Source organism: Euphorbia lathyris, chromosome 5, assembly GCF_963576675.1.
Source record: "Euphorbia lathyris chromosome 5, ddEupLath1.1, whole genome shotgun sequence".
NCBI classification, from domain to species: Eukaryota; Viridiplantae; Streptophyta; class Magnoliopsida; order Malpighiales; family Euphorbiaceae; genus Euphorbia; species Euphorbia lathyris.
This window is the reverse complement of record NC_088914.1, coordinates 3,989,021-4,061,109: the sequence shown is the minus strand read 5'-3', so window position 1 is coordinate 4,061,109 and position 72,089 is coordinate 3,989,021. Positions and strand designations below refer to the sequence as shown.

At 32.6% G+C, this 72,089-nt stretch overlaps 5 protein-coding genes across 5 annotated transcripts; 2 read left to right on the top strand and 3 right to left on the bottom strand.

Moving 5' to 3' along the window:
- The first annotated feature begins 19,450 nt into the window (after positions 1–19,450).
- Positions 19,451–20,128, top strand: LOC136230333 (protein METHYLENE BLUE SENSITIVITY 1-like). Its single transcript, XM_066019383.1, has one exon. The coding sequence runs from the start codon at positions 19,590–19,592 to the stop codon at positions 19,902–19,904; it is 315 nt and encodes a 104-aa protein (XP_065875455.1). The 5' UTR covers positions 19,451–19,589; the 3' UTR covers positions 19,905–20,128.
- Positions 20,129–29,680: 9,552 nt separating this feature from the next.
- Positions 29,681–34,503, bottom strand: LOC136230586 (WRKY transcription factor SUSIBA2-like). Its single transcript, XM_066019707.1, has 5 exons — positions 33,944–34,503; positions 32,444–32,599; positions 31,526–32,358; positions 31,276–31,434; positions 29,681–30,650 (listed from the first exon to the last, which is right to left on the bottom strand). The coding sequence occupies exons 1-5, from the start codon at positions 34,259–34,261 to the stop codon at positions 29,912–29,914; spliced, it is 2,205 nt and encodes a 734-aa protein (XP_065875779.1). The 5' UTR covers positions 34,262–34,503; the 3' UTR covers positions 29,681–29,911.
- A 10,021-nt stretch (positions 34,504–44,524) lies between these two features.
- LOC136229794 (seipin-1) lies at positions 44,525–49,499 on the top strand. The gene is made up of 2 exons (XM_066018685.1): positions 44,525–45,217; positions 48,517–49,499. Exons 1-2 carry the CDS (start codon positions 44,606–44,608, stop codon positions 49,276–49,278), a joined length of 1,374 nt encoding a protein of 457 aa, XP_065874757.1. The 5' UTR covers positions 44,525–44,605; the 3' UTR covers positions 49,279–49,499.
- Positions 49,500–50,785: 1,286 nt separating this feature from the next.
- LOC136229795 (putative 4-hydroxy-4-methyl-2-oxoglutarate aldolase 2) lies at positions 50,786–53,814 on the bottom strand. Its single transcript, XM_066018686.1, has 2 exons — positions 53,633–53,814; positions 50,786–51,466 (listed from the first exon to the last, which is right to left on the bottom strand). Exon 2 carries the CDS (start codon positions 51,451–51,453, stop codon positions 50,953–50,955), a length of 501 nt encoding a protein of 166 aa, XP_065874758.1. The 5' UTR covers positions 51,454–51,466; positions 53,633–53,814; the 3' UTR covers positions 50,786–50,952.
- Positions 53,815–63,804: 9,990 nt separating this feature from the next.
- LOC136230741 (isopentenyl-diphosphate Delta-isomerase I) lies at positions 63,805–68,068 on the bottom strand. Its single transcript, XM_066019909.1, has 6 exons — positions 67,774–68,068; positions 66,876–66,931; positions 65,643–65,734; positions 64,669–64,771; positions 64,444–64,581; positions 63,805–64,362 (listed from the first exon to the last, which is right to left on the bottom strand). Exons 1-6 carry the CDS (start codon positions 68,043–68,045, stop codon positions 64,109–64,111), a joined length of 915 nt encoding a protein of 304 aa, XP_065875981.1. The 5' UTR covers positions 68,046–68,068; the 3' UTR covers positions 63,805–64,108.
- Between the last annotated feature and the right edge of the window lie 4,021 nt (positions 68,069–72,089).

The window sequence follows — 72,089 nt, the reverse complement described above, 5'->3', positions numbered from 1 at the left end:
CGACGAATGGACTCTCGCTAGAGGTTTCGCGGAAATTACCCAAAAGGTTTGCAATAATGCTTATGAATGCATACGAAAAGAAATAATACGATCCGTCCCCGTTAAGGGCTTAATACACGCCTTTCGGAATCAAATTTCTCGCTTCCCCAGCAGAGTCGCCACTTGTTAGACGAGGTGCCGCGGCCTAATCTCCAGAGCGGACCGGGGGGTGGACAACCTCATGGCGACGTAAGCGGTGATTGGCGCCGAAAGCAACCAATCGTGGAATCAAGCTGCTCGGCAGGACCGGAGCTCGGAGATATGGAAGAGTCGCCACCCACGAATGAGAAAATGAACACCGATCCTTTGCGGGAGACCGACGTGGGTTTGGGAAACTTAGGTACGAGCCGAGAAGGCTAGCTCCTTTCCAGAGAAAGGCTACTAGGCACCCCGACATCGTCCGGTTATGAACCACCGGCCTCCTACTCAGCATGTTAGGCGATAACGGACTAATCGCATATTTCTTTAAGTTTAAAATTCATTTGAAACCTTTTCTTTCTCATTTTGGAAACTGTTTTGAGCATATATTATTGAAAAGCCACTTTAGTAAAGAATCACCCATTTACATCAATTGGATATACATACAAAGAGAGGGGAGGAAGAAAGAAATGGTTTATTTACCACGTGATTTACATGTCGTGTTGCGTGTTAATTCTATACTAACTTATTTCCCAAAACGAGTTTATTTACATGGTTCGTACCTTAATCGCCGTTGGAACGATTTAGGTACGTTTCAAAGTCCCGTTTGATGAAGTTCACCCGAATCGCCGTTGGAACGACTCAAGTGTTTGAAAACGTTTAAGATAAAAACCTTTAATAAGAAAGCGTGGTTAAGTCATACAAGTCAATTTATTTTGTACAAATCCTTTAAGAAAACGATTCAAAACTTCATTATTTACAATGAAAACGATTTTTAATTACAAGGTTCGCTTAATCCGTCATTGGAACGGACTAAGGTTTTAAAACGCGGTGTTTTGAGAAACGATTTGAAATGTCAAGAAAACACTATTTGTTTACATTAAGAACCTCTAAAAAACTTTTAGTTTAAATAATTAGATTGAAAACTCTTTTTGTGATTTATTTTCCCCTTTTTACCCAATAGACTCATTACTTGAATATAATTACAACAATTAACAAAACAAGGCCAAATTTACCCAATCAAATGTGTTTAAAACATATACATATATACCAAAAATAAGATAGAAAAATATATATATACATAGTTTCGTCTAAAATAAGGATGTATCTATAGATAAAAAGGAGTAAGAAATACTATATGATATAACAAAGAAACAAAATACTAAACAAAATACATTTTCATCCTAGTTATAACTATGTAAAAATGATGAAGAAAATTCATAAATGTAAAGAATAACATCTAGTTCTAAATAGATTTAAGTATTAAATATATAGAACATAACTTTCACCCCAAATAAGAGCTTAAATATACCAAAACTATATATAATACTTTACAAAACTAAGTTAAAAAAGAATTAAATTCCAAATATGAAATAAATAGCTATATAATACATAATTAATAGTTATAAGGCCCAAAAATAATTTTTAGAAATACCTTACATAGTTATATACATATATATATACAAGTAGAAATATCAAAAAGTTGAAAAAGGGAGGTAAAAATGGTGATTTTCGGTTTCCAGCAGATTACCGACGGAAAATCCGTCGCCAATCTGCCATTAGTGACAGAAAATGGCAAATTACAGCAGCACTCCAATTGTTTCCAGATTCATTCAAAAGCTTTAAATTAAATCTAATTCAATCGTTTTGGATTTCCGAACTACCAAATATGGATCATAGTCAATAATGGAAGTTCCTAAAACGACGTTTTTATTTTAAAACGTTATTTGGAAATTCTTTAGATTAAAACTTATAATTACAACGTTTTCAATACCCGAACTACCTTTTTATCGGATCACGGTTCGTATTGGGATATTAAAACGAGGTTTTTTATTTTAAAACAAACCGAATTTTATTCAATACGAGACAAAAAATTAAATAAATACGCCAAATTAAATAAAACGTGATAAATAAATAAATGACGAAATAAATAAAATTATAACATAAAAATAAATAAAGGAAAAGAAATAAATAAAATAAAATAAAACGAGTCTAGTCCTCGGATAATACCTCAAGTTCGGTATCTGACAGTCGAAGCCGATTGATTCCACGAGTCGTGATTTTCCGGTTTTTTAGTAAAAATTTAACTTTGGGAAAATTTGGATTTTTTTGGGAAAAAAAAATATTTTCTCCAAAAATTGACTTTCTCTCTCTAAAAATGTCTAGAGTGAGAAAGCTCCAAAAAATTCCTCTTTTCTTTTGCATTGGGATACGTTCCGCGCTGCGGGACGCACGCGCCCCGTGGCCGACGAGCGCGTGTCCCGTGCCGCCAAGCTCGTGTCTTGCTCGGACACCGAGCGCGTTCAACTCATGGTTGGATACGTGCGTCCGACAGACGTCGAGCGCGCGCTTTGCGTCATTGAGCGGGCGTCCGACTGTCGTCGAACGCGCGCCGACCGCCGCTAAGCACTCGCACCGTGCTGTTAAGCCTTCACGAGCTATCCGATCGACAACTGCGACCGGCCGTAACTTATTTATTTTATTTTTTTGAAACTTTCGGAATCAATCGTTTCAACCGTCTTGTTTCCAGGTTTTCGTCACAGGTCCTCCGACTCAGTGTCTACAGCGGCCATCTTGTATGGTCCAAGACTTTGGTACCATTCTCGAAGCGTGCCTGTAAACCGGGAGACAAATTCAGTTAGCACCTCCTTCATGGTGACATCTTGTTTAGTCATTTGCAAATCTATCCATGCTGCCATTTCATGGAGATGGTCTCTCCATCGATGAGGAGGGAGATGATCAAATGTGAACCAAGGACCAGATGTTGGCTTGGTAGTTTTAGGTTCTTCATAGAACATAAAATCTTCATCAGCTGGTTCTTCAACTGTGGGTTCTGTCACACCAGGGGTTGGTGCAGAAGAATGTTGTTCATCAGCCATGAGTATCTGAGTAATATCAGTAATATCAGCATCAGGTTCTGAAGGAAGATCTTCAGATGTTCCTTCTGAGGAGTCTGTAGAATACTCCGGGACAGTGGTGAGATGGTTAATCATGGAAGCCATATTGGAAAACATAGGTTGTTTGTCTTTTGAGGGCCTGTGATGTTTTGGCTTCGGAGAATCTTCTTCAAATGAGCCGGAAGAAGATAAAACTTTTGTGGGTGGAGCTTGAAGTTGTTCATGGATCATCTGAAAAGGAGTATATGTTTGTGCTGGAGGTGGAAAAGGTGAAAAATGATGAGGGGATCTGGAAAAGGGATCCACAAATTCTGGAGGAGAAGTTGAAGGTTGAGATTGAACCTTTGCCAAGTCTGCTTCTACTTGAGCTAACTGATCTTTTAACCTCCTAATCTCAACTTCTTTCTGGTTGAATTCTTGACCAAATCTTCGCTGAGAGATCAAAGTTCGAAGATTGTTGTCAACCTTTTGGATCTGCTGTGTCAGATCTTTCTGCGTTTTGAGTGCAAACTCTGTCAAAGAATCAACCTTTTGGGACATGTGTTTCTGGGAGGAAACCATATGCTTAAGCTTGTGATCAATCTTTTGAAGATAATTATTCTGGGCTATGGCATTGTCAGTCTGCCAGTTTAGCACAGACTCAAAGGGTTTAGGTTCTTCAAGATGGCCAGTGTGGGTAACAGTATAGGAAGGTATGTAAGGAAAGGATACTGTTTTAGACTGGGTGTTGGTTTGTTTTGTCAAAGGTGGGAAATCTTCTGGGGTAAAACTGGTGTTCATCATGCATGGTTGTACAAGAGGTGGTAGTTCTGGAGAATTAACAGGTGGAGAAGGATGACACCGTCTTTTTAATTTTGCAAGAAATTCAAGCTCCCTTTTGTAGATTGCAAGAGGCTTTAGATAAGCTGGGGTGACCTTAAATTGAGGGTCTGGAGTGATATCTTTTCTGGGATGGATACCGATCCAGGGCGCATCATCATCATCAGGCTTTGTCGGAGCTCTGGTTGAGGACGAGCGACATGCTCCTTTTTTGGATGGCTTTGTTGTTTTCTTGTGCGAGTAATTATCGCAAGAATCATCATCAGAATCAAGATCTTCTACACATGTGCACGATGGATCACACGTCCCACTACCGGGAACATCCCAGATGAAATGACCATCTATGTGTGAAACATAGGTGTGTCGACCATCAGGCCCAAAACTATGGATGGGAATTTTCTTTTCTCTCGGAAAAGAGGCCGAAGAGATCATCATGGCTTGGTGAAAAGAGTGCCTTGGGGGCTGAAAAACTGTTTTTACCAGTCCATCTTCCCTGTTTTGAAAGGATGAAGAAGTGGTTTGGACGGGCTGAGAAATCTGGTGCAATTTCTCATATGCAGTGAGCCATTCAAGAGGCATCAACTGAGTAAGCTCTTCCCTGGAGATCTGGCGAGGGATTTGTACAATTGTTGGATTATCATCTTCCTCCGCAATTAAAAACAAGGCTTCAGATGAAGTACTCTGGGTTGGCATGTCAAGTGCATGATTCTGGAGCCGATAAATGAGTTGGTGGTGAATTGTTGCTGCAACAGCTGTTGAGATTTGTTCAGCACCAATTAGCTGTACTTGAATCTTAAAGGTGGAAGGAAGGTTTGGGTCATGTAATGAAAGGTTGAAGTTTGGAAAAAATGTTAGAACAATACTACCGGCATTGAGTGTTTTTAAAACTGTGCCGATGACAGCATGTTCAAACTTAAAAAATCTAGTATCCAACAGGCTTACTCGTGCTGTGACTGGAAGACCCTTCCTACTATGAAGAGTCAAAATAATACGTACTGCCCCAAGGTGGAAATGGGAGTATCCTTCTTGCCTCCATTTGGATATGAAAGAAGTAGGAATCTCCAAGGTTACATATTGTTCTGCACTGGTAGCCTTCAGAGAACATTGGTCCATTTTGGAAGTTTGGACATATTCTTTAGCATGCGGTCGTCTGGTGGAGATCAAAGACCTGATACTGCGTGTGATAGAAGAATCACGCCTATAAATTTTGTAGGGATTGATCAAGGGTAAGTTGGTTGAGTGGATTTGAGCATCTTCTGGAACATAAGAGTATTCCACAAGATTTTCAGTTTTTGAGGTTTTGGTTTGTCGAAAGGATGATGGGATAGAAAGAGAAGAAGAAAGTTGGATGGGATTAGAATTAGAAGTTGAAGGTAATTCCATGATTGAATGATCTTTCCTCTGTACTCCTTAATTTAATCAATCATACCTCTACCTTATGGCTCTGATACCAGCGGCTGGGAGCTCCTGCAATTCACACCGAAACGAAGGCCTCTTACACTCTTAATGTCAAATAATAAAAGATATACGTAAAATTCATAGGTTTTACGTAAAACTCTATTTTCATAAGGTTTGTGAATTTTTTTTTCTTAAAATAAAAGATTACGTAAATTTAGTCAAACTATACGTAAATTATATCTAAAAATAAAAGATTTACGTAAAGTTCAAAGGTTTTACGTAAAACTTCAATTTTCACAAGCTTTGTAGATTTTTTCTCCTAAAATAACAAGGTTACATAAATTTAGTCAAACCTTACGTAAATTATGTCAAATAATAAAAGATTTACGTAAAATTCATAGGTTTTACGTAAAACTCTACTTTCACAAGGTTTTTAAATTTTTTTTCTCCTAAATAAAAAAGGTTACGTAAATTTAGTCAAATTATACGTAAATTATATCTAAAATAAAAGATTTACCTAAACTTTAAAGGTTTTACGTAAAACTCTAATTTTCACAAGTTTTGTGGATTTTTTCTCATAAAATAACAAGGTTGCGTAAATTATGTCCCACTTTACGTAATTTATGTCAAAAAATAAAAGATTTACGTAAAATTCATAGGTTTTACGTAAACTCTATTTTCACAACGTTTGTTAATTCTTTTCTTCTAAAATAAAAAGGTTACGTAAATTTAGTCAAACTATACGTAAATTATAACTAAAAATAAAAGATTTACGTAAAGTTCAAAATTTTTACGTAAAACTCTAATTTTCACAAGGTTGGTGGATTTTTTCTCATAAAATAACAAGGTTACGTAAATTTAGTCAAATCTTACGTAAATTATGTCAAAAAATAAAAGATTTACGTAAAATTCATAGGTTTTACATAAAACTCTATATTCACAAGGTTTGTGAATTTTTTTTCTTAAAATAAAAGGTTACGTAAATTTAGTCAAACTATATGTAAATTATATCTAAAAATAAAATATTTACGTAAAACTCTAATTTTCACAAGGTTTGTGGATTTTTCATCCTATAATAACAAGGTTGCGTAAATTATGTCCAACTTTATGTAATTTATGTCAAAAAATAAAATTTACGTAAAATTCATAGGTTTTACGTAAAACTCTACTTTCACAAGGTTTGTGAATTTTTTTCTCCTAAAATAAAAAGATTACGTAAATTTAGTCAAACTATACGTAAATTATATCTAAAAATAAAAGATTTACGTAAAGTTTAAAGTTTTTAGGTAAAACTCTAATTTTCACAAGGTTTGTGGATTTTTTCTTCTGAAATAACAAGGCTACGTAAATTTAGTCAAACCTTACGTAAATTATGTCTAAAAATAAAAGATTTACGTAAAATTCATAGGTTTTACGTAAAACTCTATTTTCACAAGGTTTGTGAATTTTATTCTTCTAAAATAAAAAGGTAACGAAAATTTACTAAAACTATACGTAAATTATATCTAAAAATAAAAGATTTACGTAAAGTTCAACGGTTTTACGTAAAACTCTAATTTTCACAAGGTTTGTAGATTTTTTCTCCTAAAGTAAAAGGGTTACGTAAATTTAGTCAAACCTTACGTAAATTATGTCTAAAAATAAAACATTTACGTAAAATTCATAGGTTTTACGTAAAACTCTATTTTCACAAGGTTTGTGAATTTTTTTCTCCTAAATAAAAAAGGTTACGTAAATTTAGTCAAACTATACGTAAATTATATCTAAAAATAAAAGATTTACGTAAAATTCATAAGTTTTACGTAAAACTCTACTTTCACAAGGTTTGTGAATTTTTTTTTTCCTAAATAAAAAAGGTTACGTAATTTTAGTCAAACTATACGTAAATTATATGTAAAAATAAAAGATTTACGTAAAGTTCAAAGGTTTTATGTAAAACTCCAATTTTTACAAGCTTTGTAGATTTTTTCTCCTAAAATAACAAGGTTACGTAAATTTAGTCAAACCTTACGTAAATTATGTCAAATAATAAAAGATTTACGTAAAATTCATATGTTTGACGTAAAACTCTATATTCACAAGGTTTGTGAATTTTTTTCTTCAAATAAAAGATTACGTAAATTTAGTCAAACTATATTTAAATTATATCTAAAAATAAAAGATTTATGTAAAGTTCAAAGGTTTTACGTAAAACTCTAATTTTGACAAGATTTGTAGATTTTTCATCCTATAATAACAAGGTTACGTAAATTATGTCCAACTTTATGTAATTTATGTCAAAAAAAAAAGATTTACATAAAATTAATAGGTTTTACGTAAAACTCTACTTTCACAAGGTTTGTGAATTTTTTTTCTCCTAAATAAAAAAGGTTACGTAATTTTAGTCAAACTATACGTAAATTATATATAAAAATAAAAGATTTACGTAAATTTCAAAGGTTTTACATAAAACTCCAATTTTCACAAGGTTTGTAGATTTTTTCTCCTAAAATAACAAGGTTACATAAATTTACTCAAACCTTACGTAAATTATGTCAAATAATAAAAGATTTACGTAAAATTCATTGGGTTTACGTAAAACTCTATTTTCACAAGGTTTGTGAATTTTTTTTTCTTAAAATAAAATATTACGTAAATTTAGTCAAACTATTCGTAAATTATATCTAAAAATAAAAGATTTACATAAAGTTCAAAACTTTTACGTAAAACTCTAATTTTCACAAGATTTGTGGATTTTTCATCCTATAATAACAAGGTTACGTAAATTATGTCCAACTTTATGTAATTTATGTCAAAAAAAAAAGATTTACGTAAAATTCATAGGTTTTACGTAAAACTCTACTTTCACAAGGTTTGTGAATTTTTTTCCCCTAAATAAAAAAAGGTTACATAATTTTAGTCAAATTATACGTAAATTATATATAAAAATAAAAGATTTACGTAAAGTTCAAAGGTTTTACGTAAAACTCCAATTTTCACAAGCTTTGTAGATTTTTTCTCCTAAAATAACAAGGTTACATAAATTTAGTCAAACTTTATGTAAATTATGTCAAATAATAAAAGATTTACGTAAAATCCATATGTTTTACGTAAAACTCTATATTCACAAGGTTTGTGAATTTTTTTTTCTTAAAATAAAAGATTACGTAAATTTAGTCAAACTATATGTAAATTATATCTAAAAATAAAGGATTTACGTAAAGTTCAAAGGTTTTACGTAAAACTCTAATTTTCACAAGGTTTGTGGATTTTTCATCCTATAATAACAAGGTTACATAAATTATGTCCAACTTTATATAATTTATGTAAAAAAAAGATTTACGTAAAATTCATAGGTTTTACATAAAACTCTACTTTCACAAGGTTTGTGAATTTTTTTCTCCTAAATAAAAAAGGTTACGTAAATTTAGTCAAACTTATATCTAAAAGAAAAGATTTACGTAAAGTTCAAAGGTTTTACGTAAAACTCTAATTTTCACAAGTTTTGTGGATTTTTTCTCATAAAATAACAAGGCTACATAAATTATGTCCCACTTTACGTAATTTATGTGAAAAAACGTAAAATTCACAGGTTTTACGTAAAACTCTATTTTCACAACTTTTGTTAATTTTTTTTACCTAAAATAAAAAGATTACGTAAATTTAGTCAAACTATACGTAAATTATAACTAAAAATAAAAGATTTACGTAAAGTTCAAAGGTTTTACGTAAAACTCTAATTTTCACAAGTTTTGTGGATTTTTCCTCATAATATAACAAGGTTACGTAAATTTAGTCAAACCTTACATAAATTATGTCAAAAAATAAAAGATTTAAGTAAAATTCATAGGTTTTACGTAAAACTCTATTTTCACAAAGTTTGTGAATTTTTTTTTCTTAAAATAAAAGGTTACGTAAATTTAGTCAAACTATACGTAAATTATATCCAAAAATAAAAGATTTACGTAAAACTCTAATTTTCACAAGGTTTGTGGATTTTTCATCCTATAATACCAAGGATACGTAACTTATGTCCAACTTTATGTAATTTATGTCAAAAAAAAATTTAGGTAAAATTCATAGGTTTTACATAAAACTCTACTTTTACAAGGTTCGTGAATTTTTTTCTCCTAAAATTAGAAAGGTTTCGTAAATTTAGTCAAACTATACGTAAATTATATCTAAAAATAAAATATTTACGTAAAGTTCAAAGGTTTTACGTAAAACTCTAATTTTCACAAGGTTTGTGGATTTTTCATATGTCCAACTTTATGTAATTTATGTCAAAAAACAAGATTTACGTAAAATTGATAGGTTTTACGTAAAACTCTATTTTCATAAGGTTTGTGAATTTTTTTCTCCTAAAATAAAAAGGTTACATAAATTTAGTCAAACTATACGTAAATTATATCTAAAAATAAAAGATTTACGTAAAGTTCAAAGATTTTACGTAAAACTCTAATTTTCACAAGGTTTGTGGATTTTTTCTCCGAACATACACTACAAAAAAAAAGCCTTTTACCGACGGTTTTTTTCACTTTTAGCGACGGTTTAAACCATCCTTACAAGTATTACCGACGGTTTTCAGAACCGTCCGAAGAGTGTTGTTAATGCTGGCGTTGCTACATTACCGACGGTTTTTTCAAGGCGTCGGGGTAAGGTTTTTCATTTCAACGCTATGCTACCAGCGGTTTTAACCGCCGCTACTGTCAATTCCAAAAATACTTAAATTGGATGTTACTGACTGCGAATCCGTCGGTAATTCTGTCGGTAGAGTTTTAGCAACAATTTTAAAGTTTTACTGACGAAATTTTTCTGTCGTTAATTTTTTTTTATCATTATTGCTATATGATTATTTTTTAGAATTGTAGACTAAATTTAAGGTATCAAACAAGTTAATATTATATACATCATGTCAATCAAACAAAATTACAAGTACTGTAAGTCTGATTTGGCACCAATATTGTTAAAAGTATGACTAAAATTAACAAAATCCGGAAACATAACCAGAAATAATTCAGTAACATAGAAATGTACGAGTTTCACTAGTTGGTTCGAATCTGTAACAGAAAGTGTTAAATCTTCATTCCGCTCTAGATTAACATCTCACGCGAGTCTTTAGCTTCTGCATCAAATGTAAACACACGTAATAAGTTGTATATTAGAAGTTCTCCTGCCAAAAAGAAAGGCAAAAGAACATCATGTACCAAATCACATGGCTAAACCAAAACAACATGAAGATCACTTATACCAAAGATTTCATATGCCTATAGCTAATAAGGAAAATATTTTCCTGTACAATTAATTTCTTTGGCCTTTTCTTTAGTTGGGTCCATGGACACTTTATAAAAGTGTTGGTAGAAAAGTGTTGGTAAAGCCCACTTTTTTTGTAGTGATAACAAAGTTACGTAAATTATGTCAAACTTTACGTAATTTATGTCAAAAAAAAAAAGATTTATGTAAAATTCATAGGTTTTACTTAAAATCTATTTTCACAAGGTTTGTGAATTTTTTTCTCCCAAAATAAAAAGGTTATGTAAATTTAGTCAAACTATATGTAAATTATATCTAAAAAGAAAAGATTTACGTAAAGTTCAAATGTTTTATGTAAAACTCTAATTTTCACAAGGTTTGTGGATTTTTTCTCCTAAAATAACAAGGTTACGTAAATTTAGTAAAATCTTACGTAAATTATGTCTAAAAATAAAAAATTTACATAACATTAATAGGTTTTACGTAAAACTCTATTTTCACAAGGTTTGTGAATTTTTTTCTCCTAAAATAAAAAGGTTACGTAAATTTAGTCAAACTATACGTCAATTATAGCTAAAAATAAAAGATTTACGTAAAGTTCAAATGTTTTATGTAAAATTCTAATTTTCACAAGGTTTGTGGATTTTTTCTCCTAAAATAACAAGGTTACGTAAATTTAGTTAAACCTTACGTAAATTATGTCTAAAAATAAAAGATTTACGTAAAATTCATAGGTTTTACGTAAAACTCTATTTTCACAAGGTTTGTGAATGTTTTTCTCCTAAAATAAAAAGGTTACGTAAATTTAGTCAAACTATACGTAAATTATATCTAAAAATAAAATATTTACGTAGAGTTCAAAGGTTTTACGTAAAACTCCAATTTTCACAAGGTTTGTGGATTTTTTCTCCTAAAATAACAAGGTTACGTAAATTTAGTCAAACCTTACGTAATTTATGTCAAAAAATAAAAGATTTACGTAAAATTCATAGATTTTACATAAAACTCTATTTTGACAATGTTTGTTAATTTTTTTCTCCTAAAATAAAAAGGTTACGTAAATTTAGTCAAACCTTACGTAATTTATGTCCAACTTTACGTAATTTATGTCAAAAAATAAAAGATTTATGTAAAATTCATAGGTTTTACGTAAAATCTATTTTCACAAGGTTTGTGAATTTTTTTCTCCTAAAATAAAAAGGTGACGTAAATTTAGTCAAACTATACGTAAATTATATCTAAAAATAAAAGATTTACGTAAAGTTCAAATGTTTTATGTAAAACTCTAATTTTCACAAGGTTTGTGGATTTTTTCTCCTAAAATAACAAAGTTACGCAATTTTAGTCAAACCTTACGTAAATTATATCTAAAAATAAAAGATTTACGTAAAATTCATAGGTTTTACGTAACTCTATTTTCACAAGGTTTGTGAATTTTTTCTCCTAAAATAAAAAGGTTACGTAAATTTACTCAAACTATACGTAAATTATATCTAAAAATAAAAGATTTACGTAAAGTTAAAAGGTTTTACGTAAAACTCTAATTTTCACAAGGTTTGTCGATTTTTCATCCTAAAATAACAAGGTTACGTAAATTTAGTCAAACCTTACGTAAAATTCATAGGTTTTACGTAAAACTCTATTTTCACAAGGTTTGTGAATTTTTTTCTCCTAAAATAAAAAGGTTACGTAAATTTAGTCAAACTATACGTCAACTATAGCTAAAAATAAAAGATTTACGTAAAGTTCAAATGTTTTATGTAAAATTCTAATTTTCACAAGGTTCGTGGATTTTTTCTCCTGAAATAACAAGGTTACGTAAATTTAGTCAAACCTTACGTAAATTATGTCTAAAAATAAAAGATTTACGTAAAATTCATAGGTTTTACGTAAAACTCTATTTTCACAAGGTTTGTGAATTTTTTTCTCCTAAAATAAAAAGGTTACGTAAAACTACAATTTTCACAAGGTTTGTGGATTTTTCATCCTAAAATTCATAGGTTTTATGTAATATTCTAGTTAAGTTAATAGTGGAAAAATGGCCATTAAGGGCCATTTGCATCGACCATTGGCCGATGCAAAAGCCCTTGATGTAAATGCGTTCGCATCGGCCGTTGACCGATGCAAATGATGTAGCATTTGGCTCACATTTTTTAAAGGACCGACGCAAATGTTGTAGCATTTGCATCGCAATTTTTAAATGGCCGACACAAATGACTTTTTTGACAGAATTTGTGACGGATTTTTGTAAATAGTAAAATATTTAAATTTGTATTGAATGGAGCTGTATATAGACAATAATATCATCAGCTGACAAGAAACATAAAATTTAAATTTTTGACCAATGCATTTGTGAAGCACATGAGCGATATTCACCTATATTCTGGAATTGACAAAAATGCCTCTACTCCAACAGGAAAAAAATCCTAGAATAGAATTACGTTACTGAAATTTTCATTGTAGTTTTTGTCTTGTAGTTACTGAAAAAAATAGTAAACAATTAACCAAACAAAGCTTCAGTAAACAAATTCTGCAAGAGAAGTGGAAGACCTTTTTATCCTTGTATTAAAAAAAAATGAAGTTGAAATTATGTTCTTGTGTGATTTTTTTATATGCAATAGAGAAACGTTATCCACCCAAACTCCTATTATACAAGATATAATTGAAACTGCTTATAAGCATATTTTTCCTGCATAAATCATCTATGCTTGTATTGCCTTGTAGCATTCAAGGCTACACAATGGCAGCTTCTGACTTCGAATCCCGATATTTGTATGGATTACTACAGAATGGCCCGACACCTTTCTCCCGGGGCGGATAGCTGGAAGATCCAATTCGCATCAAAAATATATTAATCAGGGATGAGAACATGTATAAAAAAAGGTAGATGTGTACATCTAGTACCAATGTCTATCGTAGTATATAACCAAATCCAATAGATCACGAATAATATTGTCATGATTTAGCATTTATTATATTTTTATTTTAGAGAAACGGAGAAGTGGAATTTTCGACAGTAGGAAAATGTTCAAGATGCACTATATGATACCTGAGCTATTTCTTCTTGCGGTTTCTTCATTTTATCGTCACGCTTCTTCCTAGTGGATTCTTGTCCCAGAAATTTTTCTGATTGCCTCAGCCTACAGATGCGGCAAAGTTTCTCTGAGTTTGCAATAGTGCGAAAGGAATAATACACACAAAAAGTAATAGCAAAAAGTGTATAAACCTTTGATTCTCTAGCTGCCTTCTCGACTTGCAGCTATTGTAACTACCCAATCATTTTGAAAATCACTACCTGACCATAAACAAACATGCAGCTATTGTACCCAAACATGCAATTTTCCACCATAGGCAGCCCATCAACCCTGAAAAGTGTTTCCTATATCTTTATGTGTCATTACAATTCTAAAACTTGTAATGGTAATTCTTTCTATACCTCAATTTAATTTCATATAAATGAATCATCCATTACTGTATTGTTTCTCTGGAGAATTTTCTCAAACTCTAATATTTCGTATAAATGGAGCCTTTCTGATCCAGTTGCTGAGCTTCATGGGATTGGTATAGTAGCCTCATCAGTTGGTCCTATGTCTTTGTTTTGCCTTGCTACTTCTCCTACAAGAAGTGTATTGATTTCGACCATGATTCTTTCAACATCGTATCTTGTTATGTCAAGGTTCGTTACGACATTAACTCCCTGAAATTTTATTGATGCTGCATCATAAGCTCCAGCTGCTTCCTCTTGAGTGCCTAATCAGAAAATCACGTGTCAAACTCTTCAATTAAATGCCGAGCTTTATGTATATATTAAAAGAACAAGAGATGGTCATAGGTAGAATGTGAAAGTAATTTTCAATCTAATGAATCTCGGACTGATCAATCTGAAAAATAAAGTAATTTGAGAAGGCTGAATGTTCCTAGACATGAGTAAGAAAACCATAAATAAAAAAAATGGATCTAAACCATTTTTAGCAGCCATGCTACAAGTTAAAGAATGAAGAATTGATTTTGGTCTATTAGGCGGAAGGACTTAGTAAGTATGATAACCAATGACCAATGTATAATCTAAGATATGGTATACATTATGAATGTGATATAGACTAAGATCAATTGACATAAATATTATTTAGACTAATAACATCAGAAAATTCATACATGAACTTGATATTAGAACAAATGAAGCCAACTTGATAACTGATTGAGACATTTTAGATTACTTAGTCATGCGACTTTTGCAAATAGAGGGATAAGAAGAAAATAATTTGAGCAAATATTTACATAATAACACAAAGACCAATCGTAGATTCTCATGTACATATATTTACATACGAACTACATAGCTCAAATAGATTGAATTAATAGTTTACGCCATATCAATGTCATGTTACATTAAAAGAGCAAATGTTGATATTAGTCTATTATATTTAAACCTGGCAATTATCGTGTTTCGTGTCAAAATCGTGTTATCTCATATTTATGTTTCATATGGTTTTATATGTTATAAATGCTAGAAAAACGATTTTCGTGTCAATCGTGTCGTGTCAGTCGGGTTGGTTCTGTAATCGTGTTTTCGTGTCAGAAATTGCCACCTCTAATTATATTGGGTGGAAACTTGCTAGTAAAGGGAAAATGTCATAAAAAAAGAGACTACATATAAATGACCAAACAAAAAAATAAATAGAAGGATTTAGCTTTCTAAAAGCACCACGCGTTCCGCGCGCTCACCGTTTCCAGGACGCGCAGAGCGGGCGACCTTTTCGTTTTTGATTCCTTGGCTCGTCGTGCACCGGGGTTTTGTTAGGAGGCTCGGACGGAGGTTTCCGTAGGTGAACCTGCGGAAGGATCATTGTCCCTACATTTTAAATAATTGCTCACCTATGATTTTTTCTGTTGGAGTACGAGATGACTCAAAAGGGCCTTTTTCTGGCTGAAACTTTGCTTCAACCTCCAGTCGCGGTGGTATTCATTGTCGAACCCTCTTTATTTCGGCGAATTTCTTCCTTGGAGGGTAAAAGCTTTGGTTCTAAAGATTGATGGAAGATGAAGATGGGGTTCCAAAACTTGATAATTACTGGAGTTTTGGCGCTGAAGTCGAACGTAGAAGATGGAGATGTTTGGCGGTAGAGTTGAATGTTGAAGATGGAGGTGTAGAGGAGAGGAAGAAACAAAAGGTCAGTTGGAGAGGAAGAGGCGTGGCAATAAAAATTGGAGAGAAAAGTCTTAAGACTGGAAGAAAAGGTAACCAGTAAAATCATTAAAACATTTCCATCAAAAAAAAAATATCATTAAAACATTCCATCAAAAAACATTTCCATAAAAAAAAAAATATCATTAAAACATTCAAAGATTCTATTCACATCATTTTCACCAGACCTGTCCACGGGTCTGGTATCCGCCCGGCACATCCAAGTCTATGTTTTTTGGATCGGACTTGGACATTAAAAATTGATCATAAAGCCAACTCAGTTTAAGGTGCTAAAATCGTCCATTTTTTAGATGGGTTTGGGATTGATAAAAATAGCACGGGTTGGTCCAGCTCAGCCCGCCTATTAATATTAATTATTAATTTATATATTTAAGTATAAATTTTATTTTTTATAATTAAAAATTATATATTATTTTTAGGTGAGTTTAAATGGGTTGAGTTTAAGCTTTGATTTTTGGGCTCCTTCCATAAAACTCACTGATCATATTAAATAATACATAAAACTCACAACAAAAAAACTAATTCCAATTATATCAAATATTATTAAACTATTATTTTAAATAACATTTTCCTACAAAGTGAAAGTAGGATACTTATTCGGTTTCTTTTGTTAAAAAAAGTAAATAAAAAACCCTCCATTAAAAGAAATCCCCATAGAAAAGTAAAATATAAAATCAGTAATAGAAAAGTAAAATATTAGATAATCCATCTAATATGTTATTAAACTATACTATTTAATAATATAGAAATAAATATCACTAATGTTACTGAACTTTTCTGTAGTGAGATTTTAGAATATTGAAAGTAAAAAACTTGCCATTAATTTCCATGAATGTAAAAATTTAATTCTAAAATTTATTAAAAACTTCCATGACCGTTTATCAAGGTAAGTAACTGTTTTTGTAAGTGGATAACTGTTAAATATGACAAAACAATAAAAAAGAATTGGGTTTTTGATATTTTGATTAATATAAAATAAAGAATTGATAAAAACCAATAAAGATTCAAATTAATTGTAAAATATATCTAATATGTGATTAATGGTGTAATTTCTTCTTGATTTTTAAGCCGAGCTCAGCCTGTCTAAATTAATCGTATTATCCACCTCCGCTGCCATGACTCTCCATGTGACATCCCCATCCTTGACATAATAGTAGGCTAGACTAGGCTTGGATTGAACATTTTTACATATAAAAGCCCGGTAGGCATGGTATAGTCCGACCCATAAACAAGTCTAATTTTCACCAATTATATATCAATTAATTCAAAAAATAAAAATTTTGTATCTTTTGCAATTTCAAAATAAATCCTAGGAATGACATGCTTTTATGCTCAATACAATTTTTGATTTTTTTTATCTAACAATTCGGACAAAATAAAACTTATATAATGTCAAATATATAACTTATCATATGTTTTTTTTTTAGGAAAAACTATAAAATTATATTAATGAATGAATCAAATCATCGTTCAAAACAGCAATTAGCCAACTCGGCTTATCAATAAAAGAATAAAAACCAGCATTGGAAAGAGCCCGCCTTGCAACCACATGCGCAACCCTATTCGCTAGTCTAGGGACAAAAGACACTACAAACGTCTTATTTTTTAACAACTCCTTGCAATCCTCCACCACATCTCCAATTACTGAGATATTATGCTCATCCGCATTTATTTCGTCAACCACTAGCTTAGCATCCATTTCAATTTGAAATGTATCAATCTCCATTTCACAAACCCATTGAAGTGTTTCCCGTAAGATTAAAGCTTCCACCATCTGTTTTTAATTTATTATTAATCAATAATAATGTAATTGAAGTAAAATAACTGAAATTTATGATTGAGGAAAGACATCTATTAATAATATCTAAAATTTATCCAATTTGTGAACAGTTAATCTTTAATATTTTTTCTTACCAAAAAAAAATCTTTAATATTTTTAGAGTAAATTACAAAATATTATCACTGAATTTTACTTATTTTTACGATAAGATCACTAAACTTAACATAAAAATCCATCAACTTTACAATTTCTAATATTCTGATCACTAAACTTCAACAAACATCTCAAAATAGAAATTGTTTAAAATTACATTTACCATGAAACCACTTTTTTTTCTTTCTAAAATTACCATTTTCGAAACTTTCTTTCTCTAAACATTCACTTTCTCTCATAACTAAACACATAAATGATCTCAAAACGAAAAGTTTGAAGAATTAAAGTTGCTTAGAGTATCATCAATCTTCGCCTTTTTTCTATTTTTAGGTCATCATCAGGCATTTTGAGACGTTAATTGAAGTTTAGTGGTCATAATGTTAAAAAGTGTAAAATTAAGTGACTTTTATATTACTTTTTTGAAGTTTTATGTAATAACGTGAAAATGAATAAAATCAGTGGCAATGGATGTAATTTACCCAAATACTTCTGTAGCTTGTAGCAAAATTTATAAACTTCATAAGAAATGACGACAAGTATAGGGTATCCGCCGATAACGTCAATCTCAAGCTCTTATCCATTTACTTTTCATTACACGTATATTTCATAAATCTCATTACTGTCCCATTTAAATCACGTGTATCTAGAGATACAAAACAAAAAAAAATTACAAATTTAACAAACGATAAATTTAATAAACTATCTATAAATAATTCATCTACAAATTTAATAAATATTACAAATTCAAAAAAATTCAAAATCACTCGATTACCAAAAAAAATTTAAAATACACTCAAAATTCTAAATCACTTTCTACATCTAAAACGATAATATCTTTTTATGTAAAAAAGTCGAGACGTGTAATAGATAAGAGGTTATCCATCAACGGATACCAAGTACCGGATATATCCATATCCATCATAAATATTCTTTTTTAACTCATACCCGTCCTATATTTTTTTAGGGTAGTTAATTTATTAGTCCCTATATTTTGATAAAACACACTGTTTAGTCCTTGTATTTTCAAAAACACATGATAAAGTTCCTAACCTTTTTCTCGATGAACTGTTTAGTCCCTAACGTTTTTCTCGGTGAACTGTTTAGTCCTTGCCGTTAGACTCTCATGAAGATTTTGTTAGCCAATTTGGATTTGCGTTATTCTTTTCCTTTATTTTCTTTTCTTTAAACTCTAATGCATCTGAAATCAACTTTGAGTGTTCTTCTTCTTGATTTGCTTCTTAATTGTTCAAATTCGTAAGCATTGAGTCTGTTCTTTTTCTTGTACTCAACACAAATAACTTCTTCTTCTAAATTGGATTTCCTCTTCTAAAGTTTGAAGGTAAATAATAAAGGGTAATTTAGTCATTTCCGAAGTCATAAATGGTAAAAAATCTAACAAACAAAAGGAATGACTAAACAGTTCATTAAGAAAAAGGTTAAGGACCTTATCATGTGTTTTTGAAAATACAGGAACTAAACAATGTGTTTTGTCAAAATATAGGACCTAATAAATGAATTACCCTTTTTTTTTATAGTAGAAAATATTTTATTAGAGCAGATAGTGCGGGATAGAATAATCGGATTCCTATTGTGGATAAACAAAAATCGAAATAATTCAGATTTTGAGGATGCTTTATTCCTTTGTTATTTATTGGCCTAACTGAAAAGTAAAGAAATCAATGGACCAATCAAAATCCACCACGTAATCAACCGACACGTGAACCCGACCTTAGGGTATTCCCGCACATACAGCAGATAAGCCTATATAAAATTGTATATCTTTCCTCATAATCATCGTCTTCCTCTCACTCTCAAATCATTTGCCCAATTAGGTTAGGGTTTTTCCCTTCTAGGGTTTTCACTTTTCCCTCAAATTCTCCATCCGATCTCCCGTTGCCGCCGTTTTCCGATCGCCGATCAATCAACCATGACAGGGAAGGCGAAGCCAAAGAAGCACACAGCGAAGGAGATCGCTTCAAAGGTCGACGCTGCGACGACAAACAGGGGCGGAGGGAAGGCCGGCGTGATGGACAGGACGGGTTTAGAGAAGGGCGGACACGCGAAATATGAGTGTCCTCACTGCAAAATCACTGCACCAGATTTGAAAACTATGCAGATCCATCACGAGGCTCGCCATCCAAAGATGCCTTATGAGGAAGAGAAGCTGGTGAATCTGCACGCTGTTCATACCTCCGAGCCGAACAAGGCGCGTCCTGGAATAAGGGGAAGCCTCAAGAAGTGAAGCTTGAGGGAGCAAAGGTTACGAAAGATTTTATCTTTCTATGTTTTATGCTTCTGTTTTTTCTGAGTCATGTGTGTTTTTCTCGTGTTATTGGGGAGCTGTGATGTTTATGATAATAGTTGTTTCAGAAGTATCAAGCTTCGTCTTTGATCGTGGGATATGTATATTAATTACGGTTTTATGGTAATCTATGAATCTATTATGGTTAATTTGCCATATTAATATTTCTGATTTTGCAGCTGATGTTGGTGAATTAGAATTCTTCGTACCTATATTGCACGGACACTTCTCTTTAGTAGCAGATTTAGTAGCGGTTCTGCTTTTTGTGTCCATATCCAATTAGGATTTTCTGGTGTCCTGTCTGTTTTACATGTATTGGTAGGATTCCTAGTGGCAGAAGTGTGTAAAGGCTTCAATCATTTCCCACTTTTGGGAAGTTGTACTAGTGTTGTCTGTCCTTCATTCTATACTTAACCAGGAATTGAGGATTCACGGATATGCGTGTTGAGATTTAGTGGTGTCTCCGGTTATTTTCCTAGTAATATACTTCCTTGGTTTGTGTCTTGTTGTGCTTATATCCCTCAGTTATCTTCTGAGAATGGTTTGTGTTCTTGGGCATTTTCACCTCGGGGGCAATTGCTTTCCTTTGTTATCCTTGGCTATTGCACTAAGAATTTTCCGTTGTCGTGTCTGTTTACATGTATTGGTAGGATTGCTAGTGGCATTAGTATGTAAAGGCTTCAATCATTTTCCCACTTTTGTGAAGTTTTACTAGTGTTGTCTGTCCTTAATCCTATACTTAACCAGTAATTGAGGATTCACAGATATGTCTTGTTAAGTGGTGTCTCCGGTTATTTTCCGAGTAATGTAATTCCTTGGTTTGTGTCTTGTTGTGCTTATATCCCTCAGTTATCTTCTGAGAATGATTATATCCACAAATTTGATAGGGAATCGAGGCATTTTCACCTCGGGGGCAATTGCTTTCCTTTGTTATCCTTGGCTATTGCACTTAGAACTTTCCGGTGTTAGGATTGCTAGTGGCAGAAGTGTGTAAAGGCTTCAATCATTTTCCAACTTTTGTGAAGTTGTACTATTGTTGTCTGTCCTTTATTCTATACTTAACCAGTAATTTAGGATTAACGGATATGTCGTGTTGAGTGGTGTCTCGGTTTTTTTTCAAAGTAATGTAATTCCTTGGTTTGTGTCTTGTTGTGCTTATATCCCTCAGTTATCTTCTGAGAATTATTATCTCTGCAAATTTGATATGGAATCGGGGCATTTTCACCTTGGGGGCATTTGCTTTCCTTTGTTATCCTTGGCTATTGCACTTAGAATTTTCCGGTGTTAGGTTTGCTAGTGGCAGAAGCGTGTAAAGGCTTCAATCATTTTCCCAATTTTGTGAAGTTGTATTAGTGTTGTCTGTCCTTTATTCTATACTTAACCAGTAATTGAGGATTCAGGGATATGTCGTGTTGAGTGGTGTCTCGGGTTATTTTCCGAGTGATGTACTTCCTTGGTTTGTGTCTTGTTGTGCTTATATTCCTCAGTTATCTTCTGAGAATGATTATCTCCACAAATTTGATATGACATCGGGGCGTTTTCACCTCGGGGGCAATTGCTTTCCTTTGTTATCCTTGCCTACTGCACTTACAATTTTCTGGTGTCGTGTCTGTTTACATGTATTGGTAGGATTTCTAGTGGCAGAAGTGTGTGAAGGCTTCAATCATTTTCCCAATTTTGTGAAGTTGTACTATTGTTGTCTGTCCTTAATTCTATACTTAACCAGTAATTGAGTCACAGATATGTCGTGTTGAGTGGTGTAGTGTCTTGGGGTATTTTCCGGGTAATGTACTTCCTTGGTTTGTATCTTGTTGTGCTTTTATCCCTCAGTTGTCTTCTGAGATTGATTATATCCACAAATTTGATATGGAATCGGGGCATTTTCACCTCGGGGGCAATTGCTTTCCTTTGTTATCCTTGGTTATTGCGGATTCATGGATATGTTGTGTTGAGTGGTGTCTCAGGTTATATTCCGACTAATATACTTCCTTGGTGTGTGCTCTGTTGTGCCTATATCCCTGAGTTATCTTCTGAGAATGATTATCGCAATGAATTTGATATGGAATCGGGGCATTTTCACCTCAGGGGCAATTGCTCCTTTGTCATCCTTGGTTATTGCACTTCCGTTCTTGTCTATTTCACTTTCGGCATAATATGCTGGTTGTTTGTTGTCAATCTACCGCACAAATCTTTGTTCCATTGCCATTAGCTTTAGGAATGTCCCTGGCCATCTGTGTAACAATTTCTGAATCAATGAATCTTATTATGGGATTTTCCGTTTTGATATTTCTGATTTTGCAGCTGATGTTGGTCAAGTTAGAATTGTTAATATTGGTAGATTTTTCTAGCTGCAGAATTGGGGTAAAAGCTTCAATATTTTCCCCATTTTTTTGGACATGTTATAGTGTTCTACCAGCCGATTATTCTGTACTTGCTACTTCTGATGTGCTTGCAAGTTGCAATGAATTTTATCGGCTAATTTCAGATACGACAACACGATTTAGAGAGACAATCTGCCTGACACTAACTATTGACACCATTTATCATTTTTGTTGCAATTATATCATATATAATCGTGTGGTATATATATTACATAACACGATTATGACACGACATACCATTTTGATAACTGCAACAAAAATGATAAATGGTGTCAATAAGGTAGTGTTAGGCAGATTGTCTCTCTAAATCGGGTTGTTGTATCTGAAATCGGCCGATAAATTTATTGAGATGCATGAAATCTGAATATTTTGTTCTTACAATGATATGCTTGGATATACCTTGTTTCTGTTTTCTTTCTGGTCTTAATTGTGGACATGATATTTGTAATTGGATATGAGTTTTTGTTTCTCCTTGATGGTTGTTCCTGAAAGATCTTAATGCTACTTTGAATTCAGGATTGAAGATCAAGTCGTATTTAGCTAATTTTGGTTAGCGATCACTGTTATCAATCCGATTCAGCTCTGTTTCTAGCCGGATCTATAGAATGTATCTAAATTTAGACCTGGCAATTATCGTGTTCGAGTCGTGTTCGTGTCGTGTCATTTCGGGTTCGTGTCAAAAAGAGTAAACCCAAACCCAACCCAAAAACTTTCGTGTCAAAGTCGTGTTAACCTATTCGGGTTAGTGTCGATTTCGTGTCGTGTTTTCGGGTTACATGTAATTTTGTTATGCGTATATATTAATAATAACTCTTAAAAATATAAGAAGATTTGGTACTGTTTTTAAACATTTTATATCATTTTTAGATTAGTATGCTAACAATAATTATCGAAAAGTTCGATAATATCATGTTAGAGGGTTATGTAATGTGTTTATAACAATTTAGGAAATTCAAATTAATATTTGCAATTAATAATTATAATTTTATTATCTTTATTAATAAAGTGACATAAAAAAACATGAGAGAATATAACAATAATTTTCAATATCCGTGTCATTTCGTGTCGTTTTCGGGTTCACATATCAACACTAACCCAACCCAAAAATTAGCGTGTCAGTTTCGTGTCAACCCAAAAATGATCCATTACCTATTAAGCTCAACACTAACACTAAAAATCCGTGTCGTGTTCGTGTCGTGTAATCGGGTCGTGTGTCATTTTGCCACCTCTATCTAAATTATAACACAATTTTGATTTGATTCAGTTTTTGAACCGAATGCATGGAATGAATCTAAATTATAATAGAACTAGATGTGAATTTCCTAAAACTCTTAATAAAATCAGACAATTTTGTAATCGTTCAAAAAGGAAATTTTATTAAGAATTTTCAAGCAAAACCTTGCAAAGAAAAAGAAGGGAAACATGAAGCCACATTCTATAATTGTTAATGCTATCCGCATAAAATGATTTACAATAAGAGAAAATGAAATCAAATATATTTATATTATAAAAAACATTAATAAATGTATGAGAATGATTTTAATTTTGTAATTGTGTTTTTCAATCAATTCAATGTTTTTCCGCACATTAAGATATTTAGTAATAAGGGAGTCTAAAGAATAGGATAAAAGCTCAATTGACACAGCAGCGACTGATAACGAAATGAGTAGAAAAAATCGCAGCATCGATATTACACAATGTCCCATGCGTAGGGAAGTAGGATGATTCAAAAGCTTCCACCATTGTTTCGCAAGCAACACTAAATTAAAATCTCTCATTTTTCTGAAACTCATTTCACGAACAAATTCTAGAAGGTATAATTTATATGAGGAAGTCCATCAGATGACTTTGCCATCTCATTCGAGCCCTTCCAAAATGAGTTTATCAGATGCTCAAGCTTCGCATAAAGTAATTCCAGAATTAAAAATAAGCTCATAACATAAGAGGAAATCGATTGAACCATTCAACACTCCCTTACCAGCTCTCGAAAGGGATTTATCCATTCCCCGACAGTTCCCTCGATATATTAAACCACTTCAATTGTATTCTATTTTATTACGGGATAAAGGTCAAATTTGATCATAACGTTTTTTAAGAAATGTAAAATTTATCACTAATATATGAGATGATACAAATTTAATCTTAATGTTTTCAAGCAAGTTCAATTTTACCGTACATTATCGAAAATTTGAAAAAGCTGGGTTTACTCTTATTTAACTGACACATCAATTAAACTAGAACAGTTTCATACATTTTTTGTTTGCTATTTGTAACTATATTATAATAACACAGTAAACATCTTAAGCACTTTGAAAAAAAAAATTATGATTAAATTATATATGGCAGACTTAATTGTTACTTTTAACAGAGATTTTGTAACTATATTAGTAACATATTAAATATTTTAGACATAATAAATGTTTAAAAGGTCCGATATGATAGACAAACCATTCTTTTCAAATTTTTGATAACATAGAACTAAAATTTGATTTTGTTTAAAAAATGTATGGTTAAATTTATACCATTTTATACGTTAAGATTAAATCTGCACTTGATTAAAAACTTTAGAATCAAATTTGGCCCTTATCCCATTTTATTATCAACAAATGTTGTTAACTCTTATTGTCACACCCGACTCTAGACAACCTCAATCGGCATCGGGCGTGAAATAGAAAGATCATAATCAATACTTATGAGTCTCCAATTTATCCAAATATCATAATATCATATTTATTTATTTATTTTGACATTCCTCTTCAATATATATTCTAAAATAATTCATATTCCTATTACAACATATATTTACCAACTCCAATATATTACAATTGAGATACCAAAGTTCTAACCATAATTCTAACAATAAGCAGCCAACTTCTAAACCTCGCCTAATCGATTGGTAATCTTCTCTATATCATGTACTTTCTTACCTAAAAACATTAAAACATTTAAAAACGTGAGACAAAAATCTTAATAAGAAACTATCAGCTATAAAAACCAACTTTACTGTATAAAGGGATTTAATCAAAACCTTATAAAATATACTCAAAATTTAAGTTCATAAAATAAAATTTGTGTATGTGTATCCATCCTCGAATTCCACTCGTGTAGCTTATGATAACATCAATCATATCAATAATCGAGATATCTCATTTATATCTTGTTTCTTGCCTAACGTTAGGACTACCAGCCGTGCACTCTAGCCATACTGCCATTAGATATGATCTTACAACTTACAAGTCCTACCCCGGACAATCCTAGATGGACAAAACCATTTTATCTTTCGAAATATCACAACTCATAAAAATCATATTTGGACTTCAATCCAAAATAACAACAACAATAACCGCAATAGATTTCTCAATCCAAAAACAATTCGTAAGAAATCCTCAAATGCATTTTATTCAATATATATATACATTTTATACCAAATTGGCTGTGTGATGTAATTTTTTTGAAAGCGACTCCAATTATTTAATGTTATGCTGATTTTTTCCACAAAATAAAATAAAATAAAATAAAATAAAATTATATATATTACTTATAATAATTTTCATTATGTTTCTATTTAAAATTTCGTAGCGCAACTTTTAAAATAATCTCGGTGCAAAGAAGTATTATGAACTCATTGGTGGTAGATAAAAAGAAAATACAAATAAATGAGTTATGAGAAATATATAATAATATAAATAGAAAAAAATAATAATTAAATCTCTGAATCTGTTTTAAGGATCAAGTTGTTAATAAATTATTTTTTCATATTAAATCATTGATTATTGATTCTGTTATTGATTTGACTCTTATTAAACTTTTTTATTGAGTTTGGACGACCCGCATTGTTAAGGCGATTCGACGGCCTTTTGAGAGCTTGGATTTCTATTCATTTGGGATTACTTATCCTTCTAGTTTAGCTAGAAAAGTTTGCATTATTTATTAATTTCAGATTAAAATATTCAGGTCGTCCGTAACATAAATCAACATAACATTAAGCACAATATTTATAGAAAGATAACATGCCTTTTGAATTTGAATGAACTTAATAAAGTCAATTATTACTTTCTATCTATAAATTATAAAGAAAATCAATACAATGAAAATCTAAAAATTTACACATTATATTAATTAATTAAAATGTTAAAAGTAAACTGTAAATTTTATTCAATTGAGTTAGGTGTCCTTTGTTCCAAACATTCTTTACAAACACGCGAACTAGTATTTTGCCCCAAAATAGAGCCTTTATAAGAAATAATTTCTCATGAAGGTCTTAGTTAAACATTATGCCCGTTTGTAAAGTTCTACTAAGCAGGGGTAAAACCGGTAGTTAATCTATCGATTTAATTTGGAAAGAAATCGATAGATTAGTTATCATAATAATAAATAGTAGTTATTATTTTTAAAAAAAATAATTGAAACTGGTAGCTAGCGTACCGGTTTCAGCTTTAAGAGCTATGAAAACAGTACTGTGATTTTGTATATGATTTTGAAAATTTTAAAAGCAAAAACTCAAAACTGGACCCTATACTTTTGACAATTTTAATTTAATTTCAAACTATTAATCTTTTAACTTCACTATTAAATTTTAAAAAGTGGTTATTTAGTCCTACCGTACGAAATAATATAAATTTAAACCTAACGTTTTAAAGTAAGATTAGTTTTAGCCTAACGTCACCGAAAATTTGAAAAAACTGTTTGGACTATTATTTAATTGTCACTTCTGACCTTCCAAACTCAATTATGTTTAATGGTTTGAAATTAAATTAAAATTATAAAAACTATAGGGACCAATTTTGAGATTTTACTTTTAACATTTTCAAAACTGTAAAGAAAGTCACCGTTTGTCTTGAGATAATATAACTGAAACCGGTAGACTAGCTACCGGTTTCAATGAAAATTTTAAATTTTTTTTTTTATGAAATTGATAGTTAATATACCATTTTTTTTACAATATAAAATCGGAAGACTAACTATCGGTTTCACTCCTAGTTAGCAAAATCGTACAGTGGACATAATATTTAACCATGACCTTTATGCGAATTTATTTCTCATAAGGGTTCTATTCTGGGGCAAAATTCTGTAAAATAACCCTGTTTTTTTTTAACTGAACTGAATGTTATTAAACTAATAAATTATTTATATATAATGATAAATTATAAATTATATATAAATAATAAATAATGATAAATTATATAGATAAATAATTATAATAAATTATATATATATAATGAAAAATTATATATTATATATAAATAATAAATAACTATAAATTATATAAATAAATAATTATATATAATGATAAATTATAAATTATATATAAATAATTATAATTATAATAAATAATAATGAATTATATATAAATAATACTAAATTATAAATTATAATAAATTATATAAAAATAATTATAATTATATTTATAATAAACAATGATAAATTATTAAACTGAACTGAATGCTACTAAACTGAATTGAACTAAAATTACTGATACTGAAATTAAGATTTGAAAAACATTTTGACATATAAGTTGCTGAAAACCCCTAATATGCAACTTCTCCTGTCTCCGGTCGTAATTATGTGTCTAATGGTGTTTTCATTTCCTAATCAGAGTGTCCCCGTGATTATTCAACTAAAATATAGGTTAGCTACTATAATACATTAATCGACCATTAAACAACCATCAAATGTATCTCCACGCATGATAAGGAAAAACACGAATTTACAACCACAAGCTCAAGGTTAGCTTCAGCTTGCAAAGTGAATTACTTAGTCGTCTTCGAGAAGATAAATACAAAATCTAATGAAGAACAGTTTGTTGCCATTGATAAGAAAATGACAATACTTAAAATTGATTCAAAGATCTGTAACCTGATGAGTTTCAACTCCTAAAGTAGGTCTATAAATAGTTCAAAAAACAACCTAAATTATTGTCTTGATAAGTAAGATATGGACTTAGCAGTTTGTCTCGACTATTCTGACAATACAGAGAACAGTCTGCGGAAAAGCAAAACTGTCCATACCTCATCATCAGTGCAAAACAACAAAACTCATAAAAACACTTTTATAGATGTAGACTGGATTCCAAGCCTTCTTCAATTCTATTTCTTCCTTTCGACAAAAAACATATACACAGCTACAGAGAATAATCTTTCAACAAAAAACATGTATGTACACAGCTACAGAAGAACAATCTGCAAAATAAAAATAATTTATAAGGATTTGAAATAATTCAACTCTAAATATCACAAATTATTAAGTAAAAAGTACACCTATTATGTAATAATATATAAATCTAAAATTCAATGTGTGTTAAGTTTATATCTAAATCTCCAAGTATCCTAAATTGAACTGAATCAGAATAGAAATCTCCGAACTAAATTGGACCAAATTTTTAAAAGAATTCAATTTTAGAAATTTATCATTATAATTCAATTATGGAGATCTACATTAGAAATCTCTAACTTTGAATGGAGAATTTGGAGAATTTCTAATCTCCGAACTATACCAAGTCGTGCCTAAATATAGCATATATGAGAACTCATGAATCATGACAACTAAATTCTACACTATTAATATATGACAATAATACATGTACGATAAGTTGTCAACAAAGTACAAGGTTCCCATCTCCCGTACCTAAATTCGAAAAATAAATCCATTGAAAAAGAATGATCTTTTTTTATCTCCAAAATTAGAGTGACAATGAGGATAGAGAATATCCTCCCCCCGATACAAATCCACGTACCTATAAATTTATTAATAAAATTATATATATACTAAAAAAATTACACATTTAAATATATTAATTGCATTTCATTAAAATGTTGAACCTGTCTTTTATTAATTCAATATAGCTTTAATTTTCATTTAATATTTAAAATATAAAATCCCAAGACGGGGAGATTCTCCCCAATTCCCAGGAGACAGGCCGTCTCCAAAAATATTCAGAGACAGATAAAAATTCTCCGAAATATTTGAGGAAATCCCCGTGCCTCCAAAAATATTTGGGGACAGAGATAGAAATAGAAATTCTCCAAAATATTTGGGGAAATAGAAATCAAATTCCATCCCCGTGCCTCCAAAAATATTCAGGGACAGAGATAGAAATTCTCCGAAATATCTGAGGAATGCAAATCAAATTTCATCCCCGTGCCTCAAAAAAATATTTGGGAACAGAGATAGAAATTCTCCGAAATATTTGGGGAAATGGAAATCAAATTTCATCCCCGTGCCTCCAAAAATATTCGGGGATAGAGATAGAAATTCTCCGAAATATCTGAGGAAACAGAGATCAAATTTCATCCCCGTGCCGCTCCATTTACAAACCTAGAAATAAGATATGAAGAATGACCAAAGAACACAAATTATATATGAAAATGAAATTTAAAAAACTAATAGCAACAAATAAAAAAAAAAAACTATTAAGACTAATACATATACCTGTATACATTTTCTATGGGATATTTTTTTATATATTAATCACAAAAAAAAAAAAAATAAAGCATTTAAATTTAATAAATCACCTAAAGGCGAACAGAGTCTTTTCTTTCCTTCGCTGTATTTTTCTGTACTTCTTTTCTACGACGGAAAATTTCCCATCATTTGATGATATAAAGATGATGATGACGGATTGGCATTTACATGATCCATCATGGACTGAGCAGCATCATAACCATTCTCATCCCTCTGCTCTTGCTTTGGCCGGAACAACTGCTGCCCCGAGAGGTACTGTTGATCGTGACCCATCTGTCTATAACCATACTCGACACCAGCAAGGGAAAGATTTGCAGATGCTTGAGCATGATGAAGAGCTGGAGGCATCGAAAATGCAAAATCAGGAACTAGTGAAGCAATAGAGCCAGATTGATGATGGTGGATACCGAATGAGCCGTAAGGCGCGGAGGTATGTTGAAAGTTAGGAGGTAACTTAAGTTGATAATTGGAGGAACCGGAACCCGAACCTGAAGCTGTAGCTGCTCCGAGTTTCATTTCATTACTGAGATTCCCAGTAAAAATGGGTCTCAAGTAATCGTTGTTGATCATCGGTTTTCTATCGAAACCAGGAGCGTAATCTTGAATTTGTTTTTCGGGTTTTGGTCCGGTAGTGTTTCTGGCTAGAGTCGGAACAGGCTGTGAATTGTGAGGAATATGAGGTAAGTTGCTTGTTGAGTTTGCAGCATTGCTGCTGTTCCGAGCTGCAGGCACGTCATGGTTGTGTTTTGCCTCGTACGTCGTTATCACGAACTTCAGATTGTGTGAGGCTCTCTCCACATGTTTCCTCACCTGACATCCCGCGCTTGTGCATTTGTAATAACTCCTGTTAAAACAATAAGTTGTTAACCAAGAAAAGCAGTTCTGTAGTTAACATAATCATCATATAGTTTCAATTTACAACCACAAACTCCGCAAAAAAAAAAAAAAAAAAAAATGTTTGCGAGTTATCATCATTCTGGCAAGACTCCGGTAACTTGGATCACCGAACTTGCCAAATTGACAGCCATGTTGCAGTAATCTTGCCACGTAGCTCCTTTCTTTTTTGGGTACGCACAAGGACTTCTGGCCATAGTGTGACGGTCCTGGTGTACAAGGCCGGGAACAAATTCACCCCGACATATGGCTGGCTGACAATTAGTAGCAATTCCGGCTACAGGCATGCAAGTTGGAGCCTGCAATCCGAACTGAGGACAGGTTTTTGGACTTAGCTCACTCTAGCGGGATCACGACCCTTTAACCTGACCGTTGTAGCACGTCTATTGCCTATGGCATAAGGGGCAATGATGACTTGATGCCATCATCACTTGCCTCCGGCTTATCACCGACAATCTGCTGATGGTTCTTAACTCAACAGTGGCAACTAAACACGAGGTTTGAGCTCGTTGCAGGACTTATAGCAGTAATTTGGAAATAAATGCACAACAAGAAAGTGATATAAAATTCAGTACCTTGGGTTGGGGTTCCCCTTCACAACTTTTTGACCATATTTCCTCCATCGATAGCCGTCATCGAGTATGTCGATCTCACTCTCAATTTGGACGACTACTCTTGGCTCACGGACAGCTCTAGATGTCAAAGTTGTTTCAACCAAGCAGCTTTCCATCTTCCTGAAACATGATAAAAAAAAAAAAAAAAGAATAACAGAGAATTAAAAACCAATGTATCGAAAATGGTTCGCCCTCGCATAAAGATAAATACCTTCTTTTTGCCTCGGACTCATCTGCATCAGCATCAGCTCCATGTGAATGAGTAGCCCCGTCGTCATCATCATCGTTACTAATGAGTGACGAAGTAAAATCTGGAGTTCCTGCAGAATCAAATGGGCCCATAGATCTGCCCTGGGTAGGATCGGAAAGCTCGGTTAACACCGATGCTGAAGATGTCCTTTCCAGACCATCAAGTTTCCACTCGGCACCATGTTTGACCTCACTGGGTTGCAAGCTTTTCCAAACAGATCCAACTTCGCCTTTGACACAGCGATCGCTGTTTTCATCCATCTCTGGCATCTCATCATATGAGGCAGCAGCAGATCCAACTTGTGCTCGGCGACTAGGCTGAGGTTTCGGGTGATTATGAGTACCTTTATAGATTATTTCTGTTATCTGACCATCATAGGACCGCTCTATTTTTTTCTTTACTTCGCAATTAGGATGCGTGCACTTATAGTAGCTCCTCGGATACTCACTACCTTTAACCTGCTTCTGCCCATACTTCCTCCAATTGTATCCATCTTCTGAATTTCTTGCGACTCCTACTGCAGATACGGTCGCTTTCTCTTCTTCGGGTGGTTGGGCTGTGCAAATATTTTCTCCACGGACCGGTTCAATTTGTCGAGATGTTTGACTTTCAGCTGCATTGGGATGACTCATATGCATGTCACTATGCTTAGCATTTGCATTCATGCTATTTAAAACTTCCATGTCAGTTGCGGAATCAACAGCATGACTCTCTGCTCTAGCTTCATTTGAGAACTCCACGGGAAATTGGAAATCACCCGCTCGAAAATCAGCATTACTTCCATTCCCCAGTCCCTGAACCAAAATTAGAAAGACCCAAGCCAATATTCAGTATCCGTTATGACATCAAACTAATCATATGAGCGAGTTTAACACGTACCTGATCATCTACAGTAGCAAAGCCTGCAAAAGAACCAGTATGAGGCTTGAATCTGAAAAAGTCAAGATCATTGTCCGTGTCCCCGTCTGCAGGAATCACTGTATTCAGCACTGTACTTCCATAATCGAATGGGAAAGTTCCAGTTGTCGGAGAAGGCTGTTCCCGAAAAGAACCAAAAGAGTTTATATAAAAAAAACAGATATATGATGGTAAATGGGAATGGAAACAACTAATCATAGCATAAAAGCGGTCAAGTTCTAACACGACAAAATTACAGCAGTGATCCATCTGCCACGACTTCATATAAAAAAAAAAAACAGATGTACAATAGTCAATGGAAATGGAAATGGAAACTACTGTCAATTTCTAATCCGACAAAATTACAGAGGTGACCCATCTGACACGCTCGGTATAAAAAACAGAAACAGTTATAGAGAGCATAAAAAGGGGAATAAGACAAGCTGTCAATTTCAATTAATTTTCGGTGACAAGCTGTCAATTTCTAACAGATGTACGATGGTCGATGGTCGATGGTCAATGGGAATGGAAACTACTATGAGAGCATAAAAGGGGGAACAAGATAAGCTGTCAATTTCTAATCCGACAAAATGACAGAGGTGACCCATCTGACACGACCCATTCAATCTAATGATGGTACTGAAACAATATAGAAACATCATAAACAAAATGAAACGCATAGAACGTGAAATGTCACGAGGGAAACAATAGGTGCTTTGTTCTCTCATAAAATATAACACCATTTCAGCATCCATTTTTGTGGCTTTATCAAGTCTAAGGTACAAAAAAGGAATACTGAAAATGGGAGTAATTACACTCATGATCGTCGGAGATATAAACAAACTCCTCGGACTGTCCTTCTAAATCAAATCCCATGAGTTGAGACTTAAGTTGTCCGGACATTTCCAAATACAACTAAATTGATAAAACGATCAACACATATTAATCAATGCAATCACTCAGCTATAAAAAGAACAATTTTCCGTCAACGTTTACGCTCTAATGTTGGCATATCGGGTGATCCAAGGCACTGAATTCTTTGCCAGAGCAACCATAGATTGCCGTGTGAGTGCAATTAACCCCTAATCACTCCCAGCCAGCCCCCAAAAACATACCAAAATTCGGCCAAAGTGCCTGTTTGGTTCTTTTTCACAGCTTCTTATAGGTTTTAAACACAACGAACAAACCCCGAACAACAGCAAATAGCAAACAACAACATAAGATATTTGCTGATTCACATCCAAAATAGCTATGAACAGTCGGTTTTCAATCATAATTGAACAGTTCATATCTACTATTTGGAGTTAAGGGCACTGAAAATCACTCAAAACTTCAGGCTAAATCATAGAATTATCATTTCCATTTCTCAAACCACAATGAAATCCCCAAAAAAGCACAAAAACGGAAGTAAAAACGGTGCAAAACCTCAAATGGAAACAAACAAAACACAAATTAACAAAACGAGAAATTCAATTCATTCACCTGAGCATTAGGCAACATCATCGGCGAATCAAGCAAAGCGGTAGGGCTAATACCAGACGGAATAGTAATAAACGGCGACCGAACCGCCACCGGAGAAGCTAAAGGACTGGTAGTCCTAAACCGCGGCGTACTAATCTTCTCCGCTTTAAACCCACATTTAACAGCCCTTCGCTCCGCGATACTTCCTCTGACGATTGCATTATCGACGACATCCTGGATGTCGTTTTTTCCACTGAAACAGTCGTTTTGACCGTCGGAGAACGAGAAGAAGCCATTCGAGTGCGATTGAAGCAGTGGTGGAGATAGATTGGGGTCCATTAGCAGAAGTAGATCAGAGAGAAAAAAGAGAGAGAAATGAAGTCCAAAAGTCACCCGATTTTCATTTTATAAGCTTGAGATTTAATCTTTGAATTCTTTCCAACGAAGTTTCAGCGTTTCCTGCATCAATTTTGGAGCAGAAAAGCTTGATTACAGCACAAATTTATCAGTTAATCAAAGCTTTCAATTGAGGAGTTTTTGTAGAGAGAGAAGGAAAGAGAGAGTGTGCTTTTTTTTTTAACTATTATTGTTTTTTTTTTCTTTGAGAATATATAATATAATATATATATATATATATATATATATAATTAAAAAAGAACTTTTAAAAATTATTTCTTTAATCCCTCACCTTGTTTAAAATAACCTAATAGTCCAATCAATTTACTTAGGCCTAATATACAAATAACCCCTTGAACTTGTTCAAATGTTGCAACTTCCTCCTTCAACTTTCAATTGTAACAACTTACCCCTTAAACTTGTCCGATGATAAAACATAACCCCAAATTGAGAATTTTTTTACCCCGTACTTGAAGCAACCGTAAAAACGTTTCCTCGGATTCGTATCACGCTAAAGATCTGATTATCACACTCCACGAGCGTTGTAATTTTTGTATTTCACGTGTTTCTTTAATTGCAGTTAATGTCAGTAATTTGGGGTTATGTTTTACAATTGGACAAGTTTAAGGGGTAAGTTTTACAATTGGACAACTTTGAGGGGTAAGTTGTTACAATTGAAAGTTCGGAGGAGCAGTTGCAATATTTGGACAAGTTCAGAGGGTTATTTGTTACAACCAAGTGATAAATCGACTATATTTTAAGTAAATTGAGAGGATTATCGGGATATTTAAACAAGTTGCTTAAAATAACCTAATGGCCCAATCAACTTGCTTAAAATATAATCAATTAAGTACTTGGTTACAAAAACAATTAAGATACATGTGAAAGGTGTTATTGCACGCGTCTTGTAACGTTACTGCATAATTCATATAATAAATTAAAAATGAAGTTTCGTACTTGCTCAATTGTAAAATTTGTTCACTCCGATGTTAGAACTTCATACCCCGACCTTTGTTGTTTTGCCTTTTCAAATATTGAGAGGGCTAGCAGAATATTTTAAGCAAATTGCGTAAAATGACCTGCTTAAAATGTAATTAATTAATTATTCGGTGCAAAAAAATTAAACCACAAGTGGAAGATATGTTGTACACGTTTTATAATGCTACTACATAATTCACAGAATAAATTAAAAAGGAAGTTCTTACTTATTCAACTGTAAAATTTGTTCGATATTAGAACTTCATATCCCGACTTTAGTTGTTTTACTTTTCCAAAGTACATGCAACTTATTTTATTACAATCGAGTGATTAATTAACTGTATTTTAAATAAATTGAGATGATCAGAATATTTTAAACAAGCTGACGGGTTATTAGAATACTTCAAAAGTTCAAGGACTAATTAAGTTTTTTTTCTTTACAAGTTAAATTTAATTAATTAGTTTAATCGTTACAATTCTCGGATTCTCTAGAAATTTATCCGTTATTAATTAATCAATTTTTTCAAGTGGAGCCTACTTAAATAATTAAATAAATTATATTTCTTTTGTGAAATTACTAAATAATTGATATTATAATCTGTAATTAATTAAATTTGATTATTTTTTTTTAATATATAGAAGTCTTGTATTGCATGTAGACTATAATTTTGTCTCTATTGACTATTTAAAATGTCAATTAAAACATTACCATAAAAGATTTATATTCAAAATTATATTTTGAATTTTAAAAAAAAATGCTATAAATATACCCTTATCCATTTCTGATAATTGTTGAGATTTTTTCTCAATTCTAGTAAACTTAATATTTATTTATTAATTAATTATATATTTCATATGAAAATATTTAATTATAAATATTTTTAGAAAATTAGTTTAACTGAAATATAATTTATTTGGTTAAATTCTGTTTAGTTGAGCCGAAAATCTTGAGAGTATTAGTTAGATTTATATCCACAAATTTACGGCTAATTTGACATATGGGAATTATATATAATTTATATCATGTAATAATTATGCTAGAATTTAGTAGATAAATAAATAGATAATTTACATATATTACAATAAAAAAATTCAAATTGAAGAAAAAATAAATATGTTAGTGTGACTTTTATTTTGTAGGCATACACTCATTTTAACCCTAAACTAAAATTTTAAATTAGAATCTTAAACTATCAAAATCATCAATTAAATTTCTGAATTAAGCAAAAATCATCAATTTAGTCCTTATGATATTCTAAAATAAAAAATTATAACTATTTGATATGAACTATAATAATCTCTATGTTGGTTCAAAATGGATTTGAGAAAGAGAGTCTGAAACTATTCAACTGAATGATTTTTTATAAGGACTCAATTGATGATTTTTGCTTAAGATGAGGACTCAATTGATGATTTTTATTTAGTTTAGAGATATGATTGATAATTTTGATAGTTTAAGTTCCTAATTGATTTTCAAGTTTTAGTTTGGGGACTCAAATGATATTATGCCTATTTTGTATCTTGTTGGGTTAAAATAAATTCCTTTATTTAATTGAATTCTAGTAACACTCTTTAGACACTTTTTAAATAATTTCCCTTATTTAAAATTCTCCTATGATTAGTGATAGAGCCAAAAATTTATATTTGAGGAGTAATTTTTAATCTTGTAGTTGAGAGTATTTTTTTCAAAGTCTCGTATGTTAGATTGGAAAAAAAAAATTAGCATTCAATAAAAAAGGAATAAGATAAGTTGTCAATTTCTAACACGACAAAATCACAGAGATGACCCATCTGACACGGTTTGATATAAAAAAAAATAGAAACTACTATAAAGAGCATAAAAAATTTAGCATTCAATAAAAAAGGAATAAGATAAGTTGTCAATTTCTGACACGACAAAATCACAAAGGTGACCTATCTGACACGGCTTGATATAAAAAAACAGAAACAACTATAGAGAGCATAAAAAATTTAGCATTCAACAAAAAAGGAATAAGATAAGTTGTCAATTTCTAACACGACAAAATCATATAGGTGACCCATCTAACACGACTTGATATATCAAAAATAGAAACAACTATAAAGAGCATAAAAAAAATTAGCATTCAACAAAAAAGAAATAAGATAAGTTGTCAATTTCTAACACGACAAAATCATAGAGGTGACACATCTAACACGACTTGATATATCAAAAATAGAAACAACTATAGATAGTATAAAAAATTTAGCATTCAACAAAAAAGGAATAAGATAAGTTGTCAATTTTTAACACGAAAAAATCACAGAGGTGACCCATCTGACACGACTTGATATAAAAAACAGAAACAATTATAAAGAGCATAAAGGAACAAGATAAGCTGTCAATTTCTAACATGACAAAATTACAGAGGTGACCCATCTGACACTACCCATTTGACACCAAGCTTTCAATCTAATGATGGTACCAAGTACCAAAACTATATATATATATATATATATATATATATATATATATATATATATATATATAGGGTAAATTACACCCATGGCCACTGAACTTTACCCATTTTCACATTATAGCCACTCAACTTCATTTCTTCCTAGTATGGCTACTGAACTTTACACTTTTTAATATCGGTGACTACTCAATTTTAACTAACTTCTAAAAATGACCATTAACGACCTTAAAATAAAAATATTCAAGAATTAAAGTTTTTCAAAACGACATTTACCATGAAACCACATTATTTATTTTCGAAAATCATATTTTTTTGGATCTTTCTCTCTCTAAAAATTCATTTTCTCTCTCATAACCAAACAACACCTAAATGACCTTAAAACGAAAAATTTCAAGAATTAAAGTTCCTTAGAATATCATTAAACGTTTTGGATTTTTTATTTTTAGCCGTCAATGGTCGTTTTGAGGCGTTAAGTGGCTACCAGTGTTAAAAAGTGTAAAGTTCAGTGACCATACCGGGAAGAAATGAAGTTCAGTGGCCATAATGTGAAAATGGGTAAAGTTCAGTGGGCATGGGTGTAATTTACCCTATATATATATATCATTCAACACCAACACGACTTGATATAAAAAAAACAGAAACAACTATAGAGAGTATAAAAAAATTTAGCATTCAACAAAAAAGGAAAAAGATAAGTTGTCAATTTTTAACACGACAAAATCACAGAGATGACCCATCTGACACGACTTGATATAAAAAAACAAAAACAACTATAAAGAGCATAAAAGGGGAACAAGATAAGCTGTCAATTTCTAACATGATAAAATTACAGAGGTGACCCATCTGACACTATCCATTTGATACCAAGCATTCAATCTAATGATGGTACGACCAACGATATATATATGATCTGATAGTCTTCTCAATTTACTTAAAATGTAATTAATCATTCGGTTGTAAATAAAAAATTAAACTACATGTGGAATATAAGTTACGAGCTTTGTAATGATACTACATAATTAACAAATTAAACTAACATATATTAAAAATGAAATTCACATTTATTCAATTGTAAAATTTACCATATATTAGTACTTCATATTAAAAGATTAAAATTATACTACAAAGTATTAATATAACCTAATATTGGGGGACTGCAAAGAGGCGCTACCATGCTACTCAAGAGTGGAACCAGTGGCGAGGGGAAGGGGGCGGAGCTTCCTCAAGGCCTGGATTAGCTTCGCCACTGCCTATTATTCGCAATATTTGTGAGTGAATGCTTGTGAAATTTGCAATTTTTACTTCTTTAAGTGTGACATAAAGTATGTTTTGTGTTATCTATATAGTTTCAATTATCATAACAAAAATCATGGATTTATCGGATTGATCTTTCACCTTCAATATTATATGATTGTATTTTGTTATCATCATACTGCACAAAGCTTTGAGCTCTTTGAATGTCCTTGAGAATTTGTTGTAACATTTTTAACGCAAAAGGTGGATAAGTGACCATACTTTTTGACTTAATTTCAGTATAAGCAAGTTCAGTTCAATTCAGTAGTATTTAGTTTAGTATCATTCAGTTCAGTTCAGTTCAGTAATTTATCATTATTTATTATAATTATAATTATTTATATATTATTTATTATTATTTATATATTATTTATTATAATTTATAATTTAGTATTATTTATATATAATTCATCATTATCTATATATAATTTAGTATTATTTATTATAATTATAATTATTTATATATTATTTATTATAATTTATATATAATTTAGTATTTAGTATTATTTATATATAATTCATCATTATTTATTATAATTATAATTACTTATATAAAATTTATCATTTTTTGTTATAATTATAGTTATTTATACATAAAATTTATCATTATATATATATATATATATATATATATATATATATATATATATATAGTTCATTATAATTGTAATTATTTGGTGCAGTTAAGTTAAGTTAAGTTCAGTAGCATTTAGTTCGGTTCAGTTAATTTAATTTCAGTTCAGTAAAAAAAGAATAGGGTCTTACTTTGAATTTTATAGATTTGATTAAAAGAAGACGTGTAAAGGAAATGAGGAAGATAATTTTTGAGATGTTTGTTTCTTCGTTGGTGGACGTCACTATATTTGATATTGATTCTGTGGATTTTGATGACTCCAACAAATCTCGTTGCGAATAAATCCTTTAAAAGATCAATGGAGGTGATCGAGTTTGCGGTTAATCTCATATGCCACTCTTGTGCCACCCTTATTAAGATTGTAGGAAAAGCTTTACACATCATCACTTTGCCCTTAGAGTGTGTTACATTATATGAATATGAACTATCAATATACAATACTTAATAGTCAATACAACAATAATTGTCAATCGTAATTAGCCAAAAAAAAAAACAGCTTCCTAATCTAGCATGTACATCAGCTAGTACAAGTTATTGAGATTTCTCTTAAAGTTTCTTTCATCATCACATGGTATCAAAGATGCCCTAGTGAGCATTATTGGGTTCGTTCATATTGTTTTTCCGGTAAAGCCTTAAGTCTATCCTTGAGAGCAAACATTAGAGCATCTGAAGTTTGAAACTTCTCCTTGTCACACTTCCATCAATAGGAGGAAGTTGTTGTGTCAATCAATGTCTGTATAAAAGTCCATCAACCATTCCTGCCACACGTGATCTTCATGTGCCGCCTGAAGATTTCGCTCCTCCTCTATGTGTCGATGAGTGACGACACGTTGGGCCACCTTTTCGTCTCTATGTGAAAGTAGAAATCATTTACATACACCCCTAAATCATCCCTTACACTTACATTGCTTTCCATACCAACTACTACACTCTCATCTGAAACTATTCCTATCTTCATCTACATTTTTTAGCCATTCACTCATGTCCACTATAAATGGAGGTTTTAGAGCCTTAAAACATTGGAAATGGATCGATCCATTATGAGAACACCACATAGTAATAGTATCATTGGTGTTTCTCATGTAATGCTCATAGTTGAGCCCTTAGATCCAAAGTCGTTATGGGGATGAGACACAATATACTTAGATTATTTGCCTAACGGGTTCATGCCTAGGTTCCAAGTATGAGTTTAGTTGGGTATGCTCTGAATCATACTTAGGAGCTATGTGAAGTGCAAGGATTTCTACTTTCCTACAGAAAAGGAGATATCGCCGACCACTTGATTAGTGAAGTTGAGAAATAGGTGATCGCACCCGAATGAGATAATCAGAGTTATTACTCATTCAATCTTATTAGTTCACTTAGAGATAAAGAAATGTGAGAGCACTAAATGAGCATGCCAATGCCATGCCTTATGCTACACTTGATATCAAATAGTAGGGATCATATGAGATTACTATTATGTTTTTAATCTTTTGATATGAGATATCTATCTAATTATTTGGACTGTCATAATGACTTGCTAGAGTTCGCTTATGGTTTATGGGCCAAAAGCATTTTTCAAGCCACTACTAGGATTAGATAGATCTAGAGGATCACACGCAAAGAAAGTCTGACTTGAATGCACATTTAGGGTAACTTCGAATGTATATAATAGATATGTACATTCAAATAGAAGCATATTAGTGATAAATCGGGCTTAGGAGTATAGAGTTTAATCAAATTAAAATCCAGTTCAGCCCAAACCCAATAAAATAAATAAAAGAAGAATTATCTTATATGAAATTATATTTCAATTGGTTAAAATATAAATCAAATATGATATATATTTATAAATAAGAAAATCAAATGTTATCTTTTCAAAATTAAGAAAAATGATAAATGTTTGATTTAATTAGATAAGGTAACATATATATATGGTTATAATATTAGATATCATAATCATATCTATTTAATTAGTTAGTTATTATCTTTGATTTGCATATAAAGATAATAACCTAATTAAAATTAATTAAAGGGAAGAAATTTTATCGTATAGAAAATCGGAGTTGTAAAATTCAGTAGACTGTTCTGTTTCTAAGACTGTGTGCCACCCCCTTAGCAAAAGATTAGGTTCTATTTGTTTTAATTATTAGATAATTAATTAGATCGGTTAAAATAAATAAAGATTAAAATAGTTTTAATTTTAATCTAAATGTATAAATATTAAAGGAAAGTAATAGATTTTATTTTCTGAACCTAACTTAACAAAAGATTATCATAAAAAGCTCTATAGCCTTTTAGATAGTGTTATATACATTGTATTCTCTAAATCTCCTTCTTGCTTAGGAAGATAGGACTGCTGTGTTATGAGGGTTGTCCTCCAACTCTAATTCACCTACGGGATAGTATGTATGGAGCTTTTAATGGATAGTTGGGGGAAAGCGGAATGAAGTACATGGAATGTTTCCGAATGAATGCGCATTAGTACTGCTGTTTGCAGGATGCCGGTTGACTCTTCCCATTTTTAAAAGTCTTTTAACGTTCGACTTGCATGTGTTCCCCCCCCCCCCCCCCCCTGAAGCAAGGTTTGATGGGCTGATTCCAACGAGAAATTTAAGAAGTGCTAATACATAAGCATTCAATCGGGAGACTTTTATGTGTGTTACCTTATCTTCATTCAAAGGTTCTGTAATTCGTTCTTTTTTCCGATGAAAGTTCATAAGAGTTCTATAATTCGTTTTTTGGTGGAAAGTAATATCTTTTTGCCATTACTTGATGCATGATATCATAAGGATCAGTTTTCTATTGAGAATATTTTATTTCACACTGTTTTTTACACAAAAGCAAATCCAACAATAAATTTTGGCCATATAATTATTTTGGGAGAGCGAAGTTAGTTTTCGCATACAAAATAATGCAATCTTAACCTTAACATTTACTAGACAGTACAATTTCAAGCCTCATTAACGGTGGGTGGTTTTTTTTAATTAACAGAAGATGCAAAGTTTTAAACTTTATTGGTGACCATAACGTTGGAAAGTGAACGCATGCCAGAACATGAAATTCCACGTGAAAAATATTATTTTCTATTAGTGAAAGGATTAAATTGCACTATCTAATAAACATTATATTTAAGATTGCAATGTTTTGCATGTGGAAGTTAAATCCGCTCCCCAATAATCATATGGCTAAAGTTATACCTTATCTCTTATTTTAGTTATTATTAAAAAACCATTTGAATGAAAAGATTAAATTGATGGTTAAGACTTAGAAACTTTTATTATTATATCTGATACTCATTCATAAACATATACGTAAAAGAAAATTTATATTATATCATGTACGAGTTTGATAAAAAAATATCCAAATATTTTATCAAATTTAAAAATATTAATCTTTGATTCAAAAAAAAATATATTAATTTTTAATACTATTATAAAATTTTAAAAACGAGAATCAATTAATATGTAATTGATACAAAAATTAAAATATCTATATTTTTTTTAATGATGTCTAAAATTAATTCAACTTGCCAATGTTATGGATAAAATTGCTTTTGGTTGCCAAATTTACGAGTAAAATTGCACCATTTTAAAAGTTATAAATAAAATTGTTCTTATATATGTCAACGTTGCGAATATTTTTACATGTTTTTCTAATAATATCTGAAATTAACTCAACTTACTAATATCATGGATAAAATTATTCTTGGTTGTCAACATTTTGAGTCGAATTATATCATTTTAAACTATATGAGTAAAAACAGTCTTGTAAAAGTTGCTAGGCGCTAGATGGAATTTATACTTTTCTATTTTTTAAAATTTATATTAAATAAATATTATATAAACACATTTAAAAATATAATAATAATAATAAATATTATATAATAGAAAATATAAATATTTATTTTAAATAAATAATAAAATAGTTATTAGTTAATATTAATTACTTGTATAGTTTTTACTAATTATAATTTATAAATTGAACCGATTCGTTTTAGCCGATTTTTTCCACCTATACCGGTTTTTTTTCACCTAACTCGATTTCTTCGATTTGTCCAATTTAATCTGATTGAACCGCTTAAACGGAAGAAAATTGGACTTCCGATTTATACCGACCAATTATACAAAATCAGACCGTGTTATAAAAATCACTGATATATCAATCAATTAGTCACCGATTTAACCGATTTTTACAACAAGTGATCTTGACTGTGTGAATGTTAATATCTTATCTCATTATGTAATTAATTAAAGGTAAATTACACCTATGGCCATTGAACTTTACTCATTTTAACATTGTGGCCATTAAACTTCAATTCTTAACAGTATGACCACTGAACTTTATTCTTTTTAACATCGGTAGTCACTGAACTTTAACCAATTCCTCAAAATGAACAGTAACAACCTCAAAATGAAAATATTCAAGAATTAAAATTGTTCAGAACGACATTTATCATGAAAACACATTTTTTATTTTTCAAAATTACCTTTTTTGGAGCTTTCTCTTTCTACGAATTCACTCCCTCTCCTAACCAAAAAACACCTAAATAACCTCAAAATGAAAATTTTCAAAAATTAAAGTTCCTTAGAATATCATTAATTTTTTGAATTTTTTATTTGGTGACCGTTAACGGTTATTTTGAAACGTTGAGTGACCACCAGTGTGAAAAAGTGTAATATAGCTATACTGTTAAAAATTGAAGTTCAGTGACTACAATGTTAAATGAGTAAAGTTAAGTGGCCATGGGTGTAGTTTACCCAATTAATTAAACTAAAGACAAATATACAAGCTAAACACATGTCAAACACACCCTATTTTTCTTCCACGTATTACATCTCTTTTGCATGTAAACACACATGGACTGCTACCCTTAAAACTCTCCAACTCTTTCTCTCTCTAGAATCTCTTTCTCTCTCTAGAATCACCCCTTTTTTCTGCTCCACCACCACCACATCATCAATGGAGCTAGAACAAGAACAAGAAAAATCACAAAAACAACCCAACCACCGCCGCCACTACCACCACCACCGCCGCCGGCGCCACCTCATACCGGAGCCAAAATGGGTAATAAAGATACTATCTTTCCAAGCAGATATAATCTACAACTTCATAATCACACTTTTCTCACCTCTCACCCTTTTCTCCGCCATAGCATCCGAGTCCTACCACCGCACCGAGGCGGCGGCGGTGGCGGTAGAGGCTAAAGTTATGAACTTTCCGGGGAGGATGATACGTGGCAGCATTCTATTGGGGAGGAGAGTGGTGGTGGGGATTATGGGTGTTATTCATGTGATGATGATTTTGACCGGAGTGATGATTTTGGCCGGAATTTTGGGGGTGGGGTTGGTGAGGATTTGGGTGGAGGAGCCGGTGATGGTGAAAGATAGGGTTTTGTTTGATTATTCTGAATTAAACCCTAAAGCTGAATTTGAATTTGGGGAGATTAGGGTTAATGATGATGGGATTAAGAGATCAAAAAAGGAATTAATTCCAATTGGACATAGTTTTCATGTTTCTTTGGAGCTTTTGATGCCGGAATCTGATTATAATAGGCATCTTGGTGTTTTTCAGGTTTGTTCATCTCTTTTAAAATTTAGTTTGTTTAAGTTTAATTAAAGTCTAATTAGTTTTGTGATTTGGTTTAATTGTTTATAATTTGATGTTTATTGTTGGGCTTAATACATCTCTAGTCCTCTAAACAAAGTTAATTGCGTGTTTATACTTTTTAAAATGTTCAATTTAGTCCCTGAACAAGTCATCGCTTTGAGAAAGTTCGGGGATTAATAGATGACTTTGAGAAAGTTCAGGAGTAATAGATCACTCTAAGAAAGTTTAGGGGCTAATAGGTAGATTTGAATTGATTACCTTAAGCAAGTTGGGGTTAATAGAAATTTTGGGGAGTAATGGCTTTATTAAGCCTTCTTGATGGAGTAAATTACATTCATGGCACCAAACTTTACTCATTTCCACGCTATAATCACTAAACTTCAAAATATAATATAGAAGTCACTTAACTTTGCATTTTCTGACATTATGACAAATTAAATTTCAATTAACGCATCAAATGGCCATTGATAACTTAAAGATAGAAAATTTCAAGAATTGAAGATATTCTAAGCAATTTTAATTCTTTAATTGTGTCGTTTTGAGATCATTCAGGTGTTGTTTAGTTATGAGAGATAAAAGTTTAGAGAGAGTTTTGGAGATGGTGATTTCAGAAAATAAAAAATGTGGTTTATTTTTGAACATTTTTTTTATGTCGTCAACAGTTATTTTGAAGCGTTAACTAAAAGTTCTGTTTTAGAAAGTAAAGTTGAGCTACTATTATATTAGGTTTTAATTAAAAGTTCTGTTTTAGAAAGTATAAAGTTGAGCGACTATTATATTAGGTTTTAAAGTTTAGTGACCATACCGTAAAAATGAGTAAATTTAATGGTTCACGGTTCTAAATACTAAACACTTTTAGTCTACTGTTTGGTCATATGGAGTCAAAAAAAAAATCTACGAAAATGATAATCAAACCGACACTTAGGCTCTGTTTGGTAAAAAAAAAAACTTTTTAGAATAAAATTAGAGGTTTGAGCCCCCTTAGAGGTTTTGACCAGTCGATCCTCTAATAGTGGTGTTTGCTCAAGAATGGTTTGAAGGAGTTTATTGGGTCCAAAAAGCTTCTTATTTGTCATTTACACAAATAGCTATTAGCAATCAGCTAAGTTTTACCAAACAAGTTTACACAATCAACTAGTCAAATCAGATAACCAAAAAGGTAATGAGCTGATAGTTAATGTAATCAGCTAACAACTATTTACCAAACAGGGCTTTAATCTTTTAATTCGAAACATTAATCATTTTATTAATTTTAATTGCACATACTAATCTCCCAAAAGAAAAAGTGAGCTTTAAACATGAAACTAGAGCGTTATTTCAAACTCTAAATATATATAATTTTAGATGTAGATGAAATAAATAAATGATTGTTTAATTGAATTATATGTTTACAACTGACTTGATTGATACTTTATGTATCAAAGTGCAAGATTATAGACTCGGCCAATAAAAATAAAAAAGATCAAACGATTATACATGTTTTTTCCCTAAAAAAAAATTTATCCTCCAATGAGGATCTGCACGGGCAGTAAGAAGTTAGAATTCTGCTTGTTGGGTTTGACATTCAATTTTCTAGTCCGTCAAAATTTAAAAGACAATCTATCAATTTCACTGTAAAACCTAATTGATATGCTTGTGGTTTGTTCTTCCCGAGAGTGAATAGAACTACTTTTAAGCGTTGACCATGTCTAATCAACTTCAAACCGATTAATTTGATTCATAAACTTATTTATCAGCTATGTGCCATGTACCAAAAAAGTTCATCCTTATTCGAAATCAGCTTAATACATATTTAACTCCGTGTACTTGTTTAAATTTTGGGGTTTTCTTGGAATTTATATATAGGGATAAGTACAAAAAAAAATATATGTGGTTTACCTATTTTGCAAACTCGAACCTGTGGTTTTTTTTTTTTTTACAAACAGAGATATGTGTTAAACGCCGTTAGCAAACAGAGGCCAAATTGACTAACGGTGTTAAAATTCAAAGAGAAAAGTGTTAATTTGCTCCTTATATTTATTTATTTCATAAATTAACCCCGTAATTATCTAATTATCATAAATAAACCCCAAAATCAAAAATAAAAATAAAAAATACCATCTTCTCCATCTCTTTTTAATTTTTTATTTTCCTTCTTCTCTCTCCTCTCTCTCCGCTCTGTTAATCTCTCCCTCTAAAATCAATCGATTGAAGCTCCTCCTCCTCATTTCTTCTTCTTCTTCTTCATCCTATCTTCTCTTTTCTTTTCTTTTTTAAAAAAAAAAATTCTGAAATTCCCAAACGTTCACGTCTGGAAATTTCCAGAATTCTGGAAATTTTCCATTTGGAAATTCCAGACCGTTTGAGAATTTCAGAAATTTTTTTAAAAAAAAAAAGAAAGGAGAAGATAGGAGGAAGAAGAAGAAGAAGAAATGAGGAGGAGGAGGAGCTTCAATCGATTGATTTTAGAGGGAGAAATTAACAGAGAGAGAAGAGAGAGAGGAGAGAGAAGAAGGAAAATAAAAAATTAAAAAGAGATGGAGAAGATGGTATTTTTTATTTTTATTTTTGATTTTGGGGTTTATTTATGATAATTAGATAATTACGGGGGTTAATTTATGAAATAAATAAATATAAGGAGCAAATTAACACTTTTCTCTTTGAATTTTAACACCGTTAGTTAATTTGGCCTCTGTTTGCTAACGGCGTTTAACACATACCTCTGTTTGTAAAAAAAAAAAAAAAAAAACCATAGGTTCGCGTTTGCAAAATAGGTAAACCACATACATTTTTTTTTTGTACTTATCCCTTGTATATATATATATATATATATAAAAGAATTTATTCCCGTATCCCAGTACCCGTGTCCAAAAAATTTTAACTTGCCGTACCGGATAATCGGATCCGCGCCTGTGTCGGACACTCGTATCCTAGTCCATATAACATAGATTAACCCCTTGAACTTGCTTAAAGTATACATATTTGAACTTTTTCAAAATCTCTTTTTACTCCGCCAAGTGGATTTTAGGGGGTTAATAGGTCACTTTAAACAAGTTCGGGGTAAATTGAATATTTTAGAGGTATAAAAGGCAATTGACTTTTTTGGACAAATACGGTAGGTTAGAGATGTATTGAGCCTTTGAAATGTGAGTTCGATTAAGCGTTGACGGTTGTCTAATCAACTTCAAACCGATTAATCTGATTCATAAACGTATTTATCAACTACGTGTCATGTACCAAGAAAGTTTATCCTTTTCTGATTAATTGTTGATCTATTTTATCAGTTAAATGCAGAACTTTTATCAGCAAACGGGATTGTGATCGCAAAATCCAGCCAACCGTGTATATTAACATTCCGAAGCCTCCCGATTCGCCTCATTCGAACATGTATTATGAGCATACCTTTAGTATTAGGAATCTCTGCCGAAACTCAGAAGATGTCGGTCCGAATCTTGAACCACAAGGAAGGTTATCCAAGAACGAAACTAATCAGAGTTACTTTAATTCCGAGGCCAGGAACATCGTTCATCCCGCAAATATACGAGTCGAAAATCCTCATGAAGTCTAAGTTACCATGGACAAAACAGTTTATCCGCAACTGGCGATGGACGATCTCCGTCTGGGCGACATTGTACATTTACATTTTTCTAGTTATATTTATTCTCGGTTGCTGCAGACCGGTTCTCTTCCCGATGATTGGAATGGTGACCTTTACGGAGAACGACCATGATGAGGAAGATACGAGCACGAAAGAATTGGAGGAGTCCGAGCCCCCGGATGAGGGGGAAGTTTCGGAACTATTGAGGAAATGGCAGGAAAGACGGGAGAGGAAGGCGATCGTTGGTAGTAGTGTCGAATCGGATTCGAGCACGAGCTTTGCAAGTGAAGACACAAGTGTGGTTGTTGAAGAGGATGTTACTGTCGTCGCATCATCATCAGCAACAAGCATGAGCTTTACCCGGGAAGACACGAGTTTATTCGGCGAAGAGGGTTTCGGGGACTCCGAGTCGGATTCGGAATCGGAATCGATATGTTCAGATGATTGATATATTAGCTTTCAGGTGTACAGAACAACAGCTGCTTGATTTCTTTTCCCGATGAAATCGGGAGAGGAAACGATGCTGGATCGAGATATAACGAAGTAAGGATCCCGAAAAAATGAATTCGGGAGCCCGAAATCTGATTTTTTTTTCGGGTTCCATTTCATGTATTGATGAATTGGTTATTTGTTTAATAATCACAATGTTGTAACTTTGCATTGTCTTCTTATATCTTGATTTATTTTCACAGCTAATAAGAATCACACAGAATATATTTATAAATTTTTAAAATTATAAGAATCTATATTTAATTTTTGGGTAAATTAAAAAAAAAGAAAAAAGCTCTTATATGGTTACACGAATTGTCAAATGTATGTGTGTGATTTTTTTTGATATTTTGAAAATGATCGTTAACAACTTTAAAATAAATATCAATTTTAATTTTTTAAAATTTTTATTTTGAGATCATTTGTGTTTATTGAGGAGGGATCAATGTTCAAAGAGAGCGCATAATGATTTATTGGAGAAAAAACGTTCTGAACAATTATAATTTTTAATTTTTAAGAATTTTCATTTTGAATTTGTTAACGGGTATTTTTAGAGTGTCGGTAAAAAATCATGGGTAAATCATGACTAACTTAAAAGTTGCCCGGTTAACGTGTCACGTTATCGATTTTGATTTTCAGAGATGTCAAATTGCTGACGTGGCGCATTTTGATTTTCAGAGATGTCAAATTGCTGACGTGGCGCATTAACTTTATATTGATTGGTCATAATTATTGGTCGTACATTTTAGTGGAAGGTTATTAAAATGTTATATATTTTTGTATGCAAAATTGAAGATTATACATTAAAATGTGAAGAATAATAACAGTTATACGCTCGGTATATAATTTACGAAAAAAAATTATATATATATATATACATTCAAATTTCAATAAAAAAAATTGGGTGAAGTCCAAAAAATCTACTGTCACGTTTTGTGAATAGGTATTGTAAAATTTATTTTATCCAAAGAGGAATAGAGGTTTTTTTCGCGACATTTTGCTGAAAAGAATATTTCAAAATTAAAATTAGCGTTAACTATTTCAAAATTAAAAAATTTAACGATATTTTAAGCATTTTTAATTCTTAACTTTTTAATATTGATGTCATTTAGATACTGTTTGATTTGTGAAATGAGAAAAAGTGAATGTTTAAAGAAAAAAACACCGAAAATGATTATTTTAAAAAATAAAAAAATTGATTTTATAGTAAATTTACTACTAAACAATTTTAAATCTTAGAATTTCCATTTTGAGATAATTAACGGTCATTTTATAATATCAAACTAAAAAATCCTCGTTTTTAGCAACACGAAAACCCCAATCCCCATTTGGACAAAAAATTCCACAAGTACCTGTTTGATAAACCTGAAATCATAAGATTGTTTTTTTGGATTTTATCCAAAAGAATTATATATAAATCACGGAATTATTATTTTTTAAGCTTTTAGAAAATGATCTAAGATTCATACAAATTTCCCGAAACGTTCGGAAACGTGATACTTTAAAATCAAAGTTTCCGTGTAACATAGCTAGAAATGTTTCGTTTCCGTGTAACATAGCTAGAAATGACAAACAGAATACAATTCCTGATCAACAAATAAGCATATCATAGACTTTCAAGAAAAGTTGGAACTCATACAGACAACTCTGCTCGGGAAATGAGGATCCCGTCGGTGTCCGCATAGATCCATTCCCCGTCCGAGATCCTCGTACCAGCGATGGTGACCGGAACGTGTTTCTCGCCGATCCCTTTCTTGTTGGCTTTCATAGGATGTGAAGCCAAAGCCCTTACTCCAATATCACAGCCGTTAATCTCATCAACATCCCGTATGCAACCATTCACTATTATACCCGACCACCCGTTGTTCTGTGCTTGTACGACCGGGTTGCCTCCCAGAATCGCGCATCGGAGACTACCGCCCCCGTCTACCACAAGAACTCTGCCATTGCCCTTCTCCTCGAGGAACTCGCGGATCAGAACATTGTCTTCGAACACCTTAAGAGTCACTACTGGACCGGAGAAAACTTGGCGACGACCGTAAATCTGAAAAATCGGTTGGAGTGCTCGTAGCTCGCCGCTCACGATTAGCTGTGGATTTGCGTCGCAAACTTCTGCGGTCGTGACCAATGCCATCTATTCCCAGTTTCTGCATTATCAGAGGTAGTAGAATAATTGCAGACATGAATAAAGATAACAAAGCAAACAATGACAGAATTATTAAATAGGTAATGAGTCGTTTTTGGGTTGACTCGAAATGCAATAGAAATTTTTGAATCGGGTAAGGGTTAACTTGTTGTCCCGAAAATAACATGAATATTTGAAACTATTGTTATATCCTATTATATATATATTTTTACACGTCATAGAAGTAGTAATATTGCATATGATCTACGAACACGACTAGAACTTCCCATATTTTAAGTGTCATACTTAACAGTGATAGTAAAATTTCATACGAACACAACAAAAATAAGAGGATTGGGGATTTATTAAATATGTTTTGGATCAAAATTTTAGGTCGGTCAAGGTTAATCTACTAATGCAAAAATAAAAATGATTAGGTTTGTGAACCATGAACACGACACGAAAACAACATTAACTAGATTAGGTTGCGTCAATTATGACACGATATTTTTGAATCGGATTAGAGTTGGCCCATTAGACACTAACCCGATAATCGACACAACGCGAACAAGGTTCATTTACACAAATTGCCACCCCTAATATCGGAACTGCGACATGAAAAACAACACGAAACCGAATAGATTGACTTGATTATGAAACAAAATCTTTTAAGGCCGGGTTAGAGTTTTCTCATTAGACACTAACCCGATAATCGACAATATACGAACAAAACCCAGTTAAACAAATTGCGACCTCTAATCATAACAGAGCATCAATTACAGGAAAACGAGCAACGGATCTTGTAAACCTGATCTAAATAAGCCAAATAGCAGAATATGTGAAATTTCCACATCAAGTAGCAGTTTCAGGGGAGAAAAACACAACAGTTCATCATGTGAAACACTGATCTTGAATCTTGTTTCAAAAACCAGCCCTCAATTTTCAAAAGGATATACAGAATAATGCTTTTCCTAGGGAAAATTCCCTACCTAATTCTATGTTGCACGGACACGGACACCGGAAAATGTTATTTCTGAAACATAGTCTTTAAACGACATGGACACGGATACAAAACGCAGAAATGCTACTAAAAATGAGTGTCCGTGCAATATAGTAATGGATTGTCAAAGAGCACACGAGACCAATGTTCATGATAGATATCAGACGGATATAAATTGATCCACATGGCGTCATCAGTAAAACCCGAGTTGTACCCGGGAACCAGAATCCATGTAGCATCATCATAAAGAATCAGTTACCTCCAAAGACTCGGTCACACAATCGTGATCCGGGAGATCAATACCGGCCCAATCAAGATCAACCCGTTGTAGCACAATCACACCCAATCCCGCCAATCACGGACCTACTGGCTTGAGGAATACTAAGTCCCGCCTAATGGATACACATCCGCCTATCAATAGGTGGCACGTGTCCCAATAGGCTCTAGGATCTATAACAGCCTTAATCTATTCGAATAAGGCTATAAATCGAATAAGACACCCTCCAAGGTACACATTCCTTCATTTAAGCTAATACTTTCTAGCTTTGATTTAGTATTATGATCATCCTTATATCATCCCTAAAGGTTTACTTAAGCATCGAACCAGGTTAGCCGGACTCCGGCCCCTCCTTTGATCCTATTTCTGGCTACAGGATTCAACCACATCAGTTTCAAATGCTAAGAACCCTGCGAATCACTGGGTTCAGTATCGGATGCTACTGCAACTGAGAAAGTTGTAGCAGCTATTTAATCACCGGAATCAGATATTAGCCGTGTTAGATTCTGATAAATTACACTGAATCCACCGATTCAGCCAATGGATTCTTTGAATATGAAACTGGTGGATTTATCCCCAAAATAAGCATTACTCTAAGAAAAAATCCGAGAAGATGAAGAAGCTTTTCCTTTACTTAATCATACCAAAACTCACCAAATCAAAATCAAATCAGCATCAACAACGAATCCTAATAAAATCATATCCCAATTCTGCATCCAAACACAATCTGAATACCCTTAAAATTCCCAAAATCAAGTTTCCTAATTAGATCCAATCCCATAAGATTCTATCAAATCCAAAGAAATCAAGCATGGAGAATAATTCCGCTACTCGATCAATTAAAGGAACCCAAAATTAACAAACGTTGAAGGATCAGCAAGTATGTTATCAAAGAAATAGGGGGAAATTACCAGGATCGAAACAGTAGAAGATTGAAGGAAGCGCCAATTGATCCTCTGCCAATCTGAATCTGAGAAAATATGGAGTATTTATTTATTGCCACTCCTCCATGTCCAAAACTTGAAGCAGAGAAAGATAAATGCAGCAAACGCTGACTGACACTGAGAGAGAGAGAGAGAGTATCCTTGTGTTATCTGTAAAGCGCGTGAAAAAGCATTTATTCCTCTCTCTTTTCTATTTATTAATTGTTTTATTTAAAAAGGGGATCTTGATTCCTTTCACTTTTCAGTTTTTGTCAATTAAGTTTTTAATTTTTCATCTGAGACATTGAGATCATTCTTAATGGCTTAACGCATTATTTGATCTCTTAGTAATCTAAAATTTTGTTATTTGACCATTTATTTATTATTTGGTCATATTTGACTCTTCACGTATTCCAATTGATGAAATGTCATCCCATTTGTATAACAGAATCTTTATCTCATTAACAAATAATGATATTTTAACACATAAACTTGATACGAGATATTTCTTAAAAAAATGTCACATTATATGGAAATAATTAATTAGATTTAGAAAAAGAAATAAAACAAATCCTAAACTACAGTCTATTAAGTTGAATTGTCAAAATATTGTTACTTATCAATGAGATAACGATTCAGTTAAGTTTTAATACACATTGGGTAAAATTTAACCAATTGGGATAGATCAGTAGCCAAATGTCATCAAATAATAAATCATGGGTAAAATGGTAAAATTTTAGATATATCAAGTGTCACGCCCGATCCTAAACGGCATCGAGTATGAAACGGGATATAAAGATTGACACTTTTGAACACGGTTGTGACATCAAGGGTCAAATAGTACTTTAAGCCTAAATTAATTGTGATAAGGCTACAAATTTAACAGTATGGTTAGGGGGTGTTAACGAGCCGAATCTAGGTAGGCTCGACTTGAGAATTGACAAGGCTAGGTCCGTTTTGGGCTCGAGCTCGAGCATCATCGAGCTTAAATTTTAGGCTCAGCTCGAGTTTGATAGGACAAAAAAAAAATAAGTTTGGCTCGAGTTTGCTTGAAAAAAGCTCGTAAATGACTCGATCCGGATGAATTCAAAAAACATCTTGTTAGAATTTTGTTATTTAATTTCAGCATTTTAACGAAGAAATCACTAAATTTAAACTTTATAAACTACATTTAGTAATATTTAATTTACAAAAAAATTAAATGATATAATTATAAAACTAAAAATTTAGTAAATTATGTAGAGTAATTAAAAAATAATCGAGTTCGTGAATTTTCAAGCCGAACATAATGAAGCTCAGACTCGTTAATGTTCGAGCCAAAATTTGATCGAGCCCTGACCTTGAATAGTTTACAAACTACTTTGGCTCGTTAATACCTCTAAGTATGGTAATCAAAGGGAGCGAATTTAATCTCTACATGTAAAATAGTGTAATTTTAAACTGAACTTTTTTTATCCGACATTACAATTTCAAATATCATTGGTAGAAAATTAATTTCTTTTTTTAGAATTTTATGTTCTGACCACCCTTCAACCTCCAATGATTTAGTCTCACAAGTATGACTATAAATTGCACATTTTCTATTAATAAAAAAAACTCATCTCTTGTTAATGTGACTTGAAATTGCACTGTTTGATAAGCGTTAGACTTAAGATTGCACTATTTCATATATGGAGGTAGTGGCGGAGCCAAGATTTCATAAGAGGTTTTAGCCATACATTAGGAAAAACAGTTTTATCAGACGAATGAGGAAAAAAGGGTTTAGATTTCAGAAGAGAGTGAGAAAGTCGAAGAAAGCAAATAGCAATATCGAAAAAACCAAAAAAAAAAAAGTGAGAAAGTAAAAGTCTCAATCTTTTTCTTTTTTAATTCTGCATGACAAAATGACGTTGTTTTGGCATGCAGAATTATCATTTTTATTAGGACTCCACGAAAAGACATCGTTTTGGTTGGACCTTAATTAAAAAAAATGATACCCAGGCTCATTAGGGTTAGACACCTTTCTTTCTTTTTTTTGTTGGATATAGGACACCTAACAGCAGGACAACAGTTTTGATCACATGGACCTTAATGAGTAAATGAATTTGCTCATCCACCGTTAGATCTGGGTTTATTAAAAATAAGCTCTAGGATGCTTTTAATCTCCACCATAGGATTCTAATAAGCATAGATCTAATAGTGAACAATCAAATATTATATGGTCATTAAGGTTCATGTGAACGTTTCTGGACAAGATGGATATTAATTTCGACAGAGATAGTATCCAACTCGGAGTTCATCGAACCAGGGCACACTCCAATCACCCACCATACCTCCACCACTGCGTGAAGGCTAAATTTGTTCATCCAATATCAATATGGCTAAATTTGTTTGTCAAACTAGAGGAGGCTCCGACCTCCCCTCCCAAGTTATAGGCTACCTTTACCACTGCGTGAAGGCCGAATTTGTTCACTTTTTCTGGTTCACCCCAGTATTCCCTACTTGTCCGACTGTTGCTGAGCAGTTTTTGGATATTAAACGAACCTCCCCAGAAGGTAATTTTAATGTGGCCGATTTACCCTCTTTTGCAATCAGTTTCGCTACAGCACCGGCAGCTCTAGCTAATTGTCCACCCTTTCCAAGTGTGATTTCTATGTTATGTATGGCCGTGCCTAAGGGCATATCGGTTGAAGTAGATTCTTCTTTTTGATCAATCAAAACCTCTTCCCAAACTGTACAAGCTTCTTCCAAAGCATACGGCTTTCTGGGTGTAGATGATGATATCTATATAGATGGGTCTTATATATCGTAAAATGAAATTATTACATGAGTGGGTATATAGGAATCCAAATCTGCTGAATCACTCATGTTATGCTCTTCTACCAATATTAATAGAGAATAGAATATTAAAGAGAATATTAATATATATATATATTAATATAATTAGAATATTATTAGAAATTAATAAAAAAATATATATATAATATGATTAGAATATAATAATTAATAAACTAAATAATAAAAATAATAAACGCAATAATAAATAGAATAATATTTCTAATATTTAGTTTTACTTAATATTAAGTAAAACTAAATATAGTTATCGTAATATTAAGTATTTCGAGTATAATATATATAGTAATAATGATAGAACTAAATTTATATTTTTTTTTTATCAATTATAATCATGTCCTTTAAGTTTATAAGGAAAATTCAAGTTCGAAAATAAAATTTGGTTAATCACTAGTATTTAGAACAGTTCGGTTAATATAATGTTATTAATGTTATTATTTGAAAATTATATTTTTAACACTTTAAAATCACATTTTTATATGTTCAAATTAATGTATGGCAGTTCATGAAGGTCCGGTTTTCACACGTAAAACGGCAAGTCAACAGTTTGGCAAATGAGTTAGTTAGGCGTGCTCGGTTACTTTCTGAGCCGATAATCCTAATAGAAGAACTGCCTAATGGCATTGATATATTGTGTCTAGGTCTGGCTGATAAATGTAACCTCAATTTAGTTTTTTAATGCAAATGTAGTTTATTTTAAAATAAATAAATAAGTAAATAAAATAAAAAATATTATAAAAACGATATATAATTTTAAACTAGACATAGCATTAGTTTAAGGGGAAAGTTCAAATAAAACCCTTGTGATTTTACTAATTTTTAAATAAAGGACTGTGGTTTATTTTTTGTCAAAACGAGGACTGAGGTTTCGCACTTTTAATAATGTTATTAAAACTATCTTTAACGACCTGGAAATGAAAATTTTCAAGAATTAAAGTTGTTCAATGTCATATTTTCTATGGAACTACATTTTCGATTTTAGAAAATCATCTTTTTTGGAACTTTCTCTCTCTAAACATTAACTTTCTCTCTCTTTACCAAACATCATCTAAATAATCTCGAAATAAAAAAGTTGAAGAATTAAAGTTGCTTAGAATATTAGTAGTTCTTAAAATATGTCATTTTTGAAGTTGTTAAGGGTGATTTTAATAGTATCAATCGAAAAAGTCCTTATTTTGCTAAAGTTGAAAACCTCAGTCCTCGTTTTGACAAAAAGTAAACTACAGTCCTTTATCTGAAAATTAGTGAAACCACAGGGGTTTTATTTGAACTTTACCCTTAGTTTAATTCCTTAAATTAAAACTTAAAAGGTAATTGGGATTTTAAATTTTTTTTTTATTAAAAGTGGAGGACAGGGAAGGAAGGTCTAAGACATCCCAACAAGATTGGCACCCTTAGACCCCCACATCCAAACCCGAATGATATAAAAGAAAGAAAAGGGCACACAAAACAATCAGTGTTAGAGAGAAACTAAACAAAACTAAGTGAATTGATACAAGTCTCGACCGTTACAATTATCCCAAATAAAGCTAGAACAAAACGACGGATATGTGTCCCACCAATGACTATCAGAACTAATCCTACCAAAGTTAGCCAATGCATCGGCGGCTTGATTCCCTTCCCGAAAGACATGGGAAACAACAAATTGCATACACGTGATCATGTCTCGACAATCATGCCAGTCATGATGTAATTCCCAAGGAACCAACATGCGATTGTTCCGAAAAAGAGCCACCATATAAGCTGAGTCGCCTTCAAGCCAAAGACGTTTCTAGCCTCTATTGAAAGCTACACAGATCGCGTATAGAGCAGCAGTGAGCTCCGCAATGTGAACCAGGTGACAAGATGTAGGAAAAGCGAAAGAACCCATCGAGCGACCAAACGAATCTTTAAAGACGCCTCCACAACCAGCACTTCTAGGAGTAACCGAAGCGTCATAATTGACTTTGATCCAACCAGGCGGAGGCGCAAACCAACGAACGGGAAGGATCCGAGGAGCTAAAGATCAACAAGGCAATAAATTGAGTGTCTGCAGCAAGTGAAGCTCGACCATGGAGTTCCAGACTGAACGAATTGTCAAGAGGTCTTCCCAATGAATCTGTAACCAAAGCAGACGCAACGCATAATGGATGCTTGGAGTTACGTCTGAAAAAATGGCATCGTTGCGAGTTCTCCAAATCACGTGTAGAACATCACTGCACCACAAAACAGAGATTTGAGAACTAAAACATTGAATCGTAGCCCAGCTCAGTAAAGACGGGAGAGGGACATAAATGTCGATGCATCTGCCGAATAGGGAGGACACACAAAGCCAAAGAGCACGAGCAAAACGACAGTCCATGAATAAATGTTTCAGGGATTTCGTGTTTAAACTATTGAAATCATCAATTATATCCTTTAACTAAGTAAAAATTATCAATTGAATCTTCATCTATCCTAAAATTAAAAACTATGACTATTTGACATAATTATAATAAACTCCGTGTTGGATCAAACTGTTCGACCGAATGATTTTCGATAAGAACTCAATTGATGAATTCTACTTAAGATTTTGACTTAATTGATGATTTTTACTTAGTTCATATATCTTATTGATGATTTTGATAGTTTAAAATCCTAATTGGTTTTGAAACTTTAGTTTGGGGAGCCAGGTGGGTATTATACCTTAGACTAATATGAATTTAATAATGCCCATTTAATTTAATAAGATAATTACAACTGATTAATTTGATAATTCAAAGTTAAATACGTGCCATTGTAATTTATGTAAGGGATAATGTACCAAAATAGGTCTAAGATTTTTGGGGAAAGTATCAATTTAGGCTCCATCTACAAAATAGTACCAATGTAGGCTAATATTTAAAAAAGAGTACAAATTTAGACATTGATAACAAAATGTGATATGTCATTCATATTACTCCGTTAAGTCTTGATTTCTCTCTCCATGTATAATTGACAAAATTTAACGAAGTAATATGAATGACGTCTCATATTTCATTATCGATGCCTAAATTGATGTTATTTTATACGTAAACTCTAAATTAATCTTTCTCAAAAAAGCTTATGCGGATTTGAGTAACTTAGAGCATTTACAATGGGAATTTATGAAAAGCTCGTTAACCTCCAAAAGTAACAATGATGTATTGGAGAGCTGCAGCTTTGAGTTAAATAATATTTTTATTAAAAAATTATAGTAATATATATTATTAAATTAATTAGTAAATCTTAGATATTTTTATTAAAAAATCTTTGCAGTTGTTTGTCACCAGATTTAGAAATGGAGGAATTTGAAGATTTTTGAAGGAGAAATGGTTATTATTTCTAATTTGGTTGATTTCTTCTCTAAAAAATTCTGCACTATTATTGATAGCTTCAAAGAGGACCCTCTTGTTAAATCTATCCAGAGGAAGGCGGTCCATCTCTTGGGCTGGTGTAGGCCTAGCAGAGGGTTGGTGAAGTTAAACACTGATGACTCTTGTCTGAAGGACGGGAAAATCGCTGCTGGAGGAGTCCTGAGAGATGATGGGGGTGTTTGGGTTTCTGGGTTCGCTCAGAATCTTGGGATGAGTTCTTCCTTTTTTGCCGAGCTTTGGGGGATCTTTTTTGGCCTTAGAGTTGCTAAGAGTCTGGGCTTGAAGAATTTGCTTGTAGAATCTGATAACCTCGAAGCTATGAAAATGATATCAGAGGAGAATGCTATTTGTTTGAATAGCCAGAATTTAATCAAAGGTATTAAAAGGATTTGTTTCTCCTTTGAGTCCATCAACTTCAGTCATATTTTCAGAGAACAGAACCGGGTGGCGGATCGTTTAGTAGCTGAGGGTCATGAGAATATGTTGGGAGTCACTACTTTCGCTTCTCCTCCTACTTTTCTTTCTTCTCTCCTTTTGACTGATGTGGTGGGGTTAGCTTTCCAAATCTAATCCCGGATTAGGCCTCTTTTTTGATTTTTTGGTTTGTTTTTTCCTTTCTTTTAGTATCCTAGATAATTAAATGATTGTAGTATTATCTATTGGATATAATATTTTAATAGATTGAAAATTTATTAAATCATCCTAACGTTAATGATATGTCTTAATTGAAAGATTTGAAATTAACAAAAGTCAATGCTTAAAGATATTTTTTCATTATTTTATTCCAGTGAATACAGGTGGTGATGGCGATGACTGTTGATGGTTGACGGTGATTTAATAATTTATTTATTTATGGATTAATTAATTATGGTATAATATTCATTTCGCTTCCCAAATAAAATTAAAAAATTAACTTAGATTTTAAACTATCAAAATTACCAATTAGTTTTTGAATTGAATAAAAATTAGGAAAAATTATAAAATTAGATCAAATGGGAGGCTCATTTAATATTTAACTCATTTACTCAACCTACTATATATCTAGACTGATTTTATATGACTTTCCCATAATACCCTCAATATTTACGCGCGTCTCCCTTCCTCCCGTCTGACTTCGCAGATTCGATATTATGCGAAACCTGCGAAGCTAATGTTTGGGTTTACTTGATGAATTTAATTAGCATATGCGAAGCCTGTATGTGTTTTGAAACTAATTCGTGAAGTGGTATATAACAAAAATGCCAAACAAGAACGGATTCTAACATTAAAATCATAACATTATCAAAATTTACAACAAGATTGCCACAATAACAACATTAAAATCATAACATTATCAAAATTTACAACAAGATTGTCACAATACTCCTAACAAATCACTTCAAAGTGAACCTGACTAATCTGGACGGAAATTTCTCTCTACAGGAAGTCCAAACCTTTTGGGATGGACGTGTCCCATGGTGCACACCAAGATTGGCACAATCTCTCCTAACCAATCATTTTAAAGTGAATGTGTCAATCTTGAGGGAAATTTCTCCCTATACAGGAAGGAAAGTCATCTCCCCTGCATCCGAGGACGCCGCCTTCTATAAAGGAATGTTATGTAATCAACCACCTTCAGGAAAAATTAATCGTGTTAGGCAGGGAAAAAGACGATTTTAGCTTCGCGAAACGAGGATTAGCGAAGCATGCGAATGTAAATGTGCAGGGAAATAGATGATTTTACTTCGCTAATCGATGTTTTCGCGAGGTATGCGAGGTCTGAAACATGACGATCTACGTCGCATATCGATGCTTTTGCGAAGTCTGCGAGGGAAATCATGAACTTTTCTACTCGCAGACTTCGCGAACTAATCGATTCACGAAGTAGATCGTCACGTTTCAGGCTCTTTCTCTTCGCAGATCTTCGTGAAATCATCGACTACGCGAAGTGTATTCATGAAAAAACGCATAAAAAACAGCAGTTACTTACATTTTTCGCGTCTTTCACCCTTAAAAGCGACAATAACAATATGATAAACTGGGAAAAAACGATGGAAATAACGTAGAATAACCATTTCTTTGATTGTAACAAGAAGAAAGAAACCAAGTAACGAGCAGGAACATGAAGATGAAGAACCATGACTTCGTTTTTTAGGATTAGGAAGTTGCAGAATCAAGAGATGAAGAGAGGAAAAAGAGAAATTCATTGTGATTTGGAGAAATTGTGCAGATTTCGTGCAATTTAAAAGAAGATAGGAAGATCAAAAGTCTTCGAATCATTAATGGAGGAGCCAACAACCGTTCGCGCACCCAAGGAGAAGAGGGGAGAGAACGTTCGCGTAAGGGGAAGTGGGAAGGTTAGGGGTATTATGGGAAAGTCACACAAAATCAGTCTAGATATGTAGTAGGTTGAGTAAATAGGTCAAATATGTAAATGGACCTCCCATTTGACCCATTTTTGTAATTTTCCCTAAAAATTATCGATTAACCAAAAATTATCAATTATCTCATCGAAAATCATTCGATTAAACTGTTTCATACCTTCTTTTCTAACTCATTTTAAACCAACACAAAAAATTATTACCGATAATGAGTTTGATAGTTCAAAATCTAATTGACTTTCTCAAAAAAAAAAAAAAAAATTAAAGATCTAATTGATTTTGAAACTTTAATTTAGAAAGGGAAGAAGTGTCATACCATTAATTAATTATTTGGGATTCAATTTAAATAATGTATAAAATTAAACTTTATTGAACTTTTATAATTTTGCTTAGAATAAAGCATCTTGGAGCATTTTTTCCAAAAAAAAATAATAATAATAATAAAAGAAGCATCTTAAAGCACATGGATCTCATTATCATATACTTTTCGATAATTTATAGACAAATATTACCATTAATTATATTATAAGCTTATACCACTGTTTCACGAAAAATTATTAGAATCATTCAGTTTTTCATGTCAAAAATAAAGAAATTATAGAACAAATAAAAAAAACAAAGAAGTTATAGAACAAAAAAAATTAAAAAAATTAAAAAGCAGAACAGTTCAAGGATTCTCAAATAGAAAACTACAACTCGAAAGAGAATAAAACTCAATTAACAAAAAGATAGATTGAATTGGAGTTAAAATCTACCAAAAAAAATTGAATTGGAGTTAAAATTAACACAATTTCATAAACGTTGATTTAAATTAGTGTTAAATTTACATTTCCCAAAGGTAGAGATGCAAACGGGGCGGGGCAGGGGATTCCTCATCCCCATCCTCGCGAGTCAGACGAAGACAGATTTGTCCCCCATCCCCGTCCCCACGGAGATCCCTATCCCCATTTAAAAACACGTTTTCTCTATTCCACATCCTCGTCCCCGCGGGGAATCACCATTTATATTTTAAAGAAATCATTATATATTTCTTTTCTCTTTCTCTTTTCTAATTCTAGGTTTCTCCTTTCTAATTCTAGGTTTTGTTCGAAAGAACGACAGAGATATTATGCCTTTAGTTTAGGTTAGAAAAAATATTCATTTAGTCCTTAACTAATATTTTATTTATCTCATTTAATTTTTTATTTGAAAATAGGTCTATTTAATTTAAGTTAAATGTTATAAATTATAATATTTAAAATATAATTTTAATTATAATGAAGAATAATTGGGGATCCGTCAGGGATTCCCCATCGGGGATTAACAGGGCGGGTTCGGGAATCCCCACGGAACGGGGATACCATTCCCCATCCCTGTCCCATGGGGATTCTTATCGGTGATTCCCCGTCCCCATCAGGACGGGTCACCAAGTTTCCTTTGGATCCCAATTCCAATATGAGCCTCATGCTTCATTAGCCCAGACTGCTCCCGAAAGAATACATATAGTTTTAAAAAAAATCCTATACTTATAATCCGATAACTCCAGTCTCCGCCCCACTTACATCCCTACCCAGAGGTCATTTTGATACCTTCTCCGTATGTTTTATTAAGTAAGATCACAATGCGCGTAACAAAATGGGTATAAAATGTGTATAAGAACTCCTTTTCAACACACAATGAGCACATGTTATTCAGACCAAACAAAAAAAACATGTCCTTAAAGATTACACAATCTAAGAAATGTATGAAGATCAAGATCCTTATCCAAGATTAAATTTACTAGTTTTAAGGTATAATAACTCAAGATTCAGTTGAAAAGTGCAAGAACATCAACAGAACTCCAACTTCCTTGGAACTGCTTTACGACCGAACTTTATTCAAATTAAAGCCGAAGACAACGCGATAAGATAAGCTAAATCCTGAGTAGAGTGTAGTATATATCAAGTTAACTTGTGAATGGGTTTCATGTCAGCAACTTCCTTAAACGTACCGTTTTCGACATGTTCCCACCATTTATACAAGAAATTGTCCACGACGAGTCTGAACCAAGGCGAAAGCTTCAGGCCTTCCTCGCCTGCATCTGCTTTCCTCAGAAGCTCTTTCAACTGATCCCGGTTAACATACTTGATATCAGCTACCTCATCTGGGTTCGGGTTTACATTAACGTCGCGGACCATGAAGAGTAAGTAGTCAACTGCAAATTAGGAAGAATGACATGAGTCAAGAAAATAAAGCATACGGAGAATCTTAGTAAAACGTGAGTTGTGGAATTTACGTTCATGCTCTCCCCACTTCCCATCGGAAGGTGCCTTGTATAGAATGCGCCCGAGTGGAGTAAATTGATCTACTGGAACATCTTCTGCTGGGATACCGAGCTCATCCAAAAGCTTCCTTTGTGCAGCATTTCTCACACCTGATAAAAGAGAGGAAATTATTACACGCATCCGATTGAAAGCTGGGTTTATAGTGATGTATAAAAAAATGGAGAATCTATGTATACCAAGATAATCATCTTCGATAAGCTCTGATTCACGATACAAAGGATGACTGCAACAAGTATTTGTCCACACGAGGGGAAATGTCACCTTTGTTGCAGAGCGTTGCTGGGAAGGAAACGAATAAAAAGGCATATAAAATTCGAATTTCTCAAAAACATCTACAAAATAACAGCTGACAAAAGAAGACTAGTCTGTCCGACAAATATTTAACATCGCCAAGAAAAAGTAGAAGTCTTTCTGATTATTTACTAGTTTCAGCCATGTGGCAGTTCGAACTTAATTAGTTTCAATTTTCATCGATTAACATCTGCAATTGGTTGCTCCTTTTCATGCTCTTGTTTGCCTTTTCACTCAAAAAGTAGAGTTTTAGGTGTTTGGTTAGTGACCTTCTGTTTGCCTTTTACACCTTAAAAGGCAGCATTAGGTGTTTGGTTAATGACCTCTTGTTTGTCTTTTACACCCGAAAAGCAGTCTTTTACAAAAGCAGGGAATTTCTGCTTTTTGGAAAAACAGTTTTTTCCAACAGCAAACAGCAACAGCAAATAGCAAACCGTAACAGCAAACAGTAGGTAAAACAAACGGGTAAACTTGTATACCGAAAACTACACCCGAACTGAAACTGTGTATCCTTTTCCCTCCAGTACCCTAACCACGCCTCATAGTGCTTCAAACACAACTTTATTGCCAATCTTTCTGTTGCAATAATTGGAAAGCCCGAGATCTGATGAAACAATCTAAGTTTGTGTTGAAATTACAATTTTATTCTCACATATCTGATTCGTGAAGACTACTAAAGGTCAAAGGTTTTAGATCCTCGATTATCCTCTTTCATTTGTTTTGCTCTTCTAATAATAACCAATATATGCCACTTATGGTTCGTTTACGATGATTCTGAAGTAGACGACATTATGTTTAAATTTCGAATCGATTACGTGCAAATCTCAATGTTTTAACCACATTAGCAAAGATCACATACCTGAAGAAGTAGCTCATATTTCGAGTTGAAGAGAAATACGCTAAAAGCTCTGTGTAACGAGTTACCCTTCAAAATATTTTCCCATAAATGACCTGCAAATTTTGGAAGCACAAAATAAGAACACGAGCCAAAAAAGAAGATTATAGTTTCTCCAAACTATAAAAGGTGTCTACTCTTAAAGTTGGGTAAAATGCAACAGGTTATGCACCCGAGATTGAAGTAACGGTAATAACCCTTCAAGTTACTAAAACACGGAGCAATTAGAACATGAGTCAACCAAGAAGATTATAGTTTCTCCAAATTATACAAGGAGTCTACTCTTAAAGTTGGGTACTACACAACAGGTTATCCACCCGGGAATGAACTAACGATAGCAACCCTTCAAGTTACTGAAACACGGAACAATTAGAATATGAGTCAACCAAGAAGATATAGTTTCTCTGAACTATACAAGGTGTCTACTCCAGAAGTTGGGTACAACATAACAGGCTATGCACCCGAGATTGAAGCTACGATAGTAGTAACCCTTCAGGTTACTAAAACACGAAGCAATCAGAACATGAGCCAACCAAGAGGATTATAGTTTCTCCAAACTATACAACGTGTCTACTCTTAAAGTTGGGTACAATGCAACAGGTTATTCACCCGCAATTGAAGTAACGGTAATAACAACCCTTCAAGTTACTAAAACACTGAGCAATTAGAACATGAGCCAACCAAGAAGATATAGTTTCTCTGAACTATACAAGGAGTCTACTCCGGAAGTTGGGTACAACACAATAGGCTATGCACCCGAGATTGAAGCAACGATAGTAACCCTTCAAGTTACCAAAACACGGGGGAATTAGAACATGAGCCAACCAAGAAGATTATAGTTTCTCCGAACTATACAACGAGTCTACTCTTAAAGTTGGATCAGCACCCGTTATCAAAGTAAAGGTAGTAGCAAAATTGCAAGATTTCAACTCCAAGCAAGCTTCTTATGCAAATTGCTCTTATGAGAATCAGCAGCTTAAAAAGCCACCAACAAATAGGAGACTCAGTGCCCGTTTGGTTCTCATTGGTGTAGCTCCTTTTCGATGTTTTACTTCAACCAGTAGATATAAAGTGTTTAGTAAACGGCAACAATTGAACCAGATAAGCCTTCATTTTCATACAACTATAAGTGAACAAGGCTAATTTCGAAGGAGAAAAAAATAATCAAAAAAATAATGCTGAGAAAATTTGACTTACAACTATATTTGGAGACATGACCGACAACACCATCATTCTCGTCCACTAAAATGCATCTGCAAGCAATTAAAATTAGAGAAAATTGTTCAGACATCAGATTATATGGTAAACCACAACCCATCTAGGTGATCTTTCATCCCAAAATCGGATGTCGAGTGCATCTTTTTCAATAAAATAAATGATACGAAATGTTTGTTTGGTTCTCCTTTTCCTAGCTCCTTTTTGAAGTTTTACCCCAAACACCAGATATAGTGTTTGGTTAGCATTGAAAAACAGCAGCTTATAGCTACATTGGAAGGAAAATTCAGCTAAGATCTACTTGCTACTACAAGTAAACAGCTAAACAGTCTAACCAAACAGGTCCAATATAGCAAAAAGAAAAAGCAATTTGGGGTTAACAATATAGCAAAACAATGGATTAGCACCAGAAAAGATCATCAATGAAGATGGATCTGAGATTTTATACCTCAAGCTTCACAAACGAGAAATTACTAGATTGTGAAATTTGTCAAAGAAAAACTCATGAATTTCAACTAAACTAAGCTCAACCTTATAGGACTACTGTTTTTCAGATCGTCTTCTGTAATTTTCAACTGAAAAAGGCAACCCAATCGAACCTAGAAAGTCAATTAAACATGGAATATGAGAAATCACCACAAATTGAAGATTGTTATACCCTTTTCTTGTTAGTCAAAACCCAAAACCTTCTTCAAAATGAAGTCAATTCAAGCATACACGCAATTACAGTTGGAAACAAAACACAATTTGTGCCTCTGAAAGCTAATCCAAAAACCCCCAAAACTCATCACATTAAAATCAATTACAGAAAATAAACAAAAAGCAATTTCAGAAGAAAACGCCAATAACCAGAGAGAAATTTGGGGGAAGAAAAACATACTCATCCTCGAACATGAGGCGTCTCTGAACAGCATCCATGCCAGCATCAGGAGCATCACCCATGGTGATTTTAGTGGAGGTAGAGGTAGAAACAGAACTAGAACTAGAAGAAAACGCCCTTAGAAAAGGAGATGAAGTGAGTTTAGAACTCTGAGGTTTTCTGAGATTAAAGGAGAGAAAATGCGTGAAACGATGAGAAATAGAGGAGGAAGAAGAAGATGAAGAAAATTTAGTTGCGGTTGGGGTGTAAAGAAGGCGAGATGTGAGAGACATGTTTATTATTTTATTTTATTTTTTGTTATTAATAATAGATAGGGGAAGGAAAAGGGTAATATATGGAATTTGTGGGACTCTCCGCCGGGTCGGGTTTTTATTAATTGTGAAAGTTTTAAATGTGCTTTTAGAAAATTTGGTACCTATTGGAAATGTTTTAATGATGCTACCTAGATAATAAATAGGAAAAGAAAAATTAGGTAGGATATTTTTTTTTTTCAAACAAAACCTATACTTAGAGCCACTGTAGGGTTGGCATTGGAATGAGAGTGATGAGCCATTACATAAGCTGCTCATTCGTTAATAGTAGAACAAACGTCACAGAGTAATTCGGACGTGATTGAAAACTAGAACATATATGCCAATGAGGGTTGGTCTGAGTGGTAAGGCGTTGAACCTCTGCTTGACAGGTTTGAGGTTCGATTCTCCACTCCATCAAAATTTAGCCCTCATTGGTAGATGAGCTGCCATGACACACCCAAACTGCAACGCAAAATAAGAATATAGAACCAAAAGAAAAAAACTCTCAGAGTAATTTTTTGGTTGTGCAAACCAAAAAAAATGATGACTTTGGGTTGTACCAAGTCTGAAACCAAGTGGCTTTATTTTATTTTTTTTGTCCCATAATCCCCCCACTACTTAACTATACATATTGTCAAATATCATATCAGTAGATTTTGCTTTTTTTTATCCACATATTATCCCATAATGCTAAGCTTTCCGTGAGTTTAGACGAGATAATACCGCTTGACACCGAGCTATAACCTGCCAGAACTGTTTTGTGGTTACGAAAAACACAGCGTCAACATTGCACTTCATCTCCCCTTCACTCAGTTTAACCCATATGCTGGTCGATCTTTGCACTTCAGCAATATTACAACTTTCCACCCGTAGTTGCCGTAACTCCTTCCCGTGTGCAAAAATTGGTTGCACCAAACACCACCTCCTCTGACTCCCATTGCGACCTCATCCACAGTAGTTGGTCCCACTGCTGCTAGATGGCCCATGATACAACTGTCGTGCGGCTTGTTGTCTCTTTCCTCAGCCGCACTAGAACCTCAAGGAGCCAGTCTTCGATCCATTCCCACTTGATGCCCGACTTTGGTAAATTAGCTGCCTCCCAACAAGCCACCGCATATTGGCATCCAGTAAATAAATGTCACTCATGCTCAACATCCCTGTCACACAATAAATAATTAATTAGGATGTTGATATGTCGGGAAGCTAACTGAGTCCGTAAAGATAATATTTTAGAATCCACTCTCCATAAAAAGACTTTGACCTTTGACGGGACATCAATGCTCCATAACAGTTGTCAGCCAGTCCTGCTCAGCCCCTCATTCCTCACACCCAGGGCCGTTCCTGACCTTTTAGAGGCCCGGGGCGAGATGATAATTTGGGCCCTCCATATATACATTCTACTTTTTTTTTAGTTGTAGGTCAGATGATTTTTTATTATTATTACAAAGGATAAGATACAAATTCAGTCATATTGTTATTAGGAGAGAGCAATCAGCGTTAATGCATAAAATAGTGCAATTTTAAACCTAACATTTATCAATTGGTATAGTTTCGAGCTTAATTGACAAAAATGAGGTTTTTTATATGTAATTTCTTATTCTATCCTCGCTCCAACCTCCACTGTTCTGGTCACTCAATATGGTTTGAAGTTGCACATTTCATGTTAATGAAAAGAACTCATTTTTAATCAACTAGGCTTGAAATTGCACCAACTCGTAAAGGTTATTTAAAATTGCAATATTTTTTACATAAAAGCTAAATTGGTAGTTCAATAGTAGCAAGTATACTAACTAGAATTATTTATGTACTAAAATAACAAGTATTTATGTCATGTAAAATTGAAAAAGTAAATAAATATAGGCAAAAAGTATAATTAAACTCCGAACTTTGGCTGTTTTAAGGATTAAGCTCCTGAATTATTTTTTCACATTGTGCCTTTTATCATTGATTTTGTTATGGATTTGGCCCTTGTTTAACTTTTTCGTCGAGTTTAGGAGATGAGAAGATCCATTTGACGATTCTAAAGCTAAATAAAGGTCTAATCCATAACAAAATCAATGAATTATTTATGTACTAAAATAACAAGTATTTATGTCATGTAAAATTGAAAAAGTAAATAAATATAGGCAGAAAGTATAATTAAACTCAAAACTTTGGTTGTTTTAAGGATTAAGCTCTTGATCGATTATTTTTTCACATTGAGCTCTTTATCATTGATTTTGTTATGGATTTGGCCCTTATTTAACTTTTCCGTCGAGTTTATGAGATGAGAATATCGATTTGGCGATTCTAAAGTTAAATAAGGGTCTAATCCATAATAGAATCAATGATCAAAAATTCAATGTGGAAAGATAAATGATCAGAGGTTTAATCCTTAATACAGCCAAAGTTCAGAGTTTAATTATGCTATTTGTTATAAATATATTATTTTTTAGGTAGATGTTATGCTTACTTTGTTTTTTTATAGAGTAATATGTATTTTGACAATTAATTTTAAGAAAAAAAAAATGAAATGAGATAATAATATTTTTTTAGAAACGATTAAATGGTTATTTCTTTTATTGAATACATAAATAAATTTGATAATTTTGATTTAACAAAACAACAAAAATGATGGTGATAAAATGGGGTGGGAAGAGAAAAAAACATATGATAATAATAAAATGAGGATGAGGAGGTTTGAACCTCCAACCACAAGCTTAATTAGAATCATAAGCTCCTCACTTATACCAACTGAACCAATTCGTTTTTATGTTAGTTATGCATCTCGATTTTATATATGTACAACCTAAAATATTTTTTTGGGCCCCTTAATACTATGGGCCCCGGGCGGGCGCCCCGCGTTTCATAGCCCAGGGCCGGCCCTGCTCCTGTTCAAACTAACTTCCCTCAATCCCTGGGACAAAAAGATCGCTAACCTTGGCATCGCTATTAGCCTTTGTACTACGCAGCTGAAGAACAAATTGAGAATTACAACAAACTCATGGGTCCTTCCAAATTGAAATTGAATCATCCCAACCAATCTGCCATCTCACTCCATATGGAACTCCACACACTCTTCCAAACAAAACTAGGATTTATGCCCAATTTAGAAGAAATGAAATATCTATTAGTAAAATATTTAAACTTGAACAATCTACTAACCAATTTAGAAGAAAATGTGTGAAACGATGAGAAATAGAGGAGGAAGAAGATGAAGGAAATTTAGTTGCGTTTGGGGTGTAAAGAAGGCGAGAAGTGGGAGACATGTTTATTATTTTATTTTATTTTTTGTTATTAATAATAGGGGAAGGAAAAGGGTAATATATGGAATTTGTGGGACTATCTGACGGGTCGGGTCGGGTTTTATTAATTGTGAAAGTTTTAAATCTAGTGTTAGAAAATTTGGTAAGAAATGTTTTTAATGATGGTAGATAATAAATAGGAAAAAAAATTAGGTATGGGTTTTGTCACATCCGTGTCCTTAATTTTAATTATTATACCATAATATTATGTTACACTATATTTATTTATTGATTGAAGAGTTAATTGGTATTATGGATATAGTTTGGATATTAATTTCATGCTTTAAGTGTAAAATTAAAAGTTTAGGGTAAGTTTTAAAAGAAGTTAAAATTTAGAGGGACCGAAAGGGAGATTTTATCTTATTGGAATATAAATCACCACCTTCTATGACTGCATTTCGTATATCAAAAGTGTAAGAAAGTCAAATATTCATTTTACAATTTTCATCTTCCTTCATCTTCTCATTTGCTCCTTCAAGTTCTTAAACATATCCAACAACAATGATCCTATGATATCGGGAGTTTGCGTGGTCCGATTGAGCCGATTTTTTTACAGTAGCTTCTAGACATCCTAATACATATTATTGTCGGTGTAATTTTGATTTGAAATTTTCTATCATGGATTCGAGCTAGACTGATTAGAGGGGCAGATTTGAGACTTAATGTGTTTATTTTCTTAATTATTGCTAATGTAAGTAACTATCAACTACCCTTTTGAGTTTTTATGTATATATAACTC

What these genes read in the sequence shown, in the direction of transcription:
- LOC136230333 (XM_066019383.1), top strand. Translation starts at nt 19,590, where the DNA reads ATGACAGGGAAGGCGAAGCCAAAGAAGCACACAGCGAAGGAGATCGCT.
- LOC136230586 (XM_066019707.1), bottom strand. Translation starts at nt 34,261, where the DNA reads ATGGACCCCAATCTATCTCCACCACTGCTTCAATCGCACTCGAATGGC. An exon ending in TGATGTTGCCTAATGCTCAG is followed by an intron (nt 32,600 to 33,943) that starts GTGAATGAATTG and finishes TTTCGGGAACAG; the next exon opens with CCTTCTCCGACAACTGGAAC. An exon ending in AAGGGGAACCCCAACCCAAG is followed by an intron (nt 30,651 to 31,275) that starts GTACTGAATTTT and finishes TTGTTTTAACAG; the next exon opens with GAGTTATTACAAATGCACAA.
- LOC136229794 (XM_066018685.1), top strand. Translation starts at nt 44,606, where the DNA reads ATGGAGCTAGAACAAGAACAAGAAAAATCACAAAAACAACCCAACCAC. An exon ending in GGCATCTTGGTGTTTTTCAG is followed by an intron (nt 45,218 to 48,516) that starts GTTTGTTCATCT and finishes CTATTTTATCAG; the next exon opens with TTAAATGCAGAACTTTTATC.
- LOC136229795 (XM_066018686.1), bottom strand. Translation starts at nt 51,453, where the DNA reads ATGGCATTGGTCACGACCGCAGAAGTTTGCGACGCAAATCCACAGCTA.
- LOC136230741 (XM_066019909.1), bottom strand. Translation starts at nt 68,045, where the DNA reads ATGTCTCTCACATCTCGCCTTCTTTACACCCCAACCGCAACTAAATTT. An exon ending in TCATGTCTCCAAATATAGTT is followed by an intron (nt 65,735 to 66,875) that starts GTAAGTCAAATT and finishes CAAAATTTGCAG; the next exon opens with GTCATTTATGGGAAAATATT. An exon ending in TATCGAAGATGATTATCTTG is followed by an intron (nt 64,582 to 64,668) that starts GTATACATAGAT and finishes CTCTTTTATCAG; the next exon opens with GTGTGAGAAATGCTGCACAA.